Source organism: Colias philodice, chromosome 5 (assembly GCF_061535455.1).
Source record: "Colias philodice isolate Cphi_HAF_F1 chromosome 5, ilColPhil1 Martin Lab GWU primary, whole genome shotgun sequence".
NCBI lineage: Eukaryota > Metazoa > Arthropoda > Insecta > Lepidoptera > Pieridae > Colias > Colias philodice.
This window is the reverse complement of record NC_143090.1, coordinates 3,704,341-3,776,429: the sequence shown is the minus strand read 5'-3', so window position 1 is coordinate 3,776,429 and position 72,089 is coordinate 3,704,341. Positions and strand designations below refer to the sequence as shown.

The window sequence follows — 72,089 nt, the reverse complement described above, 5'->3', positions numbered from 1 at the left end:
CTCGCAGACTACATATAACACGTATTTAAATGAACAATTTCGCTTCATATTAAAACATGACATCTCCGCAATTGTTTCCAGTCATAATGAAGAATTCTTTCAAAGTCACTAATTACTGAATGTAAAAGGCATAACGGGGCGTAGAATTAAAAAGCTCGTTGGGAGCGAGTTTTTAAATACAGTAATTATTTATGTTGTTTACCGGAAGATAAATGTACACCCCTCGAGTTCCGGTTGCCGTTTCGTTCCATTGTTTTACGCTTTGTGCGGATTTCGGTTTCTGGGCGCGAAAATATTTTTATCTGTGAAATGAGATTATTTTGGATGACGTTTTATTCTTATCTGTTTGAATTATGAATTATAACGAACGTTTTTAGTAGAGACGCGAAAAAGTATTACGAACTTTTCAAAATTCCAGTTGGTTGTTTTAACAATTTTGCAGTTTAATATCTAAAATAAAACGCGAAAAGATGATGCGCTTTGATCATTTTATAAAAATTAAGTAAAATTAATAATTTCACATAAAAGACAAGTAATTGAAATACGGGCGATAGAAAAAAAAATTGAAGTGATGTTTCAAATTATTGCTTAAACAGAGTTTTGCGCAGAGTTCAGGTCAGCAATCACGCCTGTGGAGTCCTTGCCAAAACAATTGAAAACTTCTTTAGGACCCACTTAACTTACATTAACTTGGTTGGAGTTCATGCTACGGTCAAGACTCTTAAATCTGACTCTGAATTAATTTATCTGTCTGTGGTATAAAATTATACAATAAAAACAAGTATTAATATTGAAAACATATAATGATTAAATAAAGTAATTGAGTTCTTATATTGTCATATGTAAAGGAAATAAATACCTAACACATTTTGAAGAAATATGACAGTTTTTCCTATAGCTTTCACTTTTCACTTGACGATCGAGTAAAATTAATAGTAGTAATCTGCCAATTATTATGAAATTCGGCGACTTGTGAATGTTGGAAGAATAAAGATAGTTCAGTTCGTTGGAAATTTCAAATTGCCAGTGACATATTTTATGCTTAAATAAGCATTTCTGAATTACTGCAAAATTCTTTAATAAATTCTTATAAAACATTATAATAAAGAAGAGTTTTTAAAAATTGTATTACATATTTAGTTTAGTCTGAGACAGAGCGTAAACAAATCAGATTAACATTAAATATAAGTTAAGTCCAAAATTGTATTTATCGGGGCATGTAGCAATCACGATTCCAAGACATTCTGAACAACCACAAGAAGTTTTCGGTTGAACTATGTGAGCTGTTGTCTGCTGACTGGCTACGTAACTATTTCGCTGAAACTAATACAATCGTATACAACATGCAGCTTAATACATACTAAGATAAATCTAAATTGGTGTGCCTATAACCATCTTCAATCAGAGTGCTTCCTCTATATTCCAATGAACAAATTATTGGCTTCATTTTATTAATATACTAGCTGCGCTCCGGTGTTTCACCTGCGTGGCTCCACTCCTGTTGGTCTTAGCGTGATGATATATAAGCCTATAGCCTTCCTCGATGAATGGGCTATCTAACACCGAAATAATTTTTCAAATCGGACCAGTAGTTCCTGAGATTAGCGCGTTCAAACAAACAAACAAACAAACTCTTCAGCCTTATACTTAAGTAATAATCTTGAAAATTGCAGGGGTCACGTTACTAAAAGTGCTTTAAAAGACTTTATTTACTTGTTTTCTTAATAGGACCGAGACCTAATTCCTGTCGAGACATACTTCACTCCTACCATGATTTTATTATAAAACGTAATTACAGTGAATTCAATTTTCCTTTGCTTGAAAAATAGGGAGAAAGGAAAAATATATCTATAAATATAAATAAAAAGAGGCACTGGTATATGTTGATATTTTATAATTATTCACAATTCTGGTCACCGAAAATTCCTTTCAGAAACAAATTTCACGAATACGTATTACCAATAATGGCAAATCATTGCCGCCCAGTATCGATTCCGGGAAGCGAACATATATTACTACAAAGGACCGTAGCTTAATTTCTAAATTCTCCAGAGGAAGCCCTTTGATCGTGACGTATGAGGCTATCAGCTATCAGGGAGCTCCAATTTGGTTTAACTTTTATTTCTTGCATCCATCAAAAGAGGACCTATACAAATTTACATCGTACATTGAGGCTTTATTATAATTCTTATTTTCGTTTGAGATAAAATTTTAGATACTTACCTATTTTAATATATCCCGTAATATAAAGGTCAAGATGTCCTGTGCAAACGAAAAAGTAACAAGCTGTTGAGGCGGTCTAGAATAATTTCAAAGAGTACTTTCTGGATTTATTAATACAAATTCAAAATGAATAGATATTTCTTAAAGTAAGACCTCCAAAAGTTGGAGAAAATATTCGACATTTGTACGTCTTTGTGCTGAAATACGGGCGTTTTATAATTATGTTAGCGGTTCTTTGTGCCATTGTCAACCGCAAGGCGCTGAAGACAATGCCCGTCTTATCGGCATTTGTATGTATGCTAAGAGATACAGCGGGAAAGTTTATAGCTGTCATTAATATTTTGGAAGAACCACTGTCTTATTGTTAGGGAATTTAAAATTATCATTTATGTATGGGAGTGTTTCCCATATATGTTTGTTTTCTCTGGTTTGTATAATTGTAGTATATTATTATTATCTTCTACTTAAAATCACGAAGTAACGTTGTTGAATACACAATGTATTTGAATGTATAATACATACAATTATTTTATCTGCCACAATAAACGATGGTAATTATATTATAGAAACTGAGTTTCTTTAAGCAAATTTTCATTGTAGATATTATTTATATTTCCTAAATATGTAATGATGGTCCCAAATTAATATTCCCCTTGTGCAAATGAATCATTTCAACGCTAATAGGACAAATTAAATAGCCCTTCCATAAAAAATGGACGACAAATTTGCTTTACGTTCAAATATGCAAAGTAAAGTATGCAATTAACCTGTTTAATTAATATAGAAAGAAATTGCGGTTACGATTCTGAGCACTGAGGTTGACACGGCTTTATGTCTCATACTACGAGTAGCGAGCTAGGTAGCTGTAGAATTGAGTGCATAAGGCTATAAGTAGTTCCATTCTATTATCACACGCTTGCAGCTTGCTAACGACGTTTCTGGAACATTGTCTGAAGATATAAGATAACTCTGCGCTTGTATTGTTCTGTCGGAACGATATGAACTCGCTCGATTAGGGATTGATGTTTTATGGATTCCTAGAGTTTGTAAGAAATGCGACTTTTATATGGTTCTTTTTCTTAGCTTTTGATAATTATATTATCAGTTAGGAAATCTTACCCACATATTAATTAGTTTTGAACACTGTCTGTGAAGATCTGTTTAAGGTTTTTATACAATTATATTATAGAGTACCTAAGTAATAAAAATTCAGCAGTTTTTGACTTTATATAATCATTAAAAAGAAAAGAGCATTATAAGAATATAACATTTAATTTTCACTTGATTTAAGCTTTATTGAACGCATAGAATGAAGAGATTAGTGAAGAATAAGCGTTATTTTCTTTCATTATCGCGGATTTAAAAGCAAAACAAGATAAATGTAGCCGAAATATAAATAAATCTACGGGAATAAGTGGAAAAGAAACAGGGGTGGAGATAAAAGCTGCAGGCGGCTGGTGGCCTGTCATTTTTAATTTGCAGAAGCGCTCTTGTAATTCTCTATTACGGTGCGGTTCCCTCAACGATATTCCACATAATACCTTATTTATACGCTCTTATGACTTTAATATGCTACGCTAGAATACACTTTGAAATCTAGAACAAAATATAGAATAATATACCTCTATATCATAATATAGTTAGGATACTATAGAAAGTTTCCATCGATTAAAGTAACTAGGACTGAGATCTTTGTAACAAAAAAATACTCCTATATATCTAGTTGGTATCTAGTTAAACATTAAAATCACACCTAGGCTTTCATAACTTGAGTTTATGCATCAACTAACTAGTGAAACTACTTCCTAGTGCTTCATGTTTAAGGGAACATTTTTGCCTGAACTTTTGGACCTGATGGAATGTGCCAAAACAAAGCAGTAACACATCACTCTTCAATAGTAAGTAAAGATGGCTCGTAACAGTGTACTTGTCTGATTCTTCAAGTTGCTGCAGCGCTTCATTAAGAACATTTGTTTCCCTCGTTATACGCTATGCAAGCTTCAATGTGCACTGTTGTCGCTTTATTACAGCGTGAAAGCGCAGCTTGCTCTTATTGCATTAAAATCTGAGAGATTTTACGGTATTGTAGTTTATATTTTTAATATTGCAGTATGTGCATTTATTTTTATAGCGTGCTTATGCTCCTCTCGAGTTTTGCAAGGAGCAATGTTCAATTAATGCAGGGTTTAACTACTCTGAACTGGTGTAACAAAAAACTTCGTTTTGCGAATTAGCTTAAATTACAGTAGTTATATTTAAGTGTGCTGTAAATATTCCTCTGTTATTTTAACTACTCGTGTCAACTTTGCACACCTTTTATAACGAGAGAAGAAGAAGTTGATTTATTTTTAAAGATAACTCATAACACCCGATTGCTTTCATTTGCTCGATTGGCATCAATATATTCGATCCTATGATGAAAGCAATACACATACATAGCACAAACATAGTAACCTAGGATTATGATTAAAATACAAGTCTGTATTAGCTCCTAGGCTACCTGTTATCTATAAACGCTTTATCTTTTATAAACGCTATTTACAAGCAATTGTCGAAGAAAGAGGTAAAATGGAACCAGCAAACCAGCCATAAATATTTGTAAGCTGCTTAAATTATAATTTATACTGTTTTACAAATAACGTTCGAAGCGAAGAATAGATAACAGCTTGGAACGAAATAATAAGCGGTTTAGTCTGTTGTTATGGGGAGATTTATCTTGTGAACGACTTGCTACTAAACGGTACAAGTTAGGTTGGTTCGCTTCGCTTGGGTCACGGCTCTCGATGGTAATATACTGGAGTTCTAACCCACTGTTTTATTCAAATGTTCTTGTTTCAGAACATGTGTCTTTGGCAAATGTATTGGGTGTTTTATGTGAAAGCTTTCGCGGATACAGATGTAAATGTACTCAGAACAAATAATTGTACCTACATTGCTTTAAAAGCGCAAATTGTTCTTTCTTTGAATAGCAACACTTACCAATAAAAATTATGGTCACATTCAAAGCCAATGTGCACATAGTCATGTAATAAAATTAGCATGAATATATTAAAGAAAACTATCTTTGCATGTGTAGTTGCCTTTCGCTGACTTCAGATAAAAACTGTAAAACGTATCTTATCCGTTACAGTTAAGGTATATTTACGCGTTTCACAAAATCCTTGAATTTCAAAGGAAAATCTGTATACTTATAAACTAACAGACTGGGACCAATGAACGTTATTCGGCTTCATTTAGCCCCATACACGTGATTGAGCATTGAATAATAAACAACGCCGAGAATTCTTTGTGTATTCGCACAGATTGCGTGTGGATTTTCACGTATTTTATTTATGAAAATTATTTTCTGTAAATAATGGAAAACTTCAGTCGGGAATTTTTCAATTACTACCAACGGAGGAAGGCAATAGTTTTTCCAAGATTTTTGGTTGTTTATTATCTACTATTTATTTTTGAGGTAGGACAACGATAAATACAATTCAATGTATTTCAGTCGTCTGGCATTTTTCTGCATGATAAAACTTAATTTACTGTTCAGTTGTATCTTTGTTTGATTCCATACAGTTTTGGATTTTCTTCTACATGCACAATTAAAAAGGAAACATAATCATCTTGATTTATGTAGCGTTTCCATCATAGTACTTATATTGTGTACTTTCAAAAAACAAAACGTCATAATGCGGGCGAACCGTCGATTAACATTGAACATTTTAATCTCGCGGGATCTGGGCTATTTTCCTAAATGACGAGGGTACGAACAGGCTATTTTGTAGTTTGAGAATATTGACAGTGTGTCGTTAACGCGGCCTCTCAGGCGGCGGATCTCAAATGATGTATCGAGGGTTAGAATGTATTCCTTTATGGCCGGGTAAATGGCTTCAGTGTAAAAATAATCATGCCTCTTGTGAGGCGGACATCAAATTTTATGGACACGTCATTTCCTGTCACACGTCCAGGGAAAATTCACGAAAATATTGTTCGCTCAGCGTCTCGCTCAAGGTAGTTTGCGCATAACATTGTGCTTTGAATTTTATAGAAGTGGTGAACGTTTTAAGGGGAAGAAATATTGTAAATATCACCTTAGTTTTATGTAAATTTTGACTGAAAATTTCAAGCGGCATTTTTTTCTGTTTACTAGAAGTTAAACAAGTCTATTTACACCAAAATTTCATTGAAATCCATCTATTAAATTTTAGTCTAAACGTGAAAAACAACAAAGCATACAAACGCAGCCGACAGTAAGTATAATTTAAATTGAGGAAATAATGATTGTTTATGCTATATTTTCTAGTTTATTTATGTGTAAAACCTATTCATTAAACTAAGGAAAGAATTGAATTTCTTTAGTTCTTAAGGATTCGAACTTTCTTACTAAGAGCTGTTGTAGTAGAGAATACACACAGCAATTTCTCTTTAGGGATTAGGCATGTAGGCGATGACTTTACCTTCTCAATCCCAAAACGATTGCACCGTAATACAGTGGGTGTGTACAATATATTTTAAATACATGTTTTATCACAAGCTATGTGCAAAGGTCCACTGTTTATTTAAAGAGCAAGCCTTCGTTTATGGCCACAATAAAGTGCCGCCCATAAAACTTTAGATACACATCGTTTGCTTTAGTTTTACAAGCCCTATTCAAGATTGCGTTCCATCATCACTTTAACAGCATTCTTTATCGGATGAAGTTATTTTTAATTGTTTCATCAGATATTGAAGTTAAAGATTCAGTTAGGGGATAATTATGATGAAAAATTTTGTGAACATTTTTCTTATATATATTTTGGTTCGTGATTTGATTTTGTGTACTCTGTTGATTTATAACATCTTTTCGAAAACAATTCAGTAAAAATTAAACCTTAACCATATAAAACAATATAAAATATTATTCTTACTCCAAACCTAGTTCAAAATAAAACAAAACCCTTCTTTACTTTACCCATATTTAGCCGTATTTTAATTAATTTGTTTTACTGCTTATTTTATGCACATTAAAATATAATTCGGATGTAACCTGAAATATACTTCTTAACTAATATTACCATTTTCTTGCAGGTCGTCCTTTATAGACAGTATTTCATGATCGTTAGTATTCCAATGGAATTGTAAGAAGTTATCCTGAAACAACACCCGAGGCGATGTTTGAGGCTTTAGAGGTCAAGACTGGAATGTTCTTGTGTCAACAACCTGTATATAACTTTATAAGGATCGGTAATAAAGGGTCTTATCCATAGTAATGAAAATAAAGTAGATATCAGTTTGTCCACAGATTAAAAATATGTTTCTTAATCTTAATATGTACCGAGTTATTTGAAACTATGAACTTACAATAATTGTATGCACATATTAATATTTTAATTTTAATGGTAATTATCTTAGCTTGTAATTTATTTAAGAATGCTGTATTTTATATGCTTGTAAGTGTAGATGACATTTATTATGTACTTTTTGTTAGTCTTGATAATTCATAATTGTAATAAAATGTTAATTAATATCATAAGTTAGACATCATCTAAAAGCTTTGGTTTAAGTTACGATACTAGAGAGCTTACGTTAAAATATTATACTGAGTTATCTTATTGATATGCTTCAGTTATAAAACGCAACCCCGAAAATATTTTTATTTCAAAATGCAATTGCGAACTGGCACCAGATACGTAAGCCTTTGTTCATGTTTGTGTATACGAAATTTAAAGTGTCTTTGTTGTTTTACCTAGACGTGAGAGTGAAATTCACAAGAGTATAGCCAGGAAGTTACTGATTAGCTTTGAGTCCTGATAATACAGTTCACGTCTAGAGCCCAGTGCGGAATTTTTAACATCTGATAAAATAAACTCAACCTTATCACGAACGTGCTGAGTTCAATTTCAAGTAACTCAGAAAAGAAACCTTTTATCATATACCATACTGAGTGACAAAGTAAAATAGACTCTACATGAGAGAATATAGAGTACAGTTTTATTATACCTTGTTATTCCGTGCGTGTTTTTCATACTAGACCAGAGGTTGTTTCTTGTGGTTTAAACATCTCTCACGGGTGTCCTTTAAAGTTTTTCTATGAAGAATGTCAAGTGCTATCAGGAACTTGTCTGATAAAGTGTAGAAATAGAAGCAAAAATGCGCAATATTAAACAAGTAGGTTAAATACAACAGTGTATTTATTTTACTCCAGTCTGAAACCTTAACTTGTTTTGATAAAATTGACTTTGGATATATTATAATAAATTCAAATCAATGTTCTTTATGATGATGATATAAAAAAGTATTACTTTTAGTGAAAGTATAAAATATTCTTAAGGCTCCAGTCTAGCAAAATTGCGTTTTCAACAAGTTATTTGACAATTTTTTCCCGGCTAATGAAATGATAAACTGAATTTTTTTTTCTTGTTTATCAATTAGTGTTATATACGCAATGCGCGTGAATTTTTTCACATTTGTAAAGTTACTTTATGTTACCTTAATCAGGCCTTCAAGATAAGTCTCTTTCCCCCAAAGACATTTCGAGCTAAGTTTGTGCACTCACTACGTTGCAACCGATTACAATTTACACAATCTGATCAGCACATTATTATCCTTATATAGTCGTTATTAAAAACTGCTGAATACAATTGTCGAAAAACTTATGATTTTCCTAATTAGAACGTTATAAATTCATTAAATTTCCCATTTTTTGCCTTACAAAATCTATTGATAAATACTGCTAAAAGTTATTGTTTCCATTAATTTATTCGAGTTGGTTGAAGACCAATGAGTATTAATCCTTTAAAAAATTTTTTTTTGGAATTTTGATAATTCTTTAAATATTAAAAAAATATTTAAAATAATTAGGAAAAATCATAGCGAATTTCTTTAGTCGCGCTCCTTGGGCCGGAGCGTTCTGACGTGTGCTCTACGCTCGATTTTCCTTCATACCGAAGTGAAAGTTGCTCTACTTCATTAAATTTAATATTTTTGTTAATTGATTATTTTTATCTTAGTTTTGTGCAAATATTCGTATTTTTAAACATTTGATTTCGATATGGAAAATAAACGAAAAAATATGCGTGTAACTATGTACTTACTAGAAAAAAAATTATCTTCGAACATAAAGTTAATGAAACCAAATACATTACAAAGGTGATTGGCAACAATTTCTTTATTTTACGGGGTTTCAGTAAAGGGATGAATGTTTCTTTTAAACTAAAGTAAGCTCATAAATTTTCTTATAATATATATTTTTTTTGAAGTTCCAAAAATGTTTATTTTTCGTTTGAGAAATACGAAATATATTTAATTATATTGAGAACTTGAACTTGGGACATACGGGGAAAATGATTTGTTTACTCCAAAATTCCAAATATGTCGAGGTGTTTTTTTTTTCTTCTAGTCATTTTAAACGTAGCGGCATGTTGTTTGATTATTAATTTTGTAACTTAAATACAGGATGTTGGTTTTGTATTTTGATCTTACAGACGCGCTGACAAATTTAGTCCACCATTTCTAGTTTAGTCCACCAACTCTAAGTACCAATATTAAAACGAATGGATTATCATCACATCATAAAAACTCAGATGTAATGGAAGATCGCAATAACATAGAAAATTCAATGGGTGTTGAACTAAACAAACACAAGTAACAAGTAAAAAGAGCAACTATGGAGTTTCTTGCCGATTCTTCTCCGTAGATACTGCTTTCCGAATCGGTGGTAAATGTTAAAAATATGTACCTAATGACGTTTCAAAAGTGCTTCTAGAAGAAGTCTAATTGAATAAATAAATGTTTGAGTTTGAGTTTTGAGTTTAACAGAGACGCGAAGAATAAAAAAAGAGGACGAAAACGATAATTCGTTGATGCTTTCCCTTTTCGACGTATTGTTAGGGTACATCACCAATCTGCAAAAAACAAAACTGATGATTCCCAATTGCTGATTAAAAATGAAAAACAAATAATCGACAACAGTGGTGAAAATTTGCTGATCACAATGAAACATCCTTCAGTGGTAGCAGATTTACTCATTTAAAATGTATCGGTGAACAGCGTAAAGGAGAGGAGGACAGGAAAACATTATGAATGTGGATGGTGGATTGTATACAGGGTGTAATCGATAAGTATGTGCAGGCGATTATGACGTTATTATTGCAGGTATCAAAAAACTTAAAACTGATATCGAAATTACTTTACCTAATGAGCAAAATGACAATAATAACTTTTTAAAAGTATAACGAGAAAAATTTACTTTATACACTCCCATATCAAGAAGGGAAAATGGGACTAGTAGAAGTTAAATGTCTAATTCCGGCAAAAGAGATGAATGCGGAAGATGCGGTTAAAAATAAAAAATTTAATATTTGAAATACAATGCAAAAAAATAACACTTTTGTCATAGATAAGAATCATGACTATTTTTTCCGAATTCAGGGACAACTAAACGTTGCAGAAGCAGAAGTCTGCTTATTTGCTGTTTGGACTGGAGTGAATCATTCGTTAAAAATAGAATATATAAGTTTAGGCAAAAAAAAATAAAATGATGGACCATTATCAAGATTTTACATAAATTGCCTACTGTCAGAATTGATTGATTCGAGACTTCAGCATTCCATGCCCATCAAGGACCCATCCTATGTCATTCAAGCGATTGAAAAAAGAAAAGAAAAATCCAGTGCAACCGATAAAGCATCAGAATGCTAGCAAAATATTTATTAGGTTTATCCATATAAATATATATATATTATACATAATATAATAAATCCGTAGAAGGGTCAATTCTGTACTTTGAAAATATGTATTTAAAAAATAAATAGCAGTGTTACTGGATCGATACCAAACACAAATATGTGATTAAAAAAATTTTTGTCTGTCTGTCTGTCTGTATGTGAAGGCATCACGTGAAAACTAATGGTTCGATTTCAATGAAACTTGGTATAATTATACCTTATTATCCTGGGCATAAAATGGAATACTTTTTATCCTGGAAAAATACGAAGAAAAAAAATAAATCTTAATTTTTCAGTTTTATCCATAGACGTTGTTCTGTAGAACCGCGAACACACGTTGCGTTACCCGCAGTGGATTCAGCGATGTAACCTGTAGCGCCAAAAGTCGGATTTGGCTTGAACCGTTTGCGGCACACGCGGGCCGCACGACACCACGCCTCCTCGACTCCTATATAAGGACGGCGTTCCGCGCGATGCATATATGTAATTTATGAATTTTGATGCGAGCGGACGTGTTAACATTACATTTTTTTTATTATATACAAAATTTGTTTATCCGTTTTATTAGTTAAACTGAACAACTTTCACTAAGAAACTTAGGTCGAAAAAAATGTATAGAGTTATGCATTTGAAGATATCAATAGAACGTATTCGCAAATTTTGTGTACTGATAAAAAAAATCACCTGGTGTAATTTTCACGAAAATTGTTTCAAATTGTCATGTCTGGTACTTATTACGAATATTAAATTATGCATACGAATGATTTAATTTTTAAAAATTAAGTGGAGCAACTTTCCTATAGTACATTTGTATTATTTACATATAGGATGACAGGATGCATTTGTTTGCACTACTAGACCAAGCCCTTAAGTTACAGATTTTTTAGCTGAAATATGTCATTCGAATCCATAAATTGTGTCTCCTTCAATACAAAACATTTTCTTAGTAAATCATAAATGATATTTACTGAGATTATAGCTTGATAATATTAACTCTGTAAGATTTAGAAGCCAACGACTCTGAACTACGTTTACCTATGACCTAAGTTCAGGTTATAAGGCTGAAACCCTTCGTTTGACTTGTTTTGCCTCCAAGGCATAATTTCAGCGAACCGAAGCATATTAACGTCGATAAAGCTCACTAAATTATACATTTTATGTGAACATTAGTTTTTGTCCAATCAATTTTATGAAGCGCATGCTATTTTTTGATATAATTCTCATTTCAAGAGTTTTAATTATAAGGTAGGTCATGATTTGTTAAAAAAATATTATTTGATAGAACATATTTCAAGCTATGTTCCAAATTTGTTTGGGTAGTTGTGAATTTCATTAAAATTGTGTCAACGATAAACTCATATAAGAAACTTTGAATAAATAAAACAATAAAAATATTATGTATTTGGAAAAATATTAAGAAAATATTTGCCTTTCAAAAGACTTTTTATATGTAAAACAAATTTAAAGATCAAGATAAAAAGAACATGTAGTAGCTATAAGACATAAAATTATCTACTCAATAAATTCTGTAAGCTCTAGGCTTTCAATCCCTCATTGGAAATTTTCTTCTCATTTTTCAGATAATGCCTTTCGAAAACCTATACTCTTATGCCCTTGAAATATTGGTTTATTATAAAATCCATTTCTAGCACCTTCACGGCTTTGTCTCTATGTACTGTAGGTAATCCATTCAAGTTTTTTTTATCGTAGTCAAAAGTACCGTGAGAGGAAAATTTATTTACTATTATATACAACTAGCTGCGCCTCGCGGTTTTACCCACGTGGCTCAGCTCCTGTTGGTCTTAGCGTGATGATATATGTATAGCCTTCCTCAATAAATGGGCTATCTAACACCGAAATAATTTTTCAAATCGGACCAGTCCAGAGATTGGCGCGTTCAAACAAACAAACTCTTCAGCTTTATAATATTAGTATAGATTACAGAGGAATCCTGTATGAAGACTAAAGAAATAAAGAACGAATTGTTGACCTCACCACAGCTAATTTGAAGTTATAAATTTATTTTTTAGTTTTAATTTTTAAAAAGGAACTATTTACGCTAAAAAGCTAAGACCCCTTTGTGACTATCATGAAATTGCTATTCATTTTAGGTCAAAAATTGCAGCGCATTATACGTTGGTCTATTACTGTATTCTTGCGAACTACTTTGTAAAGTTTCTTACAGTGACAATCCAATTACGCTGCCTTAAATGTACCTACAATAGTTTTTAAAATTACTTTGTCTCTGTAACAAGATATCTTTTTTGTTAAACTTCTGTATATAAAAAGATTTTATGATCTTTATCATACTTTTTTAATGTTATTTGAAGATTGTAAAAGTAATGAAGTTGGATTAATACGCGATGCTGCAAAATTGGGTGACCAACGATGTGAGTGAAAAATAGAGCCTATGCTAATTGTGGAATAGTAAGGACATTAAATAAATATTAATTAAATTTTGTTCCATATCCGACTGATTTCAAAGTGATCATGTTATTTTTAAGCTGCTGAACAGGGATTATTTATTTGATATAAGTAGGTAGACATACTTACTAATGTATAAACATATAGATTTGACAGTTGATTCAAAATGTATTTCCAGTGCTTTTCCATAAACAACACAATAATTTATGGTCTCGAATGTATAATATAGCTCGGTTATACTTTCAAGTGCAATTTTAACTTCTTGAAAGAAGAAAGAAGCTCCTAGTTAGTTTTGAATGTAATTATAGCTTTATTAAGTACATGCTGTTAGCTGGAATGAAGTTAATGTCTTCCTAAATAGCTAAGACATATACCCAAAATGCTTCCAACTAGAACATTTAGTAATTTCCGGAACCGAACTCATTTTGGTGTTGCAGAAATTTAGCTCTTCTCCTAATGAAATTCTTGTATGCTGCATTAAGGCATTCTTATACAATTAAATTATCCACCCGCAAATAAACAACTGAGGAATCTTGGTAAGTATCCCTGCAATTATCTTTAAATTGTTTGTTATTTTAACTTTGCTTTAGCCTAAGACTGCGGGGCAATGGGAAACTTTTTAAATTAAAACCTTTTTCCTCGTCTCGTTATTGAAAATAAACAAACTGGAACGATAAAATTACAAAACTGTTGAGGGAAATATTTATACAGCTTCTTAGCGTAGTCTCAGGAGAGATTACTTCTTAAGATTGAATTGGTATTACATATCTTTTGATTTTTTTCCTTTCAAACTTAGTAAAATAACTAATAAGTAGGTCATATCTTGGAAGTTGAAGTGGTAAATTTTACTTTATTATTGATAGGTTTATTTATAATTTACCCAATAATATCGTTTATTTTTGCTTCAGTAAAGATTTTTCAACTTAGTACCTGGATAATCTTTAACAGAAGATAAGGTTCACCTTTATTTATTTTTAGCGCTTCTTCTTCGTAGTTTATTTTCCAGATATTATTAAAAGAAGTAATTAAGCTGTTTTGTTAATATAACCAGTTTTAAAAATGAACATATTTTTAACTTATTTAAAAATAGCCTTGTCACATGAATTTACAAAACTATTACGCATGCATATTGCACATTTTGTCATAAAATGCGCAATCTATAAAACAACGTTCATAATTCATTTTCTCTGAACAGCGATTCATATAAAAAATACAGTTTATTTATAGCAACAGTAAATTTTGGATTCACAAGACGTAATTGCGTTTTATACATGCATAAAAATGGAATACGCTGTAATTTTTGATTACAATGTGAAATAAACTCCGTCAGCTGCATTTATACGAAAGCCAGAGTAAAACCAGGTAATATAAATGTAAATACGAGATCTGAACTCAGACACCAGAAGGTAACTTGTAATGCAAGAGACAGAGTTATTTTGGTTGTATCGTGTTCATTATGATGCCAATTTGTTGTAAGCCAAGATAAAGGGAATATTATATTTTTCTTTCGGTATTTCTATAGTTTGTGTACGCTACTATGTTTACATTAGGTATCTAATATGGAACGTAAATCTGCGAGTTAAAATATATAATATTACTAGCGGTCCGCCCCGGCTTCGCCCGTGGTACATATGAAAAATAGATGTTGGCCGATTCTCAGACTTACCCGAAAATTTCATGAGAATCGGTCCACCCGTTTCGGAGGAGTATGCAGACTAACATTGTGACACGAGAATTTTATATATATAAGATTAATTGTTTTGAAATGTTAATAAATAAACATTGTTAATACAATAAATGAGAATGTTTTTCGTGACAATCTCAGGTTTATTATAATAACGAGACATTAATGTTCAGTTAGCAATTCAAATTACGAAGAAAATATGAATTACGAAAGTTTTCAAAATTAATATTCCAACTTATAACAGCCAATAAAGCTTATCTTAAATTTATGTGTAGGGTTACATTACAGGCAAAATGTGTGTTTTTGTTGAAAGGCAGATCAGATTACGTTATAAGCTTAGCTAAATTCAAGGAAATATGAAAATATCCTTATATTCTCTTGCAAAAATAGGTAGGCAAGAAAGTAATCTTACACCTATAATATTTTGCTTCGTAGACGCTTCCTATTTTGTGCTTAGCGACGTAGAAAATGGATTTATAGACCGAACTTATTAGTTCAACTAAAACGATGTAGTTTTCATTCGTAATCTATTTTGAAATTGATTTGAGGGTAAGTGAGGTCTAGTAAATTTTAAGGCAATTTGGGTATCATAACGTTTATTTTTCAAACATGTCATGCAAACATGCGACGACCCCAAATAAATGGGATAAGGCAAGGGAGATGATGATTAACGTTTATTTTTAAAACATGTCGCAAAATCACTAAGTATTCTGAAAACTAGATTTAAAAAATCCGTTTTGGACCTCCTTTTCAAAAAGGGTAACTGACACTTTTATTACCGGTTTTAGTACTTCATTATTTATTTCCTTTAGTACATACCCACCTACCACATAGTTTCGGTAAAATGAAGATTGGTTACAAAATAGCACTCTCAAGCACTCATGGTCATTATTATTTCATCCCCTTTTTATTCTCTACCGGGTCGGTAGTTTGTGAGTTTATTCTTGTACAAGAAACTCTTTTGTTGGGTGTTTGTTGAAAACTAAGTTATAAGAGACAATATGTCCTCAATAAGAGACATATTAAGACTGCTTACTTAGTAGATATTATATTACTGTGTTATGACATGATAAATTAATTATTGATATTGTTTAATGTAGATACTCCCTTATAAAAAATCAATAATTTAATTTATAATAGGTAATAATTTATTCAGAAAAAATACGACATTTACAATTCTTCAATTAGTAAACAAATACTACAATTGCAAGAAAAAAAGAAATACAAATCTTAATTTTCATCCCTTAATTTGAAAACGTGTTTGTACAGATTTGATTATACTCTAGTATATTTTAAAGTCTTTTTAATTTTGAGTAAAAATTACCAAGTAAAATCTTGTTTCTGCAATTTACAGCTAAGATTTTGATGTGAATAATGAATAGATTCACTACAGCTTGTCCTCAGCGAGCTATTTGAGCGCTTTGTATAAGTAATTTACATTTTTATTACCCTTGGCGTGTTTACAATATCACCGAATGTTTTGCGACGCGCTAATTTTTCATTAAATACTTTATAGATTTTAAAAATATTTTTAAAACCCTTTGGCGTTCTAGCAGTCGTTAGAAATTGCGTGACAGAATTATGGACTGTATCTACGAGTAAACAATCGAAGTATGTTTTTCATTCATAAATATATATATATATATATATATCTATAGTTTAGTAGATAACAAATTGTTCTGAGATATTAATTAATTTATCAGCTTTATTTTTCAGGAACTTTCCATGAAAAATAGAGAAGCAGGAGAAATAACTTCCTCTATACCTTAAACAATAAAGTACATTGCTTAAATAAATTTATAACTATTCCGTCACGCGTGATTTTATCACGCATTATTTATATTTCAACCCTCTCCCAACATTATCCTTTATAGAAACCCACGTCCTTCCACGGACCATGGGATATTTGCTCACTAAATTTGGTTATCAAATTGAGTTATTCATGATGTGTAATATACTACACTTTGCCCGTGACATGACTCGTGTTATTATGTAAAGGAAGACATCATCCCTACAAGATTTCTTTAAAAATAAATAAATCCTAATAAAGCCATGAATATAGACCGTTAAGCGGTTCCAAGTAATGTTGTCATTACAAAGCGTAACTTTTCTTTTGGTTTTCCTTAACACAAGTTTATGTTTGTGTTAAGGAAAATCGTCCCCAAAAGTCATTTCAATATTCTTCCCCAATCTCGAAGACGAGTTAGTTAGCTTAAATATAAGTTAATAACAATTATGAAACGAAACGAGATCGAAAATTATAAGCACAACAGAAAACCTTCAAGGCTGTAACAACGAATAACAATGATACCAGGAAGTCCAGTTGAAACTCGGCCATAAATGCAAATTATGAAATGTTTAATATTCAGTATAGTGCAATATGCGATGAACAAGGGCGTCCATTTCGTTATTACGACATCCTCGATATAACTCCAATCCTACACGTGTACTAGCAAAGTTATTGGAATAGTTGGTTAGCTATTACAGATATTTTACTAGTTAATATTCATGTACAAAATTTCATGCATTAGCTCTGGTGTATTGAATTCGTAATTGTATTGCATGGTTAATATGCAATGTTGGGATTGGCGATTTATTATATGCAATTTTGTTATGCATTATGTATACGAGGCAAGATGAATTAGGTTAAATACACACAAGTCTTTTTATTAGCATTCGCGTTAATTAAAATTAACGCTATCGACTTTGCTCTCGAATAGGTAGTAGAAAATAGAAATAATTTTTAATAAACTTGTATTGTGATATTGCTTGTATGATTTTAAGAAATATCTTATAGTCTTAATACCTACATATAAGTAAATAGTATAAAAATATTTTAAATGGATTTGAGTCCCTTTTTATACGGTTTTAATATAAATCTTTACTGTACAAAATAATATTGCAATTTCTACGAATTGAAATTTTAATTTAAACTAAAGCAGAGCATTTAAATTAAATAAATTGGACAGCGCTGATAAAGAGGGAGGGTCGGAATTGATTTGTGCAAAGCATTAAGCTACACGCCGAGATCAAATAGCGCTAGGAACGGAGTCTAGAATCACTTTCTCAATAAAATGCTGCGGCCAGAGCGCGACGTGAGCTCGTTAATCAGTGCCTAATGCACCGCAGATAAAACAAAGCTGGAAACCTTTTTATTTGCACGGTTCTTCAACGTTTATGGTTGCTAGTATATTAACCTACATAATACATAGAATAAGGAGCTTTTCATGAAGATTATACTTTGTCATAGACCATGCAAATTACATGATTACTTTGGAGATAGAGAATAAAAATAATGTGCAACGAAATTTCGATTATTTAATCGTGTATCAAATCACGCCGTGATAAATAAAACGCACTTATTATATTTTAATGTTCAAAATGTTTTATTTTACTTCGTAATAAAAGGAATATTTTAACTGTAATAGGCATTAATACCTACCTACCGGAAGGTTGAATTCTTAGAATGGTAATAGAAAGTTTCATCCCTGATGACCACGTTCACGTTATTGTAAATACTTTTCTTTTAGGACTGAATATTTCATGAGCTTTTAGTTCCTGTTTTTATCGATGATAAATTGAGTTTGTATTGGGAATACGTTTGTTCTTTAACGAAATAAAGGTATAAATAAAATGTGTACAGAAATAGCAAGATATCTTTCTTAAATGGAATTTCTGTGTATTCATCTAAAGTTCCCTCAATCCGCAACATATGTTTGGAAACAATTCGTCTCGAGACTCGCGTTGAATCTGTAAAGCGATTTTAAAAGTATCTCTGAAAGACATGTTTCAAATTTATTAAAAAGTTTAAACAAATGCGCACCTAATTTAAGTTTGCTGAATATTTTCGAATATGTGTTGTTGAGGATTTCGTCTTATTATAGAGCAAATGGCGAGAGTTTCCAACACCCGGAGCTGTGTTAAATAGGAAAAGTTCAAGCTAATACTACTCTTTTATAATACGAACAAGCAACTCGTATATTGGGATGAATTGATAGAACTTTCAGAGTGTTATGACCTTTTTAGCGTGTTTTTATTACGTGCCTGTGTATTTGTGAAGTTGTTTTTATTTTAAAACTTAATCTGGATAAGCTCACATAACATATTCGTTTATTATTAAAGTTAATTTAAGCCTTTGAGATAGGTAATATATTTAAGCGTCTAATTTCTAAATAAAGTTGTTGTTGTGTGGTTCTTGTTTTAACTAGGTATTTGATTCTCTATAAACTTTTTATACGAATATGGAATCTTAATAATTTTATACAAATCAGTAAATTCATAATACCCTTGCACGACCTACTGGGAAAATAAATATCGAATTCACTACGAACAATTAGTCTAAAAATAAATAAAAATTAACGAGGAACATAATCTTCTTACGGACCATGATACTCTCCGAATGAAAGATAACGAAGTGAAAAATATAAAAGAAATATAATACTTTAAAGCCCGAATTTATGAGGGAATCAAAACAGTAAAATATATTAAAGGAGGAGCGAGTAGAATTATTACCCTCTTTGCCGCCGTTTAAATAATCTCAGCTTGCAATAAAAGCCTTTGCGATATATTGCAAGTTTAGATACCCCATTAGTGGGAGCTGCGCAAACATACAACTAAATGGTTGCTTCGCTGAATGTAAACGCTCTTTGATGTGGTCACAAATCCTTGTAATTTTGTCGTACTGTGTAGGCGACGATTCATTTATTTATTTTAGGTTAGTAGTAGAATATATAAAATAACAAATAAAAGAAAGCATATTAAGTTATCCCTTAATAAATAACGAATAATATCTAATCACATTTCTATTATTGACGTTTTCTGATAAAAATATACAAATACCTTCTGATATTTTGCCGAGGAGTGGGTCCCCTTCAGCATTAGTAAGGCATCTTTAAATAAAGTTACTGGATAAAACTGGCATTTGAATATTTTACACTTGAAAATCAAAATGATGCCAGACCTTCGCGTGACGGGTGGTGTCCAATCGGTTCGTGATCATGGCATTTCTGTGTATATTATGGTGTTCAAACTATGATTTACTAATTGTTAGCCAATGTGGTTAATAAAATAACTACAACCTTGCAGTACATATCAAAGCTCAACACATGTTTAATTATAATAAGTAGATTTATATTTATCTTTCAGTATCCATTTTTCACATTATTTGCTATAAATGGAAAATTCTGCGAAGTACAAGTATTTGCAGCTTCAATTTGCGTAGTCAAATAACTAGTTGTTTTTCTTTTCAAGTTAACGAATAAACGAAACTGGGCTATTTATCTGCAGCTTGAACTCTAACAAATTAAGATATATAGCTCTTTTGGAACTAACGCTTCGGTAACTTCTTTCTTCATTATGTTTAAATACTTTTCTTGAACATTTCTCTTCTAGCAGTTTTAAATCAGATAGGTAGTATTTTTGCATATTGTCGGTTTGCATTTTGTTTAATTAAACTCGTCACTTTAAATTTTGTCCAACCTTGTAAATTTTTGTAATATTTTCATGATTTAACGTTGTAGATATTTCTGGAGAAAATAAATTATTCTAATATCGTGTAGCATTTAAAAAGCTGCAGTTTTTATTCATAAAACTCTATTGTTAGTGTTATTCAAATAAAATGATAGAAAAGTAAATAAATTGGAGTAAAATTTACGTATAAATTCTTCTTAACAAGGCAGCGAAATTTAAATTGAGTCGTAAATAAAATTGTGAAGTTGAAATTTTAAAAGAGGCAATTGTACCGGAATGCATGCGCCTTTTGCAGTATTTCTTAAACTTAAATAACTTGTAGAAGTGCGAAGTCACTACTTTTCTTGTTTGGAGTTTCTTAGAAAGTTATCCAGTTGCAATATCAAACTGATATGTTACAATAACAGTTGGAAACTCAATAAATACAAACATATATTTAATATTTATTGCTCGACTGCACAATTAAATGAGATATTTTGAAATTTATTTTTAAATGCATTGAATATGTAGTATGTATGTGAAAAGTAAGCTTCAGAAAGTACATCACACTTAAAATTCGTTTTGGTTTATTCTGATGTGAAGATGACATTTCCATTACTGATCGATGGAAAATTACAACACTGTTGATAGTGTTTGTTACACTATCAACTTCTAGATGCAAGAGATTATCTCTTTAGTTTCAGAAGAGGTCACTTTTAGTTTTTCCTATTTTACAGATACAAGTAAACTTTACATCACTAAATTGTTATAATAAAAAATTCAAAAGTGTACCACAAAACTCTGCTGTTGACCAACTGGTATCCTCTAGTTAGTATATATCGATCCTTTATATCAACAACGTGTCGTGTGTCGAATTGCTGTCCCATTGGAGGATGAAAGTCCTCTATTTCAATTGAATATTGAATTCAATATGTGCATTATTGCATTCTATTCCCTGATAGTATTGTGTTTTGCTCGCGCTAGTATCCTGTATCAGATACTTGAGCTTTTGCTGTATTGTTTATGTATGATATTATTTATGGGTGTAAACGTAAAGTTTGAAGCAATGTTAATAAAAAAGTAGGTTTTTCTAGCACAAATTTACATTAAACATCTGGCTGTATGATTTTATTTATTTTTCTGTGGCTTTATCTGCTAAGCTTAGGCTGATATCGAAATTGACATTCATTCTAGAACTAAAAGGTGTCGTATTACTTGAAGGCAAGAAGCTTATATCTAATACACTGGAGATTTCAGTATGAACATTAACTTGTAACAAGAAAATATGACGTTGAATGACGCCTGTATGTTTTTTTATCCCTTTCACACCTAACTTGGTAATAGCTTTTTGCTTAATAGTATAAAAAACAAACACGAAATGTATCTTGACTTTACAAGAGAACATTACTTTAATAAATCCATCATACCTTCTATTCTAGTAGGAACTTTCGAGAACATCCACACGCTTAGTAGCCAGTTCGCAAAGCAAGCACTTGTTTCTCGTCCTAGCGTTTGCACATCTTATATAAATTCAATAGAAAACTTAAAATTGAATATTCTACGTGATTTCTATTCCTTTTCTTCCGGTATAAGCGCTGATCTCGCGTGACAGGCGTTTCAATTCTTATAAAGAATCGTACGTCTGAATTCATAATATAATATATTGTATTGTCTATGCACATATCGTATTCAATGCGGTTACTATGGAATTGTAAATATTGCAGCATGTTTATAAGGAGTTGTAAGTTCGCTATTCGATCGTTTTTATGTAGAAAATATGGAAAGACGGCGTGCATAGTGCAATCCGTACTTGGTTTTGTACGCCATAGGAAAAATATGAACACTTTTCTAGAGCTTAAATCTATATTATTTCATGCTTATTGATAGTGGGCGGAAGAATAAAAATTATTTAATTCCCTCGGGAAAAAATGTTCTAGATAGAATATTTTAATGTTTATCTTATAGATTGAAATTTCTAAACATTGTGTACGGTATCTATGTAATATTATAGATAAATGTCAGTGTGTAAAAAAGAAATGGCTGGTTTGAGAGAATAAAGTTTAATATATAATGGAATTTAAGCTTCTTAGGTAAGAATTTTGTTTTCAATTTGCAAGTACCCTCCATGGATAAAGTATAACTGCTAGATGTTTTGGCACTAAAATATATTGCTCTTGGCACGCCTTCGAATAAACTACGCCTTAAAATTTGTACAAGACGTATGTCTAGTTTCAAGTGGTACAATCAAAGTTCCAAGTACTGTAACTATATCAAACTTACAATGTGCGGAATATTCTAGCAACAAAGCGAGTAAATTTATACGGTATATAATTTAACGTTTTACATAGTAATGCTGTAACTGTGTCACATTTAATGTCGTGAATGTCGTGCTAATAGATGACATTATCTTGCATTTAAATTAAGGACATAAAATAGTTTTAACTTTAAGATTTGTTTTAATATGATTGAAGTTATATTTACGACTGAATCTCATTCATTCCTATAGAATTCCTAATAGAGTAGATTTATACTTTACGATTTAGAGAACTGACATATTAGCAAAATACATATCAAAATTAATTGTAATGATAAATTTGAACTACATGATACATCCATGTTTAATTTGAACTGCATAATATTAACCTTTTAATCAATATCTAATCAACTATCCAATACAGATTATACTGGTATATTTATTGATAACTACCTACATATTATGTAACTCAATAGCGAGATAAAGAGGATAATCCGTCAAGTACAAATGATGTTTCTTACACCGTTAATAGGTATGTTCATCTCAATTATAGCGGGACACCCGTGAGCCTGGATTACTCGGCAATTACCACAGCCCGGGCACATCCTACATAACCCTGTGAAGCCGGTGTGTAGTGGTTGCCTAAGTCTCTAAACCTGAGATTATTGAGCTAATTGGTGTAGGATTGTGGACAAGATGTGCCCAAATCTATGTTGAGTTAGTGCCGTATTGTCTTCGAAAGTTCTATCTGTTTCGGCGTTGTGACTTGAACAAGGTATAATCAAAGTCGTATTCGAGTTCAGTGACAGTAATAAAGGTACCAACATTACATCTACAATATTATGAGTTATTCTGAAATAACATCTTATATGCTATTTCTTGTTGAACTTACATTTTTACTCAATATATTCAGGGTGAATAATTAAGTAAAATAAAAATGACACGTGTAACAATTTAAGTAATAAACATATTGTTAAATACTAGAAAGCAAAACATGAAAGACTTGTTGATATTTTATTCACAGGAAGATATTTTAACATAAATTATTTTCCAAGAATTCCAGTAGAATAAGCCTCGAGGTCGAGGCGAACCATTCTTGATAAATATCTACCTATCCCTACTAAATATTTAATTTTACTAAACTCAGTTAACTTATCAGAATAATAAATTAAACAGAAAAATATTTATGTATTCAAACATTTCAAATTATAATTTTATCAAGGAATAGTTACAGTCTTGATTTATCGTGTTTCAAGTTTTTCGACAGTTATTATTAGGGATGTAACGATACCGATACCGATACCGATATATCGGCCGATATATCGGCAAGCCGATATATCGGTATCGCCGATAATAAATCAACCGATACCGATATTTTTTTATTAAATTTTTTCTTTTATGTTTTTGCATTGTATTCATTCATATTGTTTTATTTCTGTTTCTGTAATAGTGTTGAGGAAGAGCGGAACCTCCTGACACAAGCATTTTATTTGCTTACTAGGAGTGTTCCAATCACAAATTTGTTTATGTAAAGGAAAGAAATAAATAATTTTGAATTTTTTTTAATTTTTAACGTGATAACGTTTTTAAAATCGTTTTAGTCGGGTGACTCAAACTCAAACTCAAACTCAAACATTTATTTATTCAATTAGACTTCTTCTAGAAGCACTTTTGAAACGTCATTAAGTACATATTTTTAACATTTACCACCGATTCGGAAAGCAGTATCTACGGAGAAGAATCGGCAAGAAACTCCATAGTTGCTCTTTTTAATCATGTCAGATTTACAATTTTACAAATTACCTAAGTAATATCATAATATATTATCATAATATGCCAAAGAACTGTCCTGTGGTTTTCACGCGACAACCCTCCATGGGTTTTTATCTTCCATATATTCCTTAATACTGTAATAGGCTCTCTTGACAAGTACATTTTTTATATAAGATTTAAACATGACATGTTCATAAACTTGTGTCACACCAAAACCTCACGAGCGCGATCGCAAGTATAACGAGAGAGAGACGGACCGATATCCCGTTTCATCTCGAGCGCTGCCACTGTTATGACTTATGTTATCACGTAAACATCTCGATCGTAAACCTACTTTACAAATAACCAATTTTTTTGATATCAATTAATTAAAAAATCCAATGAACGATGCGGGAGGCCGCCCGCGCGTGCGCACTTTGTTTTCTGAAAAAACTCTACCAATACTGCCGTCCTTTAACTAAAAAGCCGTTAACCCTCAAATGGTCAATTTTCAGTTTTAAATGTAGGGTGATAGAGTTCAGAATTCTCTATCTTTCTGTCTAAGAATCATTAATAGTTATAAATATATGAAAATATTGTAAGCCGTTAAGTAACACAATTTTCAGCGATTCCATAACTTGAAAGCGTCTAACCAACACTACTTCGCTAAATTTCCTTTAAAGTACCTTAACCGCCAGATTTAATAATTATTTTTTAGCTTTTTACTTGACTAAAAGTACGTTATCAGATTATACTTGACTATAGGGACGCAAAAGGACTATAACTGCTTTATGATATGCTTTCATATAACGATTCCAATGGAAATCCTTACCTTATTTGCAGTTACTCGCCCTTAACGCTTTTTTAGTTAAGTAATTTTATTTAGGAAAAATTCTAATAACACTTTTTTGCTTAGCTACAAAGCAGCTAACCCTCATTTTTTAGCTAAAAGGCAGTTATCCGATTCTGGTGATGCATCAGTTTTGGGGATGAGAGTGATGATGAAATAATGTCGCTCCCAAGCAGAGTACCGATTGTTTTTGATTTTCTTTTACAAGACGTATTGTTTCTGATCAGGTTTACTAAGTTTTAAACAATCTAGCAGCTACATTACGGAAAATATAACAAGTCAAAGTTACGAAAATATGGTAGGTAATGGTGTGGTAATGGTTACGACAGTGCGAACTTTCAATCGTACTTCTCTGTTTAGACTCTGATTTGTCTCTGTAACCGAGAAAGAGAAGTATAAATAATAATAATACTTGTTACTCACAATAAGACGCTAAAACCATTAATTTAGATAGTGTTTAAATCCTTTATACTTAAACCTAAAAGCTTTTGATCCTTTTCCTTTCCATTGGTTGACCTAGAGGATGTAATTCCCGAGAGCAAAGCCTCAGACAGCAGCAAATTTTTAACATAAGTAAGATTAAAATTTAGTACAACTATATAGAATCATAGTACAAAAGCATCCAAAAGCCCTTAAACGCTGATTATAAAGTTTTTGAAATTTAAATTAAAACGAAAGTCATAGCTTAAAAGTAGTTATAGTAGCTTAACGACGTTTTAGGTAAGCATTTTATTACTAAATAAAAAAAAATCACAAAATGAAAATAAAAATACTAAATTACTTAGCTAAAAAGTCGCTATGGTATGTGAACGGCCGTCTTGTCCAGTAAATAGTTAAAATTTTCAGATAATATGCTGAACTAAACAAGAAAAAGTGAATTTAAAAATAAATTATAACAGTTTCTGGGTAAAAACTAATATTTATATATAATATAATTAAATGTCGATCGATGTATCTCACAATAATTATTGTAAGTGTCATAATTTTTAAGAAATAACGATTTCCGTGTTTTTTGCCATTCACTCGAAACTCACTTCCTGGGCTTAACGGCTTTCTAGTTAAAGGACGGCAGAATAGTAAACTTTTATTAGGTACTGATTGTATGTGTATTACTTAAAGTTTAACTGACTTCGTAAAATAATTATACCTACTAAAATAAATGGTTTTGTTGTTTTTTGATTTGGCATTTTTATTTAAAAGAATACGATTAACAGTTGTCTCTGTTAAATGTTGGTAACTTTTTATGCATAATTCACTATTTATTTTTCTACCAAGCCATCGATATCGGTATCGGTATCGGTATCGCCGATACATTACTACAAATATCGGTATCGGTATCGTATCGGCAAAATCATGTATCGTTACATCCCTAGTTATTATTATTTTCACAAAAATAATTATGTAATTTATAGCAATTTATAAAATAATTTAGTCAAAAACTGTATGCCGTTCATATATTATGTAGGTAGTAAGGACTAAGGAGTATAATACCTACCATTGATAGTTGGTACGGACGCGTAGTTATAAAAAATAATATATATATTATTTTCGTCTCAAATCCTTGTCATTCATATCTTACTTCCATAAACATCAATTCTTTTGAGGCAAGTGAATTTAATTCGTCAATTTATGATACCCATTACTGTCCAACGAAAAAACGTGCCAACCGTTCTAATGAAACTGAATAGTCGAGAAGCCTCTCTTTTCCTGGAATAATATTATTCTCTGAGGGGTCTTAAATTTTCTTTACAGTTATCCACAACTATAGTTGCCATTTGGGTATTTCCCAGAAATGACAAAGTTTAATAAAAACAATAGAAAACAATAATAATGCGTGATTGAAGACCGAACAAGCGGGTTTGTAAATTCGACCCGAATTAAATCCCGTCTAAACTGACTTTTTGAACTAAATGGATAGATAAATATTCTATTTTAATCTATACAAAAATCCTAATCTTTTCATTTATTTGAAGAATGGACTATATACCTAGGTAAATTACGTGAGGATTTATTGAGCATTTAGTTTCAGTAGCGACAATAACTATTGTTTTGTCTGGCCTAATTTATAATATACTAGAGGTCCGCCCCGGCTTCGCCCGTGGTACCTACATGTTTAAACTATCCTTTCTCTCAAGTTGGATCGAACTGCACATGGTGTGCGAATTTTATTATAATCGGTTAAGTGGTTTAGGAGTCCATTGAGGACAAACATTGTGACACGAGATTTATATATATTAAGATTTTTATTTACGTGATTCAATCAAATAAAAGTATAATTTAAATAAATATAATTGTCAATGATTGACAATTAATTCGCACGAAACAAAGTACCTATAGGTACGTGAAACACACTTGTATTAATAGGGACAGTCAAATTTACAGGGAGATAATAGAAATACTTTTTAAACGATATACGTACGAATTCTTTATTGTGCTTTTTGGAAACTAACAGCACAATGGTGACTACAGGGAATAATCAATATCTATTGAAACCTTATTGAAGGTGAAACGAGCCAATTGTGAGATTTGACGATACATTCTGTGAAGATAGTATTTATTGCTTCAGCGGATACTCACTATTAGAAAAATGTAGGCAAATATTTAATATTGCTTGTGTTAATAATTATAATATGAGTAGGTACATACACATTTTCATATTTTTATATATTCACAAACTTGTAAAATTCGAAGACTCTACATTTTCAAAGCTAATAAAGTAGTTTACCTACATAATATTATATTTCAACTTCCAGACATTTAAATATCCAGTATACCTTTTACTTATTTTGGAAACAGAATGAACACAGCTTTGTGTTCGTTACCTAAATTTATACAAAAATTGATACCAGATCAATATCACAAAATGAACCATCGAAATACTAAAAATATCTAATAACATCATCACAAGCGCTCTTAAAAAGAACGAAGACAAAATTGCACGTCTTATCTATCTTATTAGATAAGGTATTTTCTCCTGTTTAGGGCACAAAGCGGATTACAAGTGGATTAGTCTGTCGCCATAAATCTTATTACAAGGCACTGTAAGCTTATTTGCATAAATTGAATTCAAATAAGGAAAATATTTTTGAAACTTTTCGTTTACTTGGAGCATGTTTTAGAGTTTATTAACGAAGCTGATGCTATAAACAGATATGAACGTTTTCCTGTTTCGTTATTATTTATCAATATCAGGAAGCTGCGAAATAAGTTTTCAGAAGGTAAGATAATTTTAACAATAGATAATTCTTATATTATACACTCGAAAAAAGTTGTTATGTATTCAAAGATGAAAATCAGCGCTAGTTGAACATTATTTGCTCAGTCTGCTGCCGGTTGTAACATTGTTTTTTGCATAACAAATATTGTGCACAACATTAATATGATTATTTTTTGATACAACAAAGCCCTACGTACTTATTTATTTATATTTATGTGGTATGGTCTCGCCGTCTCGGGATAAAATAAAAAAAAGAAACACAAATAATTATTTTATAGCCTCCTTTTCTTTTTCCGACGCTTTCGCCTTTCTTCACGATTTTGCTCAGAATAACGAACCACGGCGGGATCACAGCAATTGTTGCAACACTGCATTAGAGGACCACCATCACTGAAAATATAATTATTTAACTTTTATTAATAAGTAAGTAGTTAGTATAGGCTAACAAATGACTACAATAGGCACTTAAATACACAGAGATATCTCAATGCTCGCTGTAGTGTTTGAAACATTTTGATTACTTAATCTTGCTGTAAATCTATAATATTTTATTATAGCTTGCGCTAAAAAAACGTAGGTATTCGGTAACCGATTACAAGTGCTTTCTTGTATTACAATAACTTCAGTGCAATTACATGATTACACATAATATATTTTATTAATATGCTATTCTTAAAAACAAATAACATATTATTTCAATAAACAACAGTTCTTTTACAATTTTATGATTCATAGATACGATAATTATAGTTTCCGGTTCGATAAAAGTTATCGAATCGGTTTACCGTTTGGAATCTAAACGAACGCTATCCATTTGCCTGTCATGAGAAATCCCGTTCAAATCGTTACTGCCATGTCGGATGCGAGTCTATATATTTTGCAATCGTTACGTTTTCATAAATAACAGAAATAAGATTTGAAAATGAAAAATATTGCTTAGGATTTAGAATTAATGTTACAACCTAACATAATACACTGATACATACTAACATAATGAATTGATTCGATTTAATTTTTTCATCACATTTATAATTCGATATTTTTTCATTTCTTCTTAATACAGCCTAACTTTTGTTCTTCAGTTTTTTATGCCTGCAGTCCGATTAATAACGCGGATTATACGCACAAACAACTGAGTATTATAGTTCTACCATATTCTACTGTTTTTGAAATAAATGGCACAAAAAGAACTCTATTCCAATGTATGTGGATTGTGGGTACTTACGGTAAATGTTCCGCAATCCACGAGCAATAGCAGCTGATTTTCATACCGATAGCTACTTCGTCGCCTTCGGACTCCGCCCCGCCGACCGTGACAGCGACCAGGTGCCCATGACTTATAGCTGGTGCCCCGGAATCCTCCTATAACATATCTTTCTTAAGTTTTATTAGTAGTATGTATTATAGCTTATATAATCTTGGTTAGGTTATATTATGTAGGTATATTATTTGGGTTCAATATGTAATTTTTCTGGTGAACTGATACAAAAAATACTGGTGGCCATTTTGAAGGTTCAATCGATAATGTAAAGGGCCCTCTTCACAATGGACAGCGTTGGGCGAATAGAGGCAATCACGATTGTGTAGGGAGCCTAAATGTCTATGATCGGCCGTCATTGTACATGTTTATTTATAATCTCCGTAATGGCAGCAAACATCGAAGATCATTTGATGGGCCAATGCTTTCGATTGTGAAGAGGGCTCATGACATTTTATGAATTACGTACGTAATCTTCAATTGGAAAACAAATTGTTACAAGAAAATATAGGATCGACTTCTTTGGGCACATAAATTTCGTTAGTTACGACACGTTACGATCAGCTCTTAACTTTTTTATGAAGAAAGAATATCGAACAATATTTTTTTCTTTAAAAATTATGTAACTGCTTCTAGTGAAAATTTAAAGCACAATTCTATTTTCGCTTTCACTGAAATTTACTCCACTGAAACGAATTCTCCATAAATAAATTTTATACGTAAAGTTTTGAAAAATTCGAGAGTCACTGTTTTATTCATATCGCATAGCGTTCCGAACCAATTAAGACCACTGGATAAGCTTAATTGCTGTTATAGGTATAACTATCGGCCTCAAAGAGGATAGACTGTCTTTATTTACGATCACGAAATAAATATTTCTCTTTTGAAACAAATATATATTTTGTCGATATTTTTTTTTAATACGAGAATCATACAAGTACAACAAAAATGGTCTCTGGTAAATTACTGTGGTACCTAGTAAATATTTGAAGCTAGATAATTAAATTAAACATGGAAATAAATAAATTAAATTAAAATTTCTTCTAGCCAACTCACTACGTACAATTCTTAGGTTGGCCTTATTCAATCACTACCAGCCGCTCTCTTCTTATAAAGTACAATTGAAAAATAATTAAAAAAAAAAAAAAAAAATACATTATTATTTCCAATATTTTAACTACAACAGTATTTTTCCTGGACTTTAAACTAAATTTAGCCTCTAATCTATAGACTTAGGTTAAACTAAATTATTTTGTTTGTTTTAAAAGAAGCTCTTGGTGACTACTGGCTGTGCTACTGTTTAACTTGACGACGTGCTTATTTTATCAAACATTTTAGTTTTTATCAAACGTTTTAAATATTTCCATACAAAATCCTAAACAATAACGCTTAAACCAATTGAGTTCAAGACGCTTAATGATAGTGCTGAAAGTAGGACACTTAAGTACACCCAAAGTAATGTATTCATTAAAAGTTTAATATTCAAATCCTGTTGGTGCAAAGCCAAAACAGTGTACATTTCAACATAATGCTTTACTCGTAAATTTTACGCTAGATTTCAGGTTTGGCCGTATAAAGTAGTATAATAGATTGCACCGCACGTTAAACTTTAACACGGTTTAGAGTTGGGAATGTTTTAAAATTGTGAAAAATGTTTTAAGTAGTTTAACTTGTATTATTTAGGCGGGATATTTCGCGTTTCATATTGTTTGGTGGTTAAGGAGGGCATTTATTAAAATTAATTGTAATAAAGTTTTATGGAGTTGGTATGCTGCAGATGTAGGTTGCTGTTTTTATTTTTTATAGTGATTATTTATAATATTAAATTTTGTTAAATGAATGATATTAAATATTAAAACGATATAATCAACAATGACAAAGATGGGTGTGACCGGAATATGTAATTCTTGTATTATATTATCCCTATCTAATAGTTTTAAATAGGTTGTAATTTAGAAGGTACTTTATAGTAATAAAGGTATAATGTGATTTTAAACACATTTTAATCATAATTATAATATTTTTCAATTACAATATTTATTGTTATAAATCTGCGCTTTTGTATCAAAGAACTCTCTGTAGGTACCTATAACATTACGCAAAGAAATAAATTGTTGTAATGAATTCAGAAACCGAAAAAATAACGAATGTCACATTCCAGTGTAGCTACAACATATTTAATTTATATTTTCACCAAAATTTGTAAATGCGACGATAACATTTCACTTTGTAAAGAGGTAAAACCACTCACACGAAATATGATCGCAAACGATGTGTGTAAAACCACGTTTATTATGTTACAAAAATGTTATGATAATCATTTCCAAAGTAAATTGTTAGTATGTGTAAAATATCACATGGCGTTGTTTTATGTTTATAGTAACTAGTATCTACTAGTTACTATAAACAAGAGTATCTACTCTTTCGTAATATTGTAACATTTCGTACCTATTTAATTATAAAAAGTAGTGCCGATACATATTTATACCGACTAGTATTATAAAAGCATGAGTTTACTTTAATCGACCATTGTTGTTCACAAATCGTTGTTTGAAACAATAAGTTACTTTAAGTTCGGCGAGAAAAAAAAATTTGCAGATTTTCGGCGGTATGGCGACCATTTGGAATCGTCCGAAAAGTATGGCATGGCGATTTTCGTAAATGGCTGCACGACGATGTTTACCTGTGCAAAAGTTAGCCTGGTACAAATGGTTGAATTGTTTTTTTTTTAAATCAACACATTCGCGTCGGTATGGCGGGCTGTAAGTCACACCGGAAAAGTATGGCATGACACTACCGCCTACTTCTTTTTTATGGGCTATCGGTAATTTCTAAATTGTTTGTGTTACAAATCGTTTGACTTTCGCTATTAATTTTCCGACGAGTTCGACTAACGCCCACGCGACTAAGCCGCCGGTACCAGCGTTCACACCATCATTTTTCTTTTTGTCATTGCGTACTAAGACCCCTGTAGAACCGCCCGCGCCATCCTGTTACAAATGACTCGAAATTTTGTGTCAATATCTCCCGGTCTACATGTTCTAATTAACGCTTTAATTGCATAAACGTATTTCTAATACTAGCAGAATTTTTAGTTAAGTTTTCAATATAAACTTACCGCGGTCACGAAGCGATTTTCACTCGCGTAGCATATAACTTCATTCCCATTTTCTGCGCCAAAAAGAATATCGTTAATTGAATATATGGAAATGAGATAAAAAATAAATTAATACTCACGTATCTGGTAGAGAGCTGGTTTAGTTTTTTCTACTATTTTCTTGCAGCTGGCAACGTTTATGAAACCGAATACTTCGACCGTTAATTTGTTTTGCTGTGAAGTTTTTCATGATTAGATTTATGGGTTAAATGTTTTAGATGTATTATAGATAAATGTTTTGTTTTTAAAACCAAAACTATGTCTCGTTTATATATTTGTAATTTGTATAATAGTAACCAATATTTAAATGTAAACAGTAGCTTGGAATTATATGGATATAAAATCGCAATTTTTGTAGGGAAGGTTATTTATGGCAATATTGATATACATTCCTATTGCGGAGAAATGTTTTAATATGTATCTTTGTACCAAATGTTTCTTCTAATAAAATTGATACAAAATGAAAAAAGGTAATAACTCGAACACTCACCTGTTTTCCCATTTTTCTACGCCAATTATTTTTGTAATGCGGCAGAACATTGTATGTTGTTTGTAGATAAGAGCTTCGCATTTTACGAATATCCATTTTGGATTGAAATTTATCCAGAGCTACCTGTTAAAATACGTTAGATACAAATTTATGCCGCCTCGTTATGTAGGCTGTGAGTTTAAATTTGGAATACCGAATGTTTCTTTTTTTGTTTGTGACCTGCCTGATGTAAAAAAAGTTTTTGTGTAAAAAGTTTTTACCTTAGAATTTCGATTTTCATTAAAATAATATTTGACTATTTGAATTTTATTTCAATGTAATAAAAATAAATATAACTATTTTTAATGCAGTATTAAACTCGAACCGATTTTTTTTATTCAGTCGTTCGGTTCGTTCAGCTCACAGGTTCACCTCATATCATAGACTAAATAGGCATAGATAATATTTTACATATTTTGTCTTTCGACACGTATTCCGCATTCGGATATCTTTTTAAGTAAACAATAACACACAGCTGAAAAAAGGTTGCAGACATAAGCTTCAATCACTGGCAGCAGGTTGGAATCTTGCCCATTCACGTACATATTTTTATTTTAGAGTTCGGAACGAAAAAAATTTAAAACGCGCGTAGGTTTCCTTTGACCGTGTATCGCTCAAAAGTCCTTTCAACGTAGGTATTTTAATATACAATTCTCATGTTTAGCAACCTTTAGCTTGAATAAATATCGTATTTTTCGAGGCAACATTACAAAGGAATTTCGCAATAAAAGTTATATTTTTTGAACGAGCATTTTTTGTTCAAGTTAGGAATCTTGTTAAGATTTGTGAAGTTCTTTGTTTTTGAGCATTTTAACTATAAGAATACATAGCTTGCGTGTTTTATTATTATTTAAACCCTTTCATTTTTTTATTATGCCTTACTACTAAAGTATCTCCTAATCATATTGATGCGACAAGTTCGTTGATCAATTTAGTAAAACTACCGAATGTGTTATGATGATGAATTTTGATTCTTTTCTCTAGCCCGGGCGAAACAAAAGCTCGGATATTAATAATACTTTTCCATCCATTGAACTACGTTCATCATAAATTCTCAGTTAAACTATTGGATAGTTAACGGGAAAGATTTTCTCATTATGCAGAGGTATCGTGCATTGTGTGAGCACAATAGGTCTATGGAGCGATCCAATTAGTATGACAATACCAGTAATGATGCAACCAATGCAGGGTTCCACGCCGCGGGCGAAACTACACAACAGTAAGGCTTTTATAAAAACGCTAAATATATTAATAAAAAACACAACTTCAATTATAAAATAAATTTTCTGTTAATGGAAGGGGAGAAGATTTCATGAAATTCAATACTTGATTTGACTTTTAAAGGTTGTTTCTCTAATATCGTAATTCGATCCGCGAACGGAAATATCAGGTAAAAAGAGGCTTTAAGTTTGCTGCTCTTTATTAGAATACCTACCTAAAAATCATGTAAAATAAAATTTAGATATTTATTTTTAAATAAATAGATGGGATTGAAAGCTGGTAATGGGCTAATAGATAAGTATAGGATAATAAACTATGGTTAGTGAAAAAGTTATATTATTCACTATAATAGGTATCCTTAGTTTATGAATGCCGAAATGTTGAATGAAGAAGATTTGCATTCTTATTTGTTTTCTATTACTTCAGTCACACCTTTTATCATAATAAAATCAATCAAAAATTATTACCTACCTTCGTTTTATCCCATTTTTTCTTGTCTTCCGTGCTGTCGAAATCTGATTGATTGTTCAGTTGTTCATATAATAGATCCTGCCGACATGAAATAACATGATTTATTATATTAAAGCAAGCAATCTGTATTGTACTGTAAAGTGTCATAAATAAATAAAGGAACAGGTGGGCGTCCTTAAATGTTAAGTGGTCACCACCGCTCATAAACACTACCCACGTGGCGTCACAGACAACGACCTTTTTATGATCAGTCTCAATAATTAATTTTATAATTAACATAATTTTCGGAAGTAATTAACCTAATATTAATGTGTTTATTAATATTTATCGCAGGAAAAACATTCAACAGATTTCATTTTAACCTAAATTGACGTAAATAAAACACCGTAATGAAATAAATTGAGAGGGCAAAATAATTTTAATTATTTTACATGAAGCACTTCACTCTTTTAATTAAACACTCATCATATTTACAAAATTTATTATCATTTAATTTTTAATTGCGTATTTTTGATGTAAACATTGTGTGTATTTTTGAATCGTGAAAAATGCGGAAAAATATTGATATTGAACATTTTTAAGATGAGCTTTATATTTGGTGTATTTTGCTCTTCAATTCAAAGGTTTTATATACTTGGGTATAGAAACAGAATAATAACTAGTAACTATGTATAGATAATAATGAACCCTACCCAACCATTCATTATTTTTGCATCACAATGATTTCAGTAACATACAATAATAATCCACATTCTATCGCACATGACAAGATATGCTCACCATAAATATCAAATTATGTACTTACTATATTTTCTTTAGAGTTCTCAATGTGCGTTCTTTCCCATTGTGAATATTCACTTCTCAAATCGTCTCCAAGATCCATAATAGTTGATTTCTGGGCTCTCGGTCGTTCGTAGAAACCTACTGTTTCAGACTAACAAATAATATTTAATAAATAATAATAAAATAAATAAGCAGCTTCACTCTACAAGTTAGGGTTGATATGCTATATAATATTACAACGCTTTGTTTTCCCTCCCAAAAGTATTATCAAACCGTATATTGATTTGACTTTTTTTTTCTTTTATCTAAGATTTTGAGGATTGTCTTCTCTTTTACGTAGTGGAGTTAGTAACTGGATATATTTATCGGTTACCAAGTTTTTAAAACTGGAAGTATCTAGGCCAGGATCTGAGCAAATGTATATTTGAAATTATTTAATTTAAATTACACTAATTCAAAACTATCTTAGACAACATGACACATAAACACAGAACAAGAAATTATTTCACCATTACGTTTAATAGGACCAAAATGTATGTTAATTTATAACAATAGGAACTAAATTGTCTCTTATACAACGCTGAAATCGCTTAGTTTCCCAGTCCCCGCATCTAAAAGCCTTTTCTTGTTAGACTAAGCAATTCTGTATAAAATAATCTCTCGCCTTTTTGTCGACGATAAGTATCTCAACGATAATATACTTTGCTTTTAGATATAATTAAATGTAACCTTTATTTTCTATTATTTAATATGTATGAGCTATGAAAGAATTTTCTGCCCTTATGTTTTTACAGAAATTTTTTAAAATAGTGTTGTTGTTTTGATGAAGTTCTTTAAAAGTAGATTTATTTTAATTCTTTTATGTAGCTTTGGTACAACAAGCTCTTTCTTTCTTATGGATTTGTTTTAAATGAACAGATTGTTTCATAATCAGAAACGTAATTATACTCACCTTTGTTCCTTTATTGGAATCATATCGATGTTTACCTCGTGACGTCACTTTGAATCTTTTTCTCAACCTAGTTTGCTCCTGATAAAGAAATAAAATTAACAGTGAATTTACATTGGATAAAGAATGGTAATATTACGCAATTGACCTTAAATAAATCTTTTTTACTAGCTGTGCTCCGCGGTTTCACCCGCGTAGCTCCGCTCTTGTTGGTCTTAGCGTGATGATAGCCTTAGGCTAAAGGCTTTAGCCTTCCTCGATAAATGGGCTATCTAACACCGAAATAATTTTTCAAACCGGACGAGTAGTTCCCGAGATTAGCGCATTCAAAGAAACAAACAAACTCTTCAGCTTTTTAGTATAGATTACGACTTTTATTCAAGTAAAAAATAAATTTTACCGTTGTATACAATAATTCTTCATTGGACCAAGATTTATCCGTAGTGGTTTTCGGTTTAAATATCTGAAATTAAATGTACCTAGACAGAAATTTTAAAAGGTTTGAAAATTTTGTGGTTTGTTTATAAAATAATTTTGATTTACTTTTCTTGAAATGGATATTGTGATAAAGCTCAAATAAATATGTTATAGTACCGAAATAAAATTGTTATAAGGGAAATTACATGAAGCTTTCAATAAATGGATTAAATAATAATAATTTTACTTTTACTGCGGCATTAAAGCGTTTTTCATTAAATTTAATTAAATCAATATAATTTTGAGAACAAAAGTATTTATTAAAGGACTACAAAGGGACTTTTCAATAAATGAGTGTCAGTGTAAATTGCTAAATTAATGTGAAAATAAGTTTCACAGAGACCAATTAATAATCTTAATTAAATTTTATTGAAAAGCGATAACATTGCAGATGAATGTACCATTATTTTTAGTTTAAGTATTCTTGAATACTGGTAATAAAAAGTATGAATTTTTATTTTTTATTTAATGACTTGACTTTTCAGCTCTAATTCTCTTAAGTAAAAAGGTATGGCGATGTTGGAAGCACATGTGTTGACGACGAAAGAAGAAGACAATTAAACTTGCGCGTATAAAGTTTATTGATTAAAATCACAGAGTGCGGTTTGGTACAGTTGATTTTTAGTGAGGGAGTGTCCTGCTCAGCGGTTGCGTGGCGAGTCGAAGTAGTAGAGGACATTGGGGTCAATCCGCGGCCAATCGCACGGCGCCGCGACGTGACGACGCGATGACGCAGTCGCAACGCTCCGTTCCGCACGATTTTGTTGCGGCAACATGCTCCCGGCCTTGGAACGTGCTGGTTCCAACGAACTGTCGACCACGAAGCGAAGAATCAGCTATCTGGTGAAGGAAGCGGACAAATTTTAGTGAACGCCCGACGCACGATGCCGTCTGCAGTACGAATGTCGGCCACTCGTGCTACTCCATCCTTCCCCGGATATGTCGCGTGGATGCGCCCCAAGCTCCACTTCAACGGCGGCAATCGGTCGTCCTTAATGAGAACGAGCGTGTTCTCCTTGAGCTCCCCCTTGTGCTGGTGCCATCTGGTTCGCGTTTGCATCTCGGAGACATACTCTTTGGACCAACGATTCCAAAAGTGCTGGCGTATTTGTTCCACCCTCTGGAACCTCGGGAGACGAAGCTCAGGCACGTCGTATAGCAGCTCAGCCGTTACAGGTGCAGTCAGCGGACGACCAACCAGGAAATGTGCAGGGCTAAGTGGAAGGAAATCATTGGGATCTGTGGAAAGATGGGTCAAAGGACGGGAGTTCAGGACAGCTTCAACCTGGGTCAATACTGTGCTAAACTCCTCGAACGTTAGATGTGCGTTACCTACTACACGTTTGAGATGGTGCTTGCAGCTTTTTACTCCAGCTTCCCACAATCCCCCGAAATGACTAGCGTAAAAAGGTATCATTTTAAAATTAATATTTTGCGAAGTTGCATATGCTTTAATTTCATCAGAACAGGTAGCTAAAAATTTTTTGAACTCATTCATGAGACCGACAAAATTCTTCCCATTGTCAGAAAAGATAGTCACGGGTTTACCTCGCCGCGATATAAAACGTTTCAAAGCTAATAGATATGATTCCGACGATAGATCGCTAACAAGTTCCAAGTGAACCGCGCGTGTAACAAAACATATAAATAAGCATATGTACGATTTTTGCAACTTAGCACCTCTGCCTTTGCGATTCAACGTGAACACTGGGCCAGCGTAGTCGACACCACAACGTATAAACGGATAACCTGGGTCCAGACGCTCCTGCGGTAGATTCCCCATTATAGGCGCGACCGTAGTCGGTTGCAGTCGTGCGCAGCGCATGCACGAATGTACCACCTTCCTACCGAGGTTTCTGCCGCCGACCGGCCACCACATCTCTCTGAGCGTAAACAGTAGAAGCTGTGGCCCGGCGTGGAGTAAACGTTCATGCTCGAACCGAAAAAGCAAAAGTGAAAAATGATGATTAGCTGCGATTAAAATAGGAAATTTTTTATTAAAACTAAAATTTGGCGAATTTTGAATACGCCCACCTACACGAATTAAATTATTATTTGCGTCAAAAAATACATTTAATTTAGAAATTTGATTGTAGCCTGATATATTCGTTATATTTTTATTATTTTTAAGCGCATAGTAAATATCGGGAAACGATTCCTGTTGACTCAACTTTGCTAACGTTAATTCAGCACGATTTAATTCCTCGACTGATAATAAACCTGTCCACTTATTAGTTTTATTTCGCGCGTTATTAATAAAACGTAATACATAAGCAGCTGCGCGTTTAAGTCTATTATATTGTGAAAATCGAGAAAAAATAATTAAATTATCGTTTAAATTATTACTTATGTGACAACAAATATTTGTAGATTTAATTTCCGGCAAATCTGAATTAATTAATTTGGAATGTTTTAATTCGGGCAATTCAAAATGTACATTATGTAAAAATAACGGACCCTCCCACCATAAAGATGAGGAGCTAAGCGCTTCTAGACTTTGCCCGCGTGAGACTAAATCGGCTGGATTATCCTTGCCTGCGACGTGACGCCATGGATGTTCCTTGGTCAGCTCGTGAATCTCTGCCGTCCTATTTTGAACATAAGGTTTTAATAAATTAATAGGCATACCTAACCAACCTAAAACGATAGTTGAATCTGTCCAAAATACAATTTTATCAAAATTTGAACGCAGTGATCCAATAAGCTTATAATATAATCGTGCACCTAACAACGCACCACACAACTCTAATCTAGGTATAGTTGTAGGTTTAGTCGGCGCGATCTTACCCTTCGAACATATCAAGCGCACTGTGACATCAGCTGTTGCATTGATCGTACGAGCGTATGCGCAAGCTCCGTACGCGACCTGTGAAGCATCGGTAAATATATGTAGTTCGGTTCGCACTGGATCAATGCACATAACGTGACGCGGTATTCGTAAACTACTAAGAAAAGATAATCCATTTATAAATTTATCCCATATTTGCGAAATTTCGTTAGGAACCGATTCATCCCACGTCAATTTTAACAACCAACATCTTTGTAATAAATGCTTTGCGATAGTAATAAACGGACTTAATAATCCTAGCGGATCGTATATTTGTGAAGCGCACGATAAAATAATACGTTTTGTCACTACTTCACTCTTTTGTATAATTTGCGTGAAATAATAAATATAATCATCGAGACTATTCCATCCGATACCTAAAGTTTTATTGTTACAAGTTTTATGTAAACATAGATCGTGCGTTTGCCATTCATTAACGCTAGGCGTAATTAAATTTAAATTATGACTAAAAATCCATTTTCGTAATTTAATACAAGCTGACTCTAAAAGACTACTAGTTTCTTTACAAATATTTTCTAATTCGGATATAGAATTCGATGAAACTATGAGATCGTCAACGTAAAAACAATTATTAATAGTATCGGCTACATACGGAATATTCGAGTGTTTGGCTAATTCCTTTAAACATCTACAACTTAGATACGGTGCGGATGCCGTTCCGTACGTCACGGTGTTGAGTCGGTACACCCTCAGCGGCTCTGAGGGATCATCCCGCCACAAGATCAGCTGCAGGTCACGCTGATCTTCAGCAATATTCAATTGCCTGTAAAATTTTTCAATGTCAGCGCATGCAACATACCTATTCTCGCGAAAACGTAATAAAATAGAAATTAAATCACCTTGAATAGCAGGTCCAATCATTTGTATGTCGTTTAATGATACGCCGGAACTAGACTTCATACTCGCATCAAAAACTACGCGTAATTTAGTTGTGGTGGCGTGCTCCCTAAACACACCATGATGCGGTAGGAAATAGTGCGGATTCCCATACGTATTGACGAGACTCATATGACCTAAATTAATATACTCCTGTATAAAATCAGAATACATCCTTTTATAATTAGTATTTTGCTGAAGACGTTTCTCTAACGCGTAAAAACGACGTTCAGCTTGTGCGCGTGTATTACCTAATAACTCAGGTGATTGTTTCAACGGAATTGAAACACAGAAACGACCATCGGAAAGTCGACGTGTTGTGCGAATAAAATGTTCCTCACAAGCAATATTATCTTCGCTCGATAATTGCTGTAATTTATTGCTAGGCGCGGATAATTCTTCTAATTCCCAGAAATTCCTAACTAACTTATCGAGTGAATCATCTTCCGTGGATAATGTCGAATAATTACAATTAATATGTGATAATTTTTTATTACTAGTATACGGAAAAGATTTAATTGCACCTGACACTATCCAACCTAATTTGGTGTTTTGAAGGAAAGGACCACTTTTCAGGCGCATTTTTCCTTCAGTTATTAATTCCCAAAATAAATCAGCACCGATCAGTAAATCAATAGGTTGACTTTCGTAAAAATTGGGATCAGCTAACAATAAATTGTGAGGAATATTAAATTGATTTAAATTAACCGTGGTTGTAGGCAATTTTGATGTAATTTGGGGCAAAATCAAACATTGAAAACGGGCAGTGAAGCTCCCGTCGCGCGATTTAATTTCAATGTTACAAGATTGCGAACATTGCGTAATAGAATTACCTACACCGTGAATATGTTGAGTGGACTGTAATATTCGTATATTTAATTTATTTGCAAATGATTGCGTTATAAAGGATCGCTCGCTTCCGCTATCTAGAACTGCGCGTGCGCAATAATACTCACCCGATTCATTATATACTTCAACTATCGCCGTAGACAATATGACAATTTGTTGCGAAGAATTGTCATCCTTTGTATGCATAACGGTTTGTGCGTGATTATTACATTGAAGTTGCATGTGTGCGTTATCTACTGAAACCACTGAAACGGGATGCGTATTAGTAAGCGAGGGGTGCTCGTACGTAGTTAACGTCACTGTATTTTGTTTAATTGGTGATAATTTAATTGCATCACAAAGTAAACTATTGTGCTTTTGTTCACACTTTCTACACGGACCAAAAAGACAAGTATCAACTAAATGACCTGGGCGCATACAATTAATGCATAAGTTTTTATCATTTATGAAATTAACCCTATGTTGCGGAGATAAGTCGAGAAACTTCTGGCATGAATACAGCTGATGCCTTTCGCTACATAGCAAACATGACTTGTAATGGCTGCGCGACTTATTGGATTGCGATTTAGATTGTTTGTTATCCGAAACTATGTTGCAATGAATTTTGGATGATGAATTTTTATTTTGGTAAGTAGAAAATTTATTTGAGTTATTTGAAATACTAGGTTTACTGTGATTTACGGATAGTGTAGTTAATAAATCGGCTTTTTCTTTAATAAATTCTAATAAATCGTTTAGTTTAATAATTTTGTCCTTATGTAATTTATAAAATGTGTTTTTAAATTGTTCCCACTCGCGTTCAGTGGTAGGATCTAACTTTGAAACTACGATATAAATAATCAAAGTGTCCCAGTATTCCGTGGGTTCTCCTAAGATTTTAAGAATACGTAAATTTTTTAAAACTGTATCAATTAAATTGTGTAATTGAATAGCCGATTCTCTTGAGACGTTTTGAAGTGAAAATATTGCTTTAATGTGACTTTGCACTATCAATCGCGTGTTATTAAAACGGTGTAATAAAAGCTCCCATGCAACCAGATAATTTTCGGATGAAAATTCAACGTTTTCTATAACGATTTTGGCATCGCCTTTTAAACTCGCCTTTAAATAATGGAATTTTTGAACCGGTGGTATTGTTTTCGAATTGTGAATTAAGGATGAAAACGTGTCGCGAAATTCTACCCAGTGTTCATGTGAACCGTCAAAGCTAGGTACAGAAATAGTCGGTAATTTTACTGAATCGTTATTAAAATTGTTACAGGTCGTATGGTCGTGCGCTAAGGAACAGTCAATGGATTTATTAGATCTATCCTCGGAATTATCTGGGTTTACCATGCAGTCCAGCATCGCCAGGACAACATAATATTCCCTCTCAAACTCTACGCGTGATTCTATGAGTTTATCCGTTTCTGACTCCGGGACAAGATCTTCGATTTTACTTTGTACTTGGTTGAAATCGTTCATTAAACTTTGTGCACCTGGTATACGTAATTTTAGTTCTGCCCTTTGATGTGTATCAAGATCCACGTTTTCAAAAGACGAAACATATTTCTTAAAATTCGTTAGCCTACATTTGATTAATCCCCTTTTTTTCCTCAAATCCTTAAGCTCCTTTTGCTCAGAAAGAGACATAATGACTGAAGTAAAAAGCTACAAGTACTTACGTGCCACGTGAAGCAGATTCTTCGGTTGCGTAAAAGCACGTGAGGAGGCAAGCAACACCAAAAGCTCTGGAATATACAAAGCACAGTATCACTCAGATGAAGCTTTACAGGGTTGGATAAATTAGCTGGCCGTCTTACCAAACTGCACTGTAATTTTGCGACTTCCTTGCCGATTGCGTCTCCAAAATCCAGGATGTGATCCGGCTCGAAGGACCAGAAATGTTGACGACGAAAGAAGAAGACAATTAAACTTGCGCGTATAAAGTTTATTGATTAAAATCACAGAGTGCGGTTTGGTACAGTTGATTTTTAGTGAGGGAGTGTCCTGCTCAGCGGTTGCGTGGCGAGTCGAAGTAGTAGAGGACAGTGGGGTCAATCCGCGGCCAATCGCACGGCGCCGCGACGTGACGACGCGATGACGCAGTCGCAACGCTCCGTTCCGCACGATTTTGTTGCGGCAACATGCTATATGTATTATTAAAATATTTATTACTAGCAATGCCCTGCGGTTTCACCCGCATAGATAGCGATATCGTGACAGTGAAAAGTCTACTATAGGTCGGACTATAGGTTTAATTTTTAATCACATGAAAATCACCTTCACTTCACCCCGTCCCGCACTACGCCTGCTCATTATACCATTTTCTGTAGATTGACACTTTTAAAAATTCGTTATATCTTTTGAATGGAATATCCAATTTTTTTTTATTTAAAAAGTATTTTGCTGGTATTGAAACAGTCTATAATAAAACATCATTTAATGGGATAAGGATTAATATTATGTGTATGGATAACATGGTTTGATTACTGTCGGCACTTCTATTTACTTTGAAAACGTAAAAAAGTTGTTGTAGTAACATAACTAATGAAGATGGACATATGGTATCGCGGACTTTCTTGTAGATATTGATCCATTATATAATACCGTAGAACATTTTTTTGTTCTATCTTCAATAGATTCCGCAGCGCACGCGATAACAGCATTTTTATTAAGGAATTTCTTACACCTTGGGTTACATTATTGCATTTTTGGTAAGGATCTCTAATTTTTTTCAAAATGAAATATAGCCTATGTTGCTCAGTGAAGATGCAGCTTTCTAATGGTGAAAGAATTTTTGAAATCGGTCCATTAGTTTATGCGTGAAAACCATACATACATACATACATACATACTTACATAATTACAAACTTTTCCTCTTTATAATATTAGTATAGATTTTCAGTTTCTTTTGGAAATATTTTTTATAGTTTTTACAATATACTAGTTACGAATTCTGTCTGTAGACTCAATTGATTAAGTATTAATCTTTCAGAATCCCACATAAACTTTCCAAAAATCTTACATTTACATCCTTACAGCGTCCCCAACTGATAACCGTCACGTTCCCATCCACGGGGGTCATTAACCCATCATTTGCCAACGGTATTATCCTCCCAGGCTTATCCGATACCATACTGGCGAAGGTAAACACTAGGGCCAGGTCATGAGACCAGCCCTTGAAGTCTGGATGGATGATCACTCGCTCTATAGGCAGGTATTGCTCATAACCGGTGTCAAACATTTTCTTTGTGCCAATTACCACGAATGACGCGGTCAATTCAGCTTGGGTTTGTCTGTCTTTCTCTTGGATGCTGTAAAGTTTATTTAATAAATTATCCATACTAATATTATAAATGCGAAAGTAACTCTGTCTGTCTGTCTGTCTGTTACTCAATCACGCCTTAACTACTGAACCAATTTGCATGAAATTTGGTATAGAGATATTTTGATACCCGAGAAAGGACATAGGATAGGTTTTATCCCGGAAATCCTACGGGAACGGGTTTTTATTTGCAAACGCGGACGAAGCCGCGGGCGAAAAGCTAGTTATTAATAAAGTTGTTAATAAAGTTTATTATTGAAATTAAATATGGTTGAAAGTTATTAACTGCGTTACCAAAAAAATAACATAAAGCAGCACAAGGTGGCTAAGCTCAATATTGCTAAATATTTATTTGTGTTCAAACTATACATAATATAAATTATAATTAATATTTGTTTCTAAAGATAGGCTCCAAAACTACTGAATAGATTTTATTCTCCAAAAGAACACAAAAGAAACAAATGTTGTAGTATTAAAATTTTTAATAGACTGTGCTCATAAAATATGTTATTTATTTATTGATGTTTTCTTTTGTTATCTGTTATTCACCTATAACCATAACTTTTTTATCTGTGGCTTTTTTACAGCAATACATGCACAGTGTTTCGGTTGTACAAAAAGTATATTTTATATCCTCCTGAACCTCCTCAGTAGCATAATAATATAATGTAGGCATAGTGGATTTCATAAAACGTAATATCTCATTATTTTTGTCTATATGCAAGGAAGCTGAGCTGAAACCTAAATAAAGTACGTCGAAAAAAATAGACGAAAAACCACATCTAAGAATTCATAAAACAGAAGCGTATGTTTTATTATAAGCAGTTTCTTACATGTACTAGGATAAGTTGTGCATTTGAACAGCACTAGAATAATTCAGAAGAAAAAGGTAAATCTTGCTAGGTTTTATTAATACAGGAGATACATTGTGTGTAGTATGTGCTGGGATAGAAGAAACAAATGTTATATTTGTTTGGCTTTTGTTTCTTACATCTGTGTTATTTTAAAGGAAGAATTGCTCAATCCTATCCTGCATAATGGCATCGCTACGATAAAATAAAAAATGAGAATTTTTGTATGCATGGAATGATTTTTACTCTTTCATGCCAAAACTACCGAAAAAATGTTGATGAAACTTAAGATGTACATGTGGATAAACTTAAGACTATGTAGGTGACACAACCACACATAAGCTAAAGAAATATCATCTCATTTATTATAGATAATATACTTACTTCAATATAATTTTCTGTCTTTGTTTGCTCATAAATATAAATTAGGCAATGAACTTATAACGCTGCTCTAGTCTAGGATTTTTAAATAAAATTTAGTTGTTTAGTCTTCAGAGTAGGTAAACATGACTAAGATGAGATATAAGCAAAAAATAAGAATGTATCTATAGATTTTTACAAACTAATTTAAATAGTGAAACTAATTTTTGCTTAATAAATTAACTACAATATCATAATTTAGAAAATCAAGCAAATCCTAAGAAAATTACAATACTTAAGCATTCCACAAGCTAAGAAAACGCTTCAACAAACTAGATTACGTATAGCCAATACCTATTGCCGCGTAAAAATGCACTTAACTCTTCATTTTAAAGATACCATACTAACAAGCAGTGGGCGGTGGTGATAACAACGTTGTCGTGAATAATAGTCCCGGTGCATGTTCTTTTAGCGCCATCCGTTAAAACGATACTGGAACATAATTGACGCGAAATCGAGTTTAATTAATGGCCCTTATAAATCTGCACATGGTATACACGAAAAATGTATTTTAGTTTTTCGATACAGCACATTCAGATTTTTGATTCTAGATATCAGTTCAGTATTGATTGAATCATGGGTGTATAGATAAAAGAATAGTTAGTCGTAGTTGTTTGCAATAAAATCGAAATAATAATGGAACTAATGAACTGTGTTTCTTTAAAAATCTTAACTATGAAAATGCAGTTCCATCAAGAGGTAAACGAAGTATAAATTATATAAGAATTAGTGTATACACAATTCATTTTATACTCACTCTATCAGTGCTACGAAAGAGTAACTATCTTCCTCTGCAGTATGGGCTTAAAATTAATTAAACAAAAGCGTTAGCTTTGAATCATGATTAAAAAAATCTCATTAAAGTTAGGTATGAAAATAAAACCCTTACACTTACGTCAATATAAAACAAACCTGTAACTACATATACAGTTATACATAACCGTAACGATACCACGAACGCTGTGGAAGTAAATTGCGAAATTAATTTCATTTCCACGTACAACCTTTCATTTTAATTGAAAAAGTCAAATGTTTACTTCACGTTTATTACCTATTCGTTTGAAAATAATTGCATGGCTCAATACATATTCAAATAAAATTATACTTGCAACCCGATATTGGATCGCTTCCTCGCAATTCCAATTAATGTGTCGATGTATTGTTGGAATCACAATATTGGTGAAACTTTACCGTCCTGTAAATAATATATTCATTTATAATTATATTCATGTAAAGTATATTTAAATATTCATATGTTTTCTGCAAAAATATAATTTAATAAGAAATTTATTCATGAACTGTCATATACAGGGTGTAATCGTTAAGTGTGCACAGGCGATTATTCCGTAACTATTACAGATATCAAAAAACTTTAAACTGATATCGAAAGTACTTAACCTAATGAGTAAAATGGCCATAATAAATTTTTAAAAATAATACGAGAAATATCTAAAAAATTAACTTTAAGCCCTCCCATACATTTAGTATGAGATATGAATATCCCATGTACATGGGTTGATCCAAAAGTAATGATGATCAATATTAAACAAGGTCATTACAGTTAAAATAATTATGTATTTCTCTAGATAGTCTTCTAACTAGATAATACTTCGATATTTTTTTTCCTTAACTTAGAAAAAAAAAAACTTTGACTTCATCTACAAAAACCCCTCAAAATCGGCCATCACTTCGCTGTCGTCTTAAAATTTCTTGTATCGACGGTGTTTCTTGTGCCGAGGTAATAGATAGAATTAACTAGGAGCTAGATCTTACAAACAGGGTGGGTGTTCAAGCATTTTCAATGCCGATTTTTGATTGGCAGCCATCGCAACTGACGCTTTGTGATCTGGTGCGTTGTCTTGGTGAACCAACATTCAAGACCGAAGTTTGCCATGTCTCTTTTTCTTACTAACCTACCCGCAATCTTTTAATTTGGTCTGTGTAGTAAGAGCCCTGTGTAGTAGTGGCTACCTTCTTAAAATATTCCACATTTCTTCAGCGTCCCAAAAAACTACGGCTTTAATCTATCCCACTAATTTTCACTTTGAAAATCTTCACCGTCACTTTGGAAGCTCGCATCCAGGCCATTGATTGTTTCTTGGTTTCAGCATAAACATGGTGAACCCAGGTAACGCCCATGGTCACAAATCGTGACAAAAAATTATCCTGATCTCATTAAAAATTTAGAAATTCACCCTCTAAATGTCGAATCATTGTTTCTTCTTTTCGTCGGGAAATATTCTGGCTCGCACTGTTCACATTAAAATTAATGTTAATACTTGGAAACGTGGCCTGTAGATATAATTTTTTTGTGATAACTTAGTGATTACATGAGCAAGCATAAAACATTTATTTTATATTTTTATGTGCACAGGAAATACCCAATTATCATTACTTTTGGATCAACCTATACATTTAATATGAAAGATTTTAGCTTTTTTTTGTTTTTTTGGTTTTCTGCTTTAATTACTTCGCAAATTTGGAGGGAAGTTCATTTAGAAACTGTAAATAGACCTCCTCATTGTATTGCACAATAAGGACGTCACTTCGAAAATCTGCTATGAATACAAAATGTATGGGAAATAAATTGTATGGGAGCGTTTAATGTAACATTTTTGGTTATTTCTCGTTTTATTTTTAAAAATTTATTATGGCCATTTTACTCATTAGGTTAAGTACTTTCGATATCAGTTTAAAGTTTTTTGATATCTGCAATAGTTACGGAATAATCGCTTGTGCACACTTAACGATTACACCCTGTATATTTATTATACATCGGTTAATGTTGTTAATAAAGTTGTATATACACCAAACATATTAAGAAACTTTCAGTTCTATAGATAAATAGATAGATATATGTAATACCTTTCATTGTTATAGTAACAATAATTCAAACCTTAATAAGTTAATAATGATTTATCAAGTCTACAAAACTCATTACAGAAGCTAATAACAATCATTAATATAATATTTTGATAATAATCATCCATTCGTACGTCATATTTTCAATCCATCCAAATCTATGGGATTAAAGGGGACATTTACGAGCTCCACAATCCCTGACATGCTGCCGCTTATGCATACAAATGATTCGGCTCAAACGTCAAAAGTCAAGTATAAGTATTATGAGGTATCCAGTAGGATCTGGCCACAATGCGGACTCGGTTCTAACTTAAATAAGCTCTCCCTTAAGGGTCCATTGAAGGGTCCCAAGAAAGTCAGGTCAAGAGCGACCCGCATTGTATTTGGAGTGATGAGACACAATTTAGTACTTGAGATAAAATCAGTTGGGATTTTTAAGTAGGGATATATTTTGGTGCTTGTGTCACTGTATTGACTTGATTTTTAATTAAATTGGTACTTTCGTCGCCTATTATGTGCCAAACTTTGGTATTAAAATTGTATTTATCCTCAACTAGATAGATTGCGTGATGGTATTTCGTAAAATTAAAAAAGCTTAAGCAATTAATAACTAAATACTTACTATATAAGCAATCTAGGTATTTAAATCGTGTTAAATTAGGCTCGTATTTTACAAAAGAAGTCTTCTTTTTTACGAGAAGATAGTATAAACACTTGTGAAAAACTTGTTTTTAAATTATTACACTTCACTATTTTAAAATTCATTACAGTTAACTACATAATTTTAAGAGATTTGTATTTTATAAGACACCACACTTTTACAATGATATTGTGGGTAATTTTAACTTTTCAACCCAAAAGACCTAAAGACCTTCAATAATTTACAATTGACGTCATAACAAAGCACAGAGTAATTTTATAGTTTACGCCATTTACAGTTTAGAAAATATATAGATTATAAATAATAAATTATAATTAAAATTTACATCGGGCCATTAATTAATACTTCAGCGTTACTTTAACCCGGGATATTTATAGAAGCAAGTTCTTATTTTATAAAAGGGTGCTCAAAATTTGTACAAAATACGGCAAAATTTACAAGCTTTTCTGAAGTTAGATTTATAGTACGCAGTACAATTGGAGAATTTTAAACAGGTTTTACTGCAGTCCGGCTCTTTTGGAAACAAGACGGTGCTAGGGAAAAGGTAAAAGGAGACGATTTTTTTTGTTTGGAGAATAGGCCCACCTCAATTTCTTAGCGTATATTAATGAAATGTATGTTAATTTGTTCCTTGAAGTCCCCACATTACAGTGGTGACATTACTTTTACATGTTTTAACCGGAATCTTTAGAAATACCTGTGCAAACTTTCACCTCATTACTACACAAAAACTAACTGATAATGAGCGATTTGTCTTGTGTGACCCATCCGAATCATTGGATACAATATATTTTAATAAATGAATAAATAAATATTAGAAAACATCATATACATTGTCACGATTTAAAGCTCCGAAATCAGACACAACGAAGGTACCACAAACACAGAGACCCGATTTGGTTATAAATAGATATAAAGTGGGTGTACCTCAAGTTTCTGGACCTTCATGCGATTTTAGCGATTGGGAAAACTGATTCAATAAGAAATTATTAGTTAAGTAGTTATGTAGGTATTTAGGTAGGTGATATTTTATGACTAGGAGTAGGTACATAATATTAGGATAGGTATCCATTTGCACAGCTATTTTATTATTCATGTTCAATTGTAATATTAAACGCTCTTAAGTTGTAGCAATATCATTTTTAAATAGGTAAAAAAACATTGTTTACATTCATTGCAAACATTGACGCAGGGGGCTACGACAGGAGGAATCTGACATATTCCGTCAAAGCAGCCAATAGATATAACATTTCGTTACACGGATTTTTTTAGCTGAGTAGAAACAAATTGTTTTATTTGATAAATGACAGGATTTAAAATCGCTATCAATCATATTCTTCTTCCATATAAATTAGAATAAAAACAGTTTCTAAAGTGGTTTATTGAAGGCAATTTTTTTCGCTTTTTGGTTTTATTTTCATTCTATCGATAAAAACGTTTCGTTCCAGTTTTTTTTAATGTTGGCCATTGTTCTTGGTTTGTAGACAGCACACTACAGCAGGGATGATATCAAAATAAGGCTTTTTAATTCGATTTCATGATTCCGGTTTCGTTTGTAAAACAACGAAGTTACAAAATTCATAATATAATTTTATATTTTTACACGTTTTTTTTTATGACTATACGTTACCGAGTCTTGGTGGGCCCACAAAAAATAGACTCCTTTCAGTTGAAAAATTAAATTTCTCAACCGTTCACTGTCCTACTTTTTCCTAATTGTGTTGTAGTTAACGAATTGCATTAAATAGATTTACTATCTAACGGAATTTACTTTTTTTCACTTCCACATTTACAGGTTCTTCAAAAATGTATAAAAATGTATAAAATTAAATCAAACTAGCAGACGCCATGATGCCTACCTACGTATCTCGTGCATACACATTTAATTAAGAATATTTAATTAAAGCTTTTCTCCGAATAGCATTGAAAATCTAGTTGCAATTGTTCAGACGGTTGTGTAAATAAGCTCTCACTCAACATAAGAAATGTGAATTGGAATAGAACGGTAAGTTGTTGGTATTTTAATTGTTAGTTTATTTCTATTTCTTTTTATTAGATTTTCCTTTATAATTTAAAGCACTTAAATTAACATTTAATATGTCTACATAAATTATAATCTATCCTACATACGCAAAAAATTTATCTACCCTCTAGTAAGAAGTCGATTAACATTACGAGAGATTATGGAAACAATTCAAAAGAAAAAATGCCTTGAAATTATGAGAAACCAAAGATCATTTTGCCATTAATTAGACCATTAAAATAAATGTCAACTACATCCATCAAACCGCCAACAAGGGAGTAGAATTCATTATTATCAATTAAACGCGGTATTCAAACCCACAATTGTTTAAATGAAACAACAAAAAAACCACATTCTAAAACTATTACGAAATCTCATAAAACAAAATATGTAGTTTTTCCTATCATAGCTAAAGTATAAAGTCAGTTTTAATGATTATTTCAAACCGCTGCTAATAAGGTTATTACAGTAAAATGAAATCGCAAAGACTATCATTTCTTCGCGATATAAATATTATCTGAGGTATAATAAAGACAAGTATTAATGGGCCCATTGTTGTGGATGAGTCTGCAAGCTGAGTTACTTCTCCTAATGAACCTCTAATGTGGTCACAATTTATCCCACTTTATTCTTATTCACTGTAATCTAACGTGCTTATGAAGAATATTGAATAATGACTTTATTATACTCTCAGCGGTTGATATACCTTTGTTCTTTACCAATGGATTGAATAATAAAATATTTATAGGCATTCCAAAGTAATATTTTACCTATAGTGCGTATTGTATGAATTGGTCATTTATTCATCTATACTAATATTATAAAGCTGAAGAGTTTGTTTGTTTGTTTGAAAGCGCTAATCTCTGGAACTACTGGTCCGATTTGAAAAATTCTTTCGGTATTAGATAGCCCGTTTATCGAAGAAGGCTATAGGCTATATATCATCACGCTAAGACCAACAGGAGTGGAGCACTGCGGGTAAAACCGCAGGGCACAGCTAGTGGAGTATAATTGTTATTTAAGTAGACGTACATGTTTTCTTCATATTACATACTCGTATAATATGCATAAATATTGTGTTATTATATAAATTCTTATTTCGAAACGTGTTATTATAGAAACCGTTTTCATGCATACGAATAAAATCCCTAAAATTAATAAAGTACACAATAAATTATGGTTATAATCCCGCCACATTCGTTCAGGTTCCTTTAAACCTTGTATGTGCTCATATTGAATTCAATAGCTTAACATATTAAAGAGCTTAATACAAGCACAATAGCCGTAATTCCCCAACGTGGCTCGTATTTTGTTCCAGCGGTATTTTGGATAATTTCGGCGAACCTCGCTGCAAGAACCTCCAACCGCTATGCAAAGCTGCGTGTCCACTTATGTCTCTCTACGGTTTCATATTGGCTCGAACGTGTACGTAACTGAGTTCGATCGTGATTAGGCGGGTTCACACAGAGCGAGCAGCCTTGCGAAGCAATTGCAGCGCGTAGTGACTCGAGGCTGTGCGAATCAGCTTGGCTAATGGTGTGTGAACGTCGCGTGGCCGAGGAAAAAGGCAATACACGCGATTTCATCGGCCCTGCTACATATAACTTACCGACATTTGTTCGTAGGTACCTAGTAGCACAGATAATATATAACTTATACTATACTAGTAGGTAGTATCATATTAACTTATATATTTAGTGATCTGTGGTAATATGCCTGATTCGGTAGATTGCTTTAAGAATTCGTCGAGAACATAGTGGACATGGAGCTTTTTATTTTTTTTTATTTTTATTTTTCTTTATTAGGGATAATAAACAGCAGAACAGTGGTAAATTGTACAATAAAACTTAATCTAAATACAGGTATAACTGTCCAACCAACAACATTATCCACAGTTTGGATACATACATTTTGATACGTGCAACAAATGCGAATAAGAAAAAATAAATATAAATGTGCACTTAGCCATGGCAATAAAAATCAAATAAATTAAGAATTAGAGATAAAAGTAGAGGGACGCAAAATAAGATAGGTTATTGCATGTTTAAGAGCAGATCAACTAAACCTCTTCGAAACTTAAATTTTGAATTCGAAAAAATGTCCAGGTCAGAGAAATTTTTATTAAAATTGTCAACAACATGACGTAGAGGGGAGCGCAAGCCAGCATTCGAACGACATGCCTCAGTAGCGAATAGATGATAAGTGCGCAGCTTTCGCCGGTATACAGTTCGTGGCACGGTGTAAAATAATTTACTCACGAGATACTGACAGTCAAATTTGTTATTACAAATTCCGTACAAGAACATGGTCTGAAGGAGCAAACGCCTATTTTTAAGAGTCAAAAATTTGTATTTATTCAAAACGTCTGAATATGGGATATATTTTTTATGACATCTGTAGTTCATGGTATTGAAAAACCTTTTTTGAACTTTTTCAATAATATCCGCGTACTTGTTGTAAAATGGGTCCCACACGAACGAGCCATACTCTAATTGCGGACGGACCAACGACGTAAATAAGTGTATAAACGTAGAAGGCTTTTTGAATTCTAACGATGCGCGCATTATAAAACCGTACATTCTATAAGCTTTACTGGTGATGTTAGCGATATGTAAATTCATGTGAAGATTTTCGTCGAGAGTGATTCCAAGATCTCGCAAATACGTAACCTTATCTAATGTTTCATTACAAAGATTGTAGTCAAATAGAATACGATTCCTATTCTTTGTAAAAGTAATAGTGTGACATTTGGGAACACTAAGATTTAATTTGTTATTAGAACAGTAGGTATTAAGTCGGTCCAAATCGTCTTGTAATTCTATGCAGTCATGTGTAGTTTTTATAGCTTTATATACCTTTAGATCATCGGCATAGAGCAAGAATTTTGAATTGAGAAAACAGGTGTTAATGTCGTTAATATATAAAATAAATAGAAGGGGTCCAAGAATTGAGCCTTGCGGTACTCCCGATGTAATGGTAATATAGTCTGAAAAGTATCCATTGACAACAACTCTTTGTGACCTGTTGGTAACATAAGAAGAGAACCATCTCAGTAAGTTCCCACGAATACCATTATAAGCTAACTTCTTTAATAAAATATTATGATCAACTCTATCGAATGCTTTTTGGAAATCCGTGTAAACAGCATCCACTTGAATGCGTCTGTCCATGTTCTCGAATAAGTATCCAGTATATGTAGCCATATTCGTGATAGTAGAGCGGCGTTTTACAAATCCGTGTTGTTCTTGTATAATGAGTTTGCTTACCTGCGGATACAATTCATCATGGACTATTCTTTCAAAAAGCTTCGACAGTGTACATAGTATGGAGATTGGCCTATAATTACTTATTTCATCTTTAGCACCACTCTTATGAATAGGGATAATATAAGCGCGTTTCCAGACATCGGGAAACGAGCCCTCTCTTATGCATTTATTGAATAGAATGGTAAGGGGGTAGCATAATCTATCAGCTGTTTTTTTGAAGAAAACAGCTGGCAGTTTATCAGGACCAGGTCCTTTAGACACATCAAGCTGCATTAGGGCTTTTTTAACTTTTGAGTTTGTGATAGTGATGTTATTAATAATGTCACAATTATCAGAGATAGAGCTTTACATGCAATTTGACCGATACTGAATATTTAATACACCTAAATACCTACTGATTTCGGAATATGTAACGTGATTTCATGTATTAATAATATATCTAGAAGATATGTGAAGACCGACCGACTGGTTGAGATTTGAATAATGTCTGCTGTATTTAGCATAATTTCATTGAACATCCCATACATTTGAGTAACTATTTTTATTTTTAAATTACATTAAACAATAATTACAAATAATACTGCTTACTTAACATGGATTATATCACAGAGTAGATAACAAAATCTTAAGATTTCATGTTTCTTAAAGTGAAAGAAGATAATACAAAGGAATAAATACATATTACTATTAGATCCATTCAATAAGAAATACCGAGCAACGAATTGCTGTAAACAAAAGAATTCTGAACTGCAATTTAAAAGTTATGAAGCAGAAAAACCATCCCAAAATTTGTAACACAAAGTCGTTTCGAGTGAAAGATGAAAGATAAAAGTCCTCAGAGATCACATTATCATCCACATTTACTATGTTTTATGTGATTGACTATAAATTGTGACATTTTATTCGATAGTCATAGTAATAATAGACCAATTTAGTCTAGACGGTAAAATGAAGAAGACAAGATTTTCTGCGAAACTTACTTTTGGCTTAAGGTACCTACAGTTTAAAACAGTGGCCGTAAAATAAAATGGCTTCGTCCCTATCTTTAATGTTATTTAACATTGAATTGGATGAAATCTCTTTACTGTAAAAAGAAACGACACAAATACGTGTATTGTACTTATTTGTGTGGGTGTTTTTTGTTAATAAAAAGAACAGGTAAATAAACGAGACATCTCTACATAATTTGATCATACAAAAAGAAAAAAATATATGTATAGGTGAAGCTAGTCACGTAAAAAGTTCAATAACGGCGTGTAATCCATCAAGTTTATAAAACTCCATATAATGTTGGAATATTTCCCTCGTGTGATTAATGTGCGTCCCGGCGTTTGTTGGTTACGTGCGAGATGTGCCTTAACTGGCTGACACTTAAATTTAATGTACAACTTAATGCAGTAATGGACTGATATGTATTATATTCCTAGGATTATGATTGCAACATTAGTGTACTGGTCAACATTTATATTTTATTGCAACTACCAATTTGAAACAAAGGTATGTTTACATATGCACATAGTCATTGATGGCTGACTGACAAATATATACTCTTTAAATCCATCAGTTTAACGTATTATTCGTAGGTACATGCCTTTGTAAAAAACACTTCACTTCCAAAAATGCCACGTGGGTACTATTTTTGTAGCATTTTACGTCATTGAAAAGTTAAGTTGTAGGTAAGTAACTTATGCCGGCTATAACTATCGTGTCCAATTAGTGTTTCCACATATCCGTCATATTCCCGTTTCATGTACCAATTTATGCTATGGAAAAAAGGGTTCTGCAGTTCTGCTGCGTATTGTGCATAAATTCTTATCAAAGTAACAATCATATCTTTGAAAACAAAGGAAAAATATTACACTACCCAAGTGAAATGTAATCGTTTTATTAATACCAAGAGTCAAGTCGCCAAGAAGTAATTGTATCCACTCGGAAAGTTTAATGAAAAGAAAATTTAATCATCAAAAGAACGATATACGGAAACTTCGGCAATCCTTTGTAGAGCTGGCAAAGTTTTCTTAAATATTAATCTTTGAATACTTAGAATTATGCTGTATTTCATCGGCGGGCCGTTAGATTTGTTCCGTTTGCATTTAAATTTTGTCTTAAAGGATTCGTAAGAAAGTTTCGATACCCTAGGGCCGCTTCGGTTGAGTCTGTAATCACCGAAGTTCGGCTTGAACGTGCCTATGTATTAATTTCCGTTCCTCGTTTGCCACTGCTTCGGAATAATTAAATTTCATTACGTTTGACTCTGGAGTAATAAGAGCGTTTCGTGATAAAGGTGTACCGTATCAGAGATTACGTAGGGCTTAAAGTACTGAGGTAAATAGGGCTTTGAATGTGACACCAATTAAAAATTGTATATTTTTGTATAATTGTATATTTTTCATTGTTTAGATGCAGTTAATTAGTACGTATATACCGCTTATAGTTTCAGTGGTACAGCCCTATTTTCAGGTAAAAATAAACATAGTGCTATTGCAAAAGCAAACACGAGTAGGTATGTAGGCCTGGAGTATGGTAATATTTGCAGCTCATGCTATTTTTCCGAGAAAAATACGGTTTAGATTCAAGCATTGATATTTCTTCTTATATATAAAATTCTCGTGTCACAATGTTAGTCTGCATACTCCTCCGAAACGGGTGGACCGATTCTCATGAAATTTTCTGTGCATATCGGGTAAGTCTGAGAATCGGCCAACATCTATTTTTCATATGTACCACGGGCGAAACCGGGGCGGACCGCTAGTTCATTTATAAATTAATGTGTATGAATCTATACTAATATTATAAATCTGAACAGTTTGTTTGTTCGAACGCGCTAATCTCAGGAACTATTGGTCCGATTTGTTATATGGTATGTAGGCCTTGAGTATGGTTATCCATGACGCCATGACCGTAATTTAGGAAACTTTTTACTCTGTACAAATTTCCCTGCTCCTTCAATTGCCAGGTATATGACGTAGCAGTAAATGCTTACACTAACTGACCTTTATTTTTTCCACTTTACCTGAATCGTTTAGAAAAACGAGTATCGACTAGGTGCGCCATCCATTCTGTTTCCTAGAACTATTGTACTTTTTTCAACGACCATGCTTCCCGGGAATATTCAAATTATGTCCTGAGGCGGATTTGTTAAGCCGAAAAATTGTTGGTAAAGGAAAAATGCAATTATCAAAAGTTCATTTAGATTTACATTGGGTAAATAATATAATTTAAGTAATTCGAAGCATTGCAACGCATTTCGATTAGATATTTATATTGAAATTATTTTTTTATCTTGTTTTTTTTCTATGTAGTAATTCTATATCTATCTGATAGAAAGTAAGGAATAAGAAATAATTTGGTTTTAATATTTAAAATAATGAATCTTTTACTTAAAAACTATGAACAGTAATTATTATATTATAATATTTCTGTTATATTTAACAAAAGCACAACATGTAGGTATTAAGATCAGCAACCCCTTACAGAGGTTCACTATTTAAACTTCTTTATCGGGGTTGGAAAAAAATTTAGTGTAACATTTTTTCGTTACGCGTGACATTTTTCCGTTACGCGCCATCTTTTTCTTATCTCTACCACGCGTGATTAGATGATATCGTTTTAACAAGATATAAAATAAGGTGATAGACACTAGTACACGCACACATTTATTTTTTAATTTTTAGTATTTGTTGTTATAGCGGCAACGGAAATAAATATATCATTTGTGAAAATTTCAGCTTTCTAGCTATCACGGTTTATGAGCTACAGCCTGGAGACAGACAGACAGACGAAGTCTCAGTAATAGGATCCCGTTTTAATTTTTCGGTACGGAACCCTAAAAAGCTGCCAGTCGTTTTAACAAATCGCGTCACTAACAACCAAATACTGTTCACAACAACGGGACTAATAAATTATCTCAGTTCGATCCAGCCTGTGGATCCAGCACTTGTTTGATTTGTGGTCACTACTTTCGTTGAGAGCACTTTTAGTGAACAACAGCTATAAATTATAAAGTTACTGCGATCTGCAAAACATTTTGTTTGATATGTAGTTAAAATTTACTTTTTGCGCGAAAGTCGTGAATGTACCTATTACGTATGTGTAGTAAAGGTATGCCAGTTATAGCTGATCTTATTATTATCAAATTAGGAATTTAAAGAGAAAATAAATGGACATGTATGCATATTTAAAAATATATATTATTTCTTCTTCAAAACTCGATGACAGGATGATACACCAAAAAACGCAACGTCTGCACCTCAAGCATGTACGAAAATAACATTAGGAATACCACAACGAAGCATGATACAGCAAGAAATTTATAAGGAAAATTTTATAACAGCCAAAATTTCACATCAACTCGTTCAAGTTCTTCACTCATTGAAATTCCTCACTCATTCGAGTTTCTCACTCAGTCAAGTTCACTTCTAACTAATTGCTGTCAAATACACGTTACTGTTTTCAAACCATGAGATTTCGCGTGACGAATGTTTTGTCTTATCTACCCTCGTTATTCACTTTCATTTTCAATGATGACAAATTGTTGACAATGAAAGGGTGAAAAATTATATTTTCTGCCGATTGTTGATAGCACCCAATCGTTTAGGTGACCCACTGAAAATGAGTTTATAAAAATATAGGTTATATTTATTAGAACATTGTATTACGATCAGAAGCAATATAGGCACTCTTGTTATTTAAAAATTGTATTCTACAAGTGGACAAATAAATTAAATTCGGGTTGCTATACAAAAGGAGATGAGAAAAATTATAGTGATCTCTGTAGAATTGTGCTTGGCTATGGCTCTATGGCTTCAATGTTTAAATCAAATTAGAGTATCAATATATTGCATATGTTAATAAGGTGTGACATTGCTTCCAATTTACAAATATATGTTGGATTAATTGAGTTACATGTATGTAGTCGAGTCGCGTAGGAAATTAATATTGGTATCCGTTAATAGTACCACATAATATTATAGAGTAGTAGCATGATTAGTACATATCCGTCCTTGCATTAATCTGGTTTGTTCTATATTATGTATGTGAACTCTCGTTATTTGTAAGCGTTGATTAATATTGTGTACAAAAACAGTGTACTAGATTTTGTGAAACATAAACTGTAGTTTAGCTTGTATTATTCTGATTAAAATCTTCAATGTATTTATCAGACGTACATGTTTGGATTAAAAAACCTCACAACAGTTTTTATGTTTATGTGTGTGTATAATATATTTATGTTCTACCTAGTCGTATCGTTATGTCTCAAAATAAGAAGCTAAAAGAGTACCTTGCCAGGAGCGATATTGACTTTCGGCTTACATCCACAATCATACAAATAATGGAATACGATTCTTGTAAAAATAGTATAACCTTAAGAAGAAACTTGGAGTACATATTATCATATAAGATATCAAAAGGTTTCTATTTAATTACGAGAGCTTGAAGATAATATAAATAAAGGATATAATATACGACAGTCTTGAAAAAGTGTAATGAAAAATCTCACAAAGAGATAAAACATTACGGCTAAATGAGAGACTTAACTTTATTCAGTTTAGATGTAATACTGCCAAATGATTCTTTGAAGGCTTGTACATTTAATATGATTAGAGGAAGAAAAATTGCTTAAACTCGTGGGAGCGCTTAGCCCGCGCAGCCTCTAAGTTGGCCCCTTGTCACTCACTTGTCGTGAGCAGACGACTAAATTTTCTGTTTAGATTGATGGTCTGCTAATTTCATTAATAAGGTTACGTTGACCTTAATTTAATTTTGAAGCTGTCAATTCTGTCTGCGGTTTTATTGGTTTGCAAAATTTGACCTTCACTGTCTGGTGTCTATGCTATTGAATTCTACGAAATAGTGGTTACTGCTTTACTGAGGTATTTATTTGAACATAGGTCAAGATGACTCATAATCTGCACTAATATTAATATTCTTCGGCAGTCATTTAGTAAGAGTAATTTAAGGCATTGTAATTCAAATATACCTCGCTTAATTACGCAAGGTTAACAAAAGTTCAATAAATTTCACGCTTATCCAATTATAATATCATTTGCACTTTAAAACGTCTGTGCTATGTCCATACTAGATAAACTCCATAAGGTTGGCGTATAAGCTTAGTTCTTTCCGTAAAGAATACCGTTTTGAACCAACTTTAACGTATGAAATAATATTAAAATTCAACAAAATGCTGCATTCTATCTTAAGTTTGAACTTTGAACTCTTAAAGCAACAGCTGCTAGATTTGACTAAAATATTCTTGTATTTATTTGAGTGCAAGTGAAATTTTAAAAGAGGTTGAAACATTAAGTTTTGTTTAACGTGTTGTTGATTTCAAATAACAACGAATACGAATTATTTTACCGGGAAAATAATTAAAATTATTTTTGTTAGTCCATCTAACACACCATACAAATAAAACCTTTAAATTCTATGTATTACAAAAATCCCATTTGTTGGCCTCTTTGCAGATGAGGGCACTTCAGTTTACCTTGATTGTTACACCTCAGTTGTGTGACACTCACACAAATGCGTCATTTCCCTCCATTTCAAGAGCACGTATGAGCAATTGTATTCTTAGCGAGGAACTCGGATTAGCACGTCGCTGCAGTTGCAGCAGAATAATGCTTTGCATTCGTTTAATTAATTTTCCGCTCCTTGGACGGAAGGCGGCGCTCGTTACGGCACCACTGAGTTAAGGCACTGTGCGCTTTTCCTTGTAGTTAAATAAGAATATATTATCTTGCCGTTTTATGTGATCTTTTTTCTCCTAATTAAGTATTCTAAAGCTTTATGTACCTACTTTTCAAATACCAAAGGATGTGATAAAAAACTATTTATTTATTTATTCAAAGACCAATATAATTTATCATGATGTGAAGAAATGATAACCCATCAAAACTAAATCTAAGTCAGAAGAAATGAAAATAAGTATTGATATAATATTATGTACACCGTATATATTCAATGTCAATTTTAAAGACATGTATGTAGGTATATAGGGGTTCTAATGTATTAGATTTACGTATCCTACGTAAAATCCAAACGTAAATCCAATACAATAAAATCTTTTATAGAATAAACTCGGGAAAAATCCCGGGGAAACGGTGCATAATGTCGTATTGCGTTTTAATATTGAAACCGTTATTATTATTCTCCGTGGATGTTTTATTTGAGTTTTTCTGAACGGAAACTGGTTTTAGTAACGTACATGTTGACAATCGGCCGCTTGATTGAGATAGGAATAGATTAATAGATCGAAATAGAGATTATAGAATATTCTAGCTATAAATCCTGTAGGCTGGAAAGTGGAAAGAGGTCGAAAAAAATAAAACAGAAATTCTTAACGAAGAAAAGAGGATAGGTATGTGCAATTAATTTTAATAAATATACTTGAACCTTGTTTATTAAGGTTACCAAGGTTATATTTGAACCTTGTTTTCTTTTGATTTGCACAATTAAAATTACAAGAATATTCGAGGTATTTTAATCTTCACTTATTCTGACTAAAAGTGCACTATGCCGACAAATAAGCGACATAAATATTTCGCATTTTATTACCTCGTTCGCCACCAAAACGATGGCATTCAGGAAATGATCGGGCGCTTCACGATGTGGCCATTTTACGATGGGACTTCCACATAATATGCAAATACCAACTGAGAACAACCGGTCGTATTTTTAAGCTATTGCATAGCTTCTATCGCGGGCCTTGAGCTCGGGGACCGAATCCAGAAATTATGTAACGAAAAAACCTCACGCTCCCCACTCCGACGGGCACAGAGGTGTGGATGGAAGGTAAGTATAGCATGCAATAGCTTTACCGCGACAGTCCCCGAGTGCCACACGTCTTTTTTGTGTAATAATTCTAAATAAAAGTGGAACTAGTGAATTGTATGTTTCTTAACTTTAATCAGCAGTTCCATCAAGAGGTAAGAATACAAAGTATAAATTATATTAACCTATATAACTCGTATATGCTTGTACTTTAAGCGATCTAATGAAGCAAACAATTCAACCGCTTCATTGTTTACGAATTAAACAATGCTGTAGATATTGTTCTGAATGCTCAAGTTTTGATGATAGCGCGTTTCTGTTAACTACTTACTAAGCTTTTAACGCAAGTTACCGGTTTTATTGTGCAATTAGCGCTTTGTTCGTTGTATGCATAAACACAGCCTTCGGTAAAGCAATTAATAATAATCCTAATTCCAATCTTCAGACGGTACGTACAATGTAAATTGTATTTTGATATGGGATGGGACTGTACTGTAATCGAAAATTGGCTGATGTAAGCTAGTAATTGTTACATGTTATATTTTTGAAACTTCAAATAATTTACATTATACAAGGTTTGTGAAAAAAAAATCAAAAATTTTAACGCTTGATGTTTTCAATTTTGGTTCCATTTTAAGCTGCAATTATTTGATTTTCATTTTGCTTCAACACATTTTCATGAATATTTTAACTTTTATCTGCAAAGTTCACAAGCATTAAACAGAATAAGTGTCACATGTGCAAAAATAATAATTACTTTAATATTTACTAGATAAACAGAAAGCGATATGCATGCAATTACAGAGTCGCCTTAGCTCAGCTTTTGTCGGGTAAGCCCAGCTCAGCTATTTCACAATGCCAGTGTAGCGTACTATACAAACAAATCGAACCGAGCATTTACCAAAAATATTTAATATTCTTGTTTCATTTTACGCAGAGTAATTCGGTCAATCTGAAGTTTTCATACTTTGACCCGAAACCTTTGGTAGTACATAATATAATTTAAAACAGATTATTTGGTTTAATTTCTGAATAATTTATATAAAAAAGTTAAACAACGTTACCCTATGTAGCAAATGGTATAAAAGAAAATTTCACATCTATTTCAGCAATCAATTTTCTTTACGGGTACGGTGATCAGTTTTACTATCGTGATAGATAAAACATTCTATTGATTCTCGCCTGATTTCAAGTTTATTAAAGGACTTCTTCAGTATATTTAAGAAGCTTATAAAAAAATTAAGTGTTACATTTTTCAATGTTTTTACGTAAGTAAAGAGCCTTAAAAGACCGAAAAATTACGCTTTAATGCGTAAGCGTCGGGAGTTTTTGAACGTTATTCAACATGCTCCTTTGCTCTAGGTACCAAAAAAAAGATCAAAATAGAAATCAAATGACTTGCAGTACTAATACCAATATTGTATAGTAAATGCATGCAAAATTGAAACCCGAACGGATGTTAATATCCCCTTGATAGACCGATATAACTATAGCTAAGTATACTTGATAACGGATATTGCGTGTAGAAGGTGGAACGATTAGGACTGTACTAGGAAATTGCTTTTGATCATGTATGGATAATGTACAAGCCGTGTTTGAGGCTAGTTTTATTTAATATCGCCCGTAATATTATGTGAAATTCTTGATGTTAATAGCGTTGTAAAGAGACTTTCATTATCTGTAATTATCTACCTATACAAATAACTGAATTGAATGAACGTATTTTTAAGTAGGGAAGATGTTACTAAAGGAAGTTGATAACGTTTGTTTTCCTAGATACACGATGACTACTGATTCTAATAAATTGATTTACATGATATTAACCAATTACATGAATTGACGCATTATACGTGGAATATAATTGTGCGGAAAAGTTTACCTTCAAAAACGAAGGGCGTCGACGAGGATGGCTTCACAAAAGTCCAGAAGAAAAGGAAGCTGACTCGTCGGAACAAGTGTGGCACCGCAACGAGGGATCCAAACTTGCGGATGCGCGCAGAGGTGCCGACGACGCCGCTCTACGTGTCTCGTGTGCACTACTGTACCAAGACTGAAGATGTTGTCGAGTACTTGCATGCGAAGACAGGTTTGAGTCTGCGAGTGGATCGGCTGGAGTCTCGCCATAAAGTGAGCTTCAACTCCTTCGTGGTGAGAGTACCGACCGCCAAGCTGAGCGTCTACATGGACGAAGGGTTTTGGCCGCAGGGAGTTGTGTTTCGCCGCTTCCGCGGACGGATACCCGGCCCCCCGGAATCGCGTCACACGCCGAAGACATAGCGTGTATTAATTTAGTATTTAAGTAGTTTTAAGTTCATATGGGCCGTAGTTTTTAAGTTATATTAAGACCTTTAACTGTAACTACATTTGTTGCCTGAATTAAAGAAATAAATAAAAAATAAAAAAAATAAAAATAAATAATTGGATTAAATAGGGAATGTGAATATACGCTCAACCAATAAAAAGCCTATATTGGCGCAATGATCGTATTTGCTCATAAAATGCGTGAGATTGATCTTCAAAACTAATAAAAATCTCCATCTTCAAGCAGTACATCGGTAATCTATTTACTGGTAGGGAAAAATCTATCAGAGAAATATACGTGAAATGCATCTGTCCCCACACAAGGGACTGGAATAAAATAAGATAAATGGAGGAACGTTTTCCTCTTCCTACCAATAAGGTTTGAAATTGGTAATACATATATAATAGGTTTCAGTGTGAAGAAATTGCAAAAGATAGTTAATTTGGTCTAAATAAAATATTAAAGACAAAGATTTTCGAAAAAGCTCTCGAACATTCGCGCAGAATACAACTAACTCATACACTAGGTACTTGTCATCTTTACTTTATATCAGTTGCCAAATTTTAAAAATAAGACATGAAATGTTCAAAATTTTATTGATTTTTATTACTACTGGTACCTTAGGCACCCCCACTATAAAAAAAAGGCAGAAGGTCATTCTGTGTAATTGTAAAAGCTGTCGCAACGTTCCTATGCAGCGTAAATACAATATTCTTACAAATATAAGCTCTATCATCTACATGTTATAAAACAAAGTCCCTTTCCGCTTTCTGTGTGTCTGTATGATTAGATCTTAATAACTAGGCAACAGATTTTGATGTGTTTTTTTATAGATTCTCGAGGATCGTTTTAGGTAGTATATCATTTATTCGGCTTAAGACAAAGCGGGCCAAGCCGCGGCCGGACAGCTATTATAATTATAAACAAATGCTTAATAATAATTTAGCATTAACTAAAATCTCTATGTTTATTTTGACACTGCACGAAACTGTTAAATTGTGACGTAACCACACGTAACTGAGAATTGAATACAGATTTTTAGAAATTCTTTCCGTTTCAATCCGCTAACGGATTGTAGAGAAGCCTCAGGTTTTTAACAAATTATTTTACACGGTACAAGTATAAACTGAATTTTTTAAACCACGTTTGCAAATACCATTTGGATCCTCTCAACGTACTTCTATAAACTTTTTATTATTATTTTAAAGAGATCATTTGGATTTTTTTATTAAATGGTTTGATAGTGAATAATGTAAACATTATTATATGATACAAAAATAGAGTTTAATGTGTATTTGATAAATAATAAAATTTAAAGCAACATTTTAATTTAAAATATACATTAAGCAAGTAATTTAATATACAGTAGTGGCAGGCCGCGTAATGTGACTGATTTTCAGTGCATGCTTTTTCGTTTATTGGCGGTGGACGCATGATTAAAATTTCACATTTGAATTAAATTAAACAAATGATTAAATATATAATTTTCTACAATTTTATTTTGTAGTGCATGTATAAAAGTAAACCCATAGATGATTTTAAACCGACGTTCATAAAAACTTCGGTTAAAACAATCCTAAAATTAGTAAAACTTACAAGAACTTATGATGGCGATCTATTATAGATTAATAAATTATATTGCCTATTACAGTATTCGATTATAGAGCTAAAAATAATTCTTATTTCAAATTCTTACGTGTATTAAAGTAGGTTAGGTATAAAACCATTTACTTGTTCTAAACCTACTTTACCTAATTACATAAACATTATCCTTGAAACTCCATATCAACTTGTGATTGAACTCAAATTACTTTATAAATTAGTTCCAATATTACTAAACCATTTACTGGGTCACCTTATACGTCAACACTCGAAGTCAAATATAGGTTACTTATTACAAAATTATTACAAAGTCTTAGGAGCAAAGTTACATAAAATCCAATTTACGAAACTCACATTACATCTTTGCTAACTAAACTGAAACCCGGTCCATCATTTTGCTATCAAAGTATGGCTAGAGTTGGGATCTCTCCCCTGGGCATGCTGTATCGCTTCACACATTACTTATGCGTCCAGCGAAACGAGACCCATCAACGAAAATAAGTGAAGCCCTTTTTGATACACTTAGTACTCTATGTAAAGAGTATCGAGTGAGGTCAATGATAACTGGGCGTTTCTCGCCAGTGCTTTCGTTTCCCCCGTGGGGCTGTACCGTCGTCAACATAAACAAAATAGCGTTATTGCTTGTATCTTATCTAGGAGAAAAATATTGGAAACCGGCGATTGGTATTTTCATTTTACTTGAACTGTGTCCGACCGAATGTAGACAATGTAATCTCGGTGAAACTGCTGAGGTAAAATCATTTTGTATATTGAAATACTGGAAATTTCTGCGTTTATTTTATATTTTCAGCCGTGTGGTAATGGAAAATTATATATTTTGAGGTTTTGTATTATTTCTACTATAGTAGGTTAATGCTACGTGCCTAAACATTATTATACCTATGTTACCATACCTATGTTATCATATTTTGTACTGAACGTTTTTTTTAATTGTAGATCATTGTAGGGAAAATCTTTGAGTCGTTATAATTTTCAATAACACAAGTTAAGCTTACGGACTCATCAAATGTTGTGTAATTCATGAAAATAATACATAACATAAATATGAAAGATTATAAAATATAATTTCATCTCTGTATTATGTGATACACATACACAAATATAGTTTATATTATTTATTCCAGATATCAGTACGTGTAATTTATTCAAAACAAATTTATTTTTCGGCAAGGTCACGGCGGACTTAGACGATAGATGTTCTGAAATATTGGTAACAACATTTATTTAGTTCTCAATACAGTATCTGTTTACATTTTATTTTGACGATATAATTCGTCAAAATATATGTTAATATAAGAATTATATCGTCTTGTGGGATGGTTGGGATGAATGTTTTTCGTTCGTGATTTAGTCGTAGATATAGGTTCTTACACAGAATTGAGATTAGTTATGATTTAGTTAGAAAAGGCCTCTACATTATTTCATTTTATAAACTCCAACCTTCGTTCAAAAATAAAATAATTTTTGGTCAAATTATAATGTTTTCACAAAACTGCTCAATTTTCACTTGATTTTTTTTTATTTACCTTTATTTTAAACGTGTTTATTACATTATTTTAATCCACCGCTAAAAATAGTGAACAAATAATTTCCAGTACTTAACACCAAAACCAAAACATTTTTTCACTCGGAAGCAATATCGTAACAGAAACTAAAGCCAACATACAAAGTGAACAGAAAATGAAATTATCTTCATACGTTCAACTGCGCCGCACTTTTTGTATCAAAAGAAATAAGTGGCGCAAGATAAATTGACGTGTTTTCACACATTTTACGAGCATTTGTCACATAGAATCTTTATTCGCATTTACTTTTAATTTATTTTGGAATAGCACGTGTAAGATAAACGGATTTATTTTTGATTTTACGTGACAAAGTTATTCTTTCCTGCTTTCTTCTAAGTACAAAGTAAAAGTTTATATTTTACATATTATTTGTGAACAGGTTATAAGGTAAATTCACTTTATATATTATACATAGTCTCACATAGTCGTGAATGGCTGAATTTTAGTATCAAGTAGTAGAGACTGGAGATATTATGACTTGTACCATACACGGCTACGTACGTATTAATAAAAAACAGCATAAACAAAAAAAAAATCTTCAGGAACTTTTAATACATAATTCTAGAAATATTATCAAGCTATATAATTATATATCCGCCTCCTTGGTACAGTGGTTGACGCGTGAGCGTAGAACCGAGGGGTCCTGTGTTCGATTCCCGGTGCAGACGAAGAAAAAAAATGTCTCGTTCTGGCAGGAAACAAAAGGCTCCCTACTTGTCCCTAAAGAAAATCAATCAGTGAAACAAATGTATGAATAATGCCCTTTACCCCACTACACGGGACTTCACACATACCTTAGGCCTGTGTAATTTTAGTAAAGTAACTTTTTTATGTAATTTCCATGAAGACAGTTATTTAAAATGCCGCCATTAGGTTGTCATTACGTTCGATGTTCAACCTTCATTATAGTGGGTCGATTTCTTGATAACGCCTTGTCAAACAAAAACGTTTTAAGTCTTCATAATCATCACGCACGCAACTAATAACAGTACAAGATAAAGCTTTTTATGTAGAAATAAGTTATTACTAGTTTTACTAGCTCTCCTTATCGATTTAGGAATTTTGGATCTTGATAAATAGTATCGTAGTATTAGAAAAGTAGGAAAATTGAAAGGAATTTTATATTTTATTTAGTTTATATATGTGCTATAGTTTTCAAATCCATTACGTTAGTGTATGTTCATACATCTCTACGATGTAAGTGAACAGCTGAATCAAATCCGCCAAGCAAATAATGTGTTAAATAAATAAAACATATATAAAAATAGTGTAATATTTTGGTAACTTTAATACGGATCGTTGGTTTTAAGAGTTTTTGCTCTATGTAGCGCAATAATATTAAGTTATTGTCGTAATATAATGCGTATTTGTCGAAAGTTTGTTTCATCGTTTTTAAAGACAGTCACTAAAGATATCGAATTTCGGCCACCGAGCGGTCGTACTAAATACAGACAATACAAAATATCGGTAGTCACCCGGAGACAATAGTACCCAAAGCTGTCAGTTTCCATCTTGAAATATATCGCGAAAATAGGGCGTCCTAATACATAACAAACGACCTTTTCCAAATAAATAGTATATTTCTATGTATATTTACTATATATTATCAAGAAGGAATAAAAATTTAGCGGAACTAAATTAAAATACGTATGCTCACAAGATTATATTTCTCTCATATTTTATATTCAAGACTATAATTTTATTTAACTATTTTGTACACAAGAGTTGACTTCAAAGCGAGTACTTTTGTGCAAACTAAACAAATTGTTGTAATTTTATTTTCCTTTGCATTACTGTTGCTGTCTTATTAAATAATGGAAACGCTACGAACGTAGCAATGATATACACGACACAAGAAATAAGATTAACTGGAAGATATATTATTATTACTAAGTACAGTCGTATCTTAAATCTTTATAATATAAGAAAATAAAATATTCTTTAAAAACGAAAATTTTTCTGATAAGATCATTTCATTACGATTGAATGTGCTACGAAGTGCTACGTAAAAATTCTGTCCTTCATAGTAGACTAGAGTAGATAATTTTTGAAACAAAAAAAAATCGCAGTCGGATGAAACCCATTAGAAAAGGAGGGGAATATGATGAAAATTAAAGGAAAAATAAATTACGGTCAATCCGAGTTCGGGAAAAGGGAGGGGGGAGCTTTTAAGAGAAAAAAATGGTTTCTCTTGATTTCCGACAAAACTACAAGTCCTACGGAAAAAAGTTCAATGGCAAAGTTGTAGATAATAAAAAGATCTACAACTTTTGTATTGACAATTTTTTCACATAACCTCAAAATTTAGGTGAAAAATTCAAAAAACCAAGTTTTTGGTTTTTTATTTTTATCTACTTCAAAATTTATTTTTTTTCTACGAAATTTGGCGGAAACTTGCTTTATTATGTCCCAAATACACTGTAATTTATTTGACTGAAAATATTTATTTTTTCGCCTTATTTTGAATTAATACCAAAAAAACAACCTAATTTTCAATCGAAAAGTCACCCGTCAAAATATCAGCTTTTTTCAAAAACTTGGGGAGCCTTTTATTCATTGAAATCTCTACTTTCATATGGTGTAAAAAAAATAAACCTTACCATAGTAAATGTTCTCAGGAAATGCATACAAACAGTGTGAAAATGTGCTTTTACTAAATCAGGCACACTTCTCAAACTACCTGAAATGTTTTAATCGACATCATTTTGCTTTTGAATATGCTGTAAAATATTATACTTAGAACAGATAATTTTTTTTCTTTTGAAATATTACCGAAAAGCCGATACAAGAGAAGATATAGAGTTCGAGAAGTGTGCCTGATTTAGTAAAAGCTAATTATGACACTGTTTGTATGCATTTCCTGAGAACATTTACTATGGTAAGGTTTATTTTTTTTACACCATATAAAAGTAGAGATTTTGATGAATAAAAGGCTCCCAAAGTTTTTGAAAAAAGCTGATATTTTGACGGGTGACTTTTCGATTGAAAATTAGGTTGTTTTTTTGGTACTAATTCAAAATAAGGCGAAAAAATAAATATTTTCAATCAAATAAATTACAGTGTATTTGGGACATAATAAAGCAAGTTTCTACCAAATGTCGTAGAAAAAAAATAAATTTTGAAGTAGTTAAAAATAAAAAACCAAAAACTTGGTTTTTTGAATTTTTCACCTAAATTTTGAGGTTATGTGAAAAAATCGTCAATACAAAAGTTGTAGATTTTTTTATTACCTACAACTTTGCGATTGAACTTTTTTCCGTAGGACTTGTAGTTTTGTCGGAAATCGAGAGAAACCATTTTTTTCTCTTAAAAGCTCCCCCCTCCTACTTCCCGAACTCGGATTGACCGTAATTTATTTTTCCTTTAATTTTCATCATATTTCCCTCCTTTTCTAATGGGTTTCATCCGACTGCGATTTTTTTGCACTTTTTATTATTTTTAAAGGGATCTACCCCAGTGTATAGGTCTATTAATCT

General features: G+C 32.3%; 2 protein-coding genes across 3 annotated transcripts; both read right to left on the bottom strand.

Annotated features, from left to right (window-relative positions):
- Positions 1–28,595: 28,595 nt before the first annotated feature.
- On the bottom strand, positions 28,596–55,626 carry LOC149488363 (uncharacterized). The gene is made up of 15 exons (XM_089695290.1): positions 55,172–55,626; positions 47,593–47,726; positions 47,454–47,501; positions 47,299–47,344; positions 46,890–46,973; positions 44,971–45,259; positions 37,314–37,376; positions 36,917–36,994; positions 35,987–36,115; positions 35,182–35,259; positions 33,451–33,573; positions 33,041–33,134; positions 32,922–32,974; positions 29,771–29,907; positions 28,596–28,935 (listed from the first exon to the last, which is right to left on the bottom strand). The coding sequence occupies exons 1-15, from the start codon at positions 55,624–55,626 to the stop codon at positions 28,818–28,820; spliced, it is 1,929 nt and encodes a 642-aa protein (XP_089551416.1). The 3' UTR covers positions 28,596–28,817.
- On the bottom strand, positions 37,937–44,102 carry LOC149488364 (uncharacterized). 2 transcript variants are annotated; one of them, XM_089695502.1, is made up of 2 exons: positions 43,628–44,102; positions 37,937–41,251 (listed from the first exon to the last, which is right to left on the bottom strand). In XM_089695502.1, the coding sequence occupies exon 2, from the start codon at positions 41,244–41,246 to the stop codon at positions 38,223–38,225; it is 3,024 nt and encodes a 1,007-aa protein (XP_089551628.1). In that variant the 5' UTR covers positions 41,247–41,251; positions 43,628–44,102; the 3' UTR covers positions 37,937–38,222. The 2 variants fall into 2 exon arrangements, with proteins under 2 accessions (XP_089551628.1, XP_089551629.1); XM_089695503.1 differs by having other exon boundaries at positions 40,883–41,001; positions 41,078–44,102.
- Positions 55,627–72,089: the final 16,463 nt, after the last annotated feature.

Coding starts and splice junctions, on each gene's coding strand:
- LOC149488363 (XM_089695290.1), bottom strand. CDS start 55,626: ATGCAGCTTGATGTGTCTAAAGGACCTGGTCCTGATAAACTGCCAGCT. Junction 47,727..55,171: donor CATAATATTTTATTAAAGAA/GTTAGCTTATAA, acceptor AGGACGGTAAAG/TTTCACCAATATTGTGATTC. Junction 46,974..47,298: donor TCTTTCGTAGCACTGATAGA/GTGAGTATAAAA, acceptor ATTATGTTCCAG/TATCGTTTTAACGGATGGCG.
- LOC149488364 (XM_089695502.1), bottom strand. CDS start 41,246: ATGAGTCTCGTCAATACGTATGGGAATCCGCACTATTTCCTACCGCAT.